General features: G+C 47.6%; 1 protein-coding gene and 1 long non-coding RNA gene across 2 annotated transcripts; both read left to right on the plus strand.

The window, feature by feature from the left end:
• The first annotated feature begins 16,013 nt into the window (after window positions 1-16,013).
• On the plus strand, window positions 16,014-22,256 carry LOC124021161. The gene is made up of 3 exons (XR_006836208.1): window positions 16,014-16,061; window positions 21,776-21,839; window positions 22,167-22,256. It is a non-coding gene; the product is annotated as an uncharacterized LOC124021161 (long non-coding RNA).
• A 6,982-nt stretch (window positions 22,257-29,238) lies between these two features.
• LOC124021159 (centrosomal protein of 89 kDa-like) lies at window positions 29,239-44,944 on the plus strand (the record flags this gene model as incomplete). The annotated part of the gene is made up of 4 exons (XM_046336511.1): window positions 29,239-29,430; window positions 30,514-30,656; window positions 33,779-33,829; window positions 44,855-44,944. Coding segments are annotated over exons 1-4 (453 nt in total), but the record flags the coding sequence as incomplete, so codon positions are not given.
• Between the last annotated feature and the right edge of the window lie 17,742 nt (window positions 44,945-62,686).

The raw sequence follows: 62,686 nt of genomic DNA on the forward strand, positions 1-62,686 counted from the left end.
CCAGTCTGACTCTCAGACAGCTCTGCTTCTGACTAGACTAGTTAACCAGTCTGACTCTCAGACAGCTCTGCTTCTGACTAGACTAGTTAACCAGTCTGACTCTCAGACAGCTCTGCTTCTGACTAGACTAGTTAACCAGTCTGACTCTCAGACAGCTCTGCTTCTGACTAGACTAGTTAACCAGTCTGACTCTCAGACAGCTCTGCTTCTGACTAGACTAGTTAACCAGTCAACTCTGTCTCTCTGCTTCTGACTAGACTAGTTAACCAGCCGACTCTGTCTCTCTGCTTCTGACTAGACTAGTTAACCAGTCTGACTCTCAGACAGCTCTGCTTCTGACGAGACTAGTTAACCAGTCAACTCTGTCTCTCTGCTTCTGACTAGACTAGTTAACCAGCCGACTCTGTCTCTCTGCTTCTGACTAGACTAGTTAACCAGCCAGCTTTGTCTCTCTGCTTCTTACTAGACTAGTTAGCCAGTCAACTCTGTCTCTCTGCTTCTGACTAGACTAGTTAACCAGTCAACTCTGTCTCTCTGCTTCTGACTAGACTAGTTAGCCAGTCAACTTTGTATCTCTGCTTCTTACTAGACTAGTTAACCAGTCAACTCTGTCTCTCTGCTTCTTACTAGACTAGTTAACCAGTCAACTCTCTCTCTGCTTCTGACGAGACTAGTTAACCAGTCAACTCTCTCTCTGCTTCTGACGAGACTAGTTAACCAGTCAACTCTCTCTCTGCTTCTTACTAGACTAGTTAACCAGCCAACTCTCTCTCTGCTTCTTACTAGACTAGTTAACCAGCCAACTCTCTCTCTGCTTCTGACTAGACTAGTTAACCAGTCAACTCTCTCTCTGCTTCTTACTAGACTAGTTAACCAGCCAGCTTTGTATCTCTGCTTCTTACTAGACTAGTTAACCAGTCAACTCTCTCTCTGTTTCTGACTAGACTAGTTAACCAGTCAACTCTCTCTCTGCTTCTTACTAGACTAGTTAACCAGCCAACTTAGTCTCTCTGCTTCTTACTAGACTAGTTAACCAGTCAACTCTCTCTCTGCTTCTGACTAGACTAGTTAACCAGCCGACTCTGTCTCTCTGCTTCTTACTAGACTAGTTAACCAGCCAGCTTTGTATCTCTGCTTCTTACTAGACTAGTTAACCAGCCAGCTTTGTCTCTCTGCTTCTGACTAGACTAGTTAGCCAGTCAACTCTCTCTGCTTCTTACTAGACTAGTTAACCAGTCAACTCTCTCTCTGCTTCTTACTAGACTAGTTAACCAGCCAACTTTGTCTCTCTGCTTCTTACTAGACTAGTTAGCCAGTCAACTTTGTATCTCTGCTTCTTACTAGACTAGTTAGCCAGCCAGCTTTGTCTCTCTGCTTCTTACTAGACTAGTTAGCCAGTCAACTGTGTCTCTTCTGACTAGACTAGTTAGCCTGCCAACTTTGTCTCTGCTTCTTACTAGACTAGTTAACCAGCCAGCTTTGTCTCTGCTTCTTACTAGACTAGTTAACCAGCCAACTCTGTCTCTCTGCTTCTTACTAGACTAGTTAGCCTGCCAACTTTGTCTCTGCTTCTTACTAGACTAGTTAGCCAGCCAACTCTGTCTCTCTGCTTCTTACTAGACTAGTTAGCCAGCCAGCTTGGTCTCTCTGCTTCTTACTAGACTAGTTAGCCAGTCAACTGTGTCTCTTCTTACTAGACTAGTTAGCCTGCCAACTTTGTCTCTGCTTCTTACTAGACTAGTTAGCCAGCCAACTCTGTCTCTCTGCTTCTTAGTAGACTAGTTAGCCAGCCAGCTTTGTCTCTCTGCTTCTTACTAGACTAGTTAGCCAGCCAACTTTGTCTCTCTGCTTCTTACTAGACTAGTTAGCCAGTCAACTCTCTCTCTGCTTCTTACTAGACTAGTTAGCCAGCCAGCTTTGTCTCTCTGCTTCTTACTAGACTAGTTAGCCAGCCAACTTTGTCTCTCTGCTTCTTACTAGACTAGTTAGCCAGCCAGCTTTGTCTCTCTGCTTCTTACTAGACTAGATAACCAGCCAGCTTTGTCCCTCTGCTTCTTACTGGACTAGTTAACCAGCCATCTTTGTCTCTCTGCTTCTTACTAGACTAGTTAGCCAGCCAACTTTGTCTCTCTGCTTCTTACTAGACTAGTTAGCCAGCCGACTTTGTCTCTCTGTTTCTTACTAGACTAGTTAGCCAGCCAGCTTTGCCTCTTCTTACTAGACTAGTTAGCCAGCCAACTTCGTCTCTCTGCTTCTTACTAGACTAGTTAGCCAGTCAACTCTCTCTCTGCTTCTTACTAGACTAGTTAGCCAGCCAGCGTTGTCTCTCTGCTTCTTACTAGACTAGTTAGCCAGCCAACTTTGTCTCTCTGTTTCTTACTAGACTAGTTAGCCAGCCAACTCTCTCTCTGCTTCTTACTAGACTAGTTAGCCAGCCAACTCTCTCTCTGCTTCTGACTAGACTAGTTAGCCAGCCAACTGTGTCTCTCTGCTTCTTACTAGACTAGTTAGCCTGCCAACTTTGTCTCTCTGCTTCTTACTGGACTAGTTAACCTGCCAACTTTGTCTCTCTGCTTCTTACTGGACTAGTTAGCCAGCCGACTTTGTCTCTCTGTTTCTTACTAGACTAGTTAGCCAGCCAGCTCTGCCTCTTCTTACTAGACTAGTTAGCCAGCCAGCTTTGTCTCTCTGCTTCTTACTAGACTAGTTAGCCAGCCAGCTTTGCCTCTCTGCTTCTTACTAGACTAGTTAGCCAGCCGACTTTGTCTCTCTGTTTCTTACTAGACTAGTTAGCCAGCCGACTTTGTCTCTCTGCTTCTTACTGGACTAGTTAGCCAGTCGACTTTGTCGCTCTGCTTCGAGAAGGGAAGAGGCTTACTCTAAAATTGATTAAAGTGTTTTTCCCCTCATCAATCTACACACAATACTCCATAAGGACATTGCAAAAACAGGTTTTTATTGATTTTTTGCTCATTTATTTTAAAATAAAAAGCTGAAGTATCACATTTCCTTAAGTGTCCTTAAGTATCCAGACCCTTTACTCAGTACTTTGTTGAAGCACCTTTGGCAGCGATTACAGCCTCCAGTCTTCTTGGGTATGACGCTACAAGCTTGTATTTGGGGAGTTTCTCCCATTCTCCTCTGCAGATCCTCTCAGGCTCTGTCTGGTTGGACGGGGAGTTTCTCCCATTCCTCTCTGCAGATCCTCTCTGTCAGGTTGGATGGAGAGTTTCTCCCATTCCTCTCTGCAGATCCTCTCTGTCAGGTTGGATGGAGAGTTTCTCCCATTCCTCTCTGCAGATCCTCTCTGTCAGGTTGGATGGAGAGTTTCTCCCATTCCTCTCTGCAGATCCTCTCTGTCAGGTTGGATGGAGAGTTTCTCCCATTCCTCTCAGCAGATCCTCTCAGGCTCTGTCAGGCTGGATGGGGAGTTTCTCCCATTCCTCTCTACAGATCCTCTCTGTCTGGTTGGATGGAGAGTTTCTCCCATTCCTCTCAGCAGATCCTCTTAGGCTCTGTCTGGTTGGATGGAGAGTTTCTCCAGAGCGATTCTGTAGGTAAAAGATGGCTCAACTTACCTCGCTCTCCCCTCTACATTGAACACTATATGACAAACAGAAAAGCAATGGTCAAGAATGAAGCGATTCAGAAGTGCCTTTGTTAGGTGTGTGTTAGTTTACTCAAGCTGTTTGTAGTCCCGGTGTTATACAGGAAGTGATGCTGTAGTCCGTGGGAGTGTGTGTGTTATACAGGAAGTGATGCTGTGGTCCGTGAGGAGTGTGTGTGTTATACAGGAAGTGATGCTGTGGTCCGTGGGAGTGTGTGTGTTATACAGGAAGTGATGCTGTGGTCCGTGGGAGTGTGTGTGTTATACAGGAAGTGATGCTGTGGTCCGTGGGAGTGTGTGTGTTATACAGGAAGTGATGCTGTGGTCCGTGGGAGTGTGTGTGTGTGTTATACAGGAAGTGATGCTGTGGTCCGTGGGAGTGTGTGTGTGTGTTATACAGGAAGTGATGCTGTGGTCCGTGGGAGTGTGTGTGTGTGTTATACAGGAAGTGATGCTGTGGTCCGTGGGAGTGTGTGTGTGTGTTATACAGGAAGTGATGCTGTGGTCCGTGGGAGTGTGTGTGTGTGTTATACAGGAAGTGATGCTGTGGTCCGTGGGAGTGTGTGTGTGTGTTATACAGGAAGTGATGCTGTGGTCCGTGGGAGTGTGTGTGTGTGTTATACAGGAAGTGATGCTGTGGTCCGTGGGAGTGTGTGTGTGTTATACAGGAAGTGATGCTGTGGTCCGTGGGAGTGTGTGTGTGTGTGTGTTATACAGGAAGTGATGCTGTGGTCCGTGGGAGTGTGTGTGTGTGTTATACAGGAAGTGATGCTGTGGTCCGTGGGAGTGTGTGTGTGTGTTATACAGGAAGTGATGCTGTGGTCCGTGGGAGTGTGTGTGTGTGTTATACAGGAAGTGATGCTGTGGTCCGTGGGAGTGTGTGTGTGTTATACAGGAAGTGATGCTGTGGTCCGTGGGAGTGTGTGTGTTATACAGGAAGTGATGCTGTGGTCCGTGGGAGTGTGTGTGTTATACAGGAAGTGATGCTGTGGTCCGTGGGAGTGTGTGTTATACAGGAAGTGATGCTGTGTTCACCATATTTGTAAACATTTGGTCAGTCTACTTGTCTCAAAGATCCTCCTCGTCAACTCCATAACCATCAACCTCCATGTTAACATCATCACCTCACACCTCATCTCCTCACACCTCATCACCTCACACCTCATCACCTCACACCTCATCTCCTCACACCTCATCTCAATATATATATATATATATATATATATGCCATTTAGCAGACGCTTTTATCCAAAGCGACTTACAGTCATGTGTGCATACATTCTACGTATGGGTGGTCCCGGGGATAGAACCCACTACCCTGGCGTTACAAGCGCCATGCTCTACCAACTGAGCTACACAGGACCCCATCTCCTCACACCTCATCTCCTCACACCTCATCACCTCACACCTCATCTCCTCACACCTCATCTCCTCACACCTCATCTCCTCACACCTCATCTCCTCACACCTCATCACCTCACACCTCATCAACTCACACCTCATCAACTCACACATCATCAACTTACACCTCATCTCCTCACACCTCATCTCCTCACACCTCATCTCCTCACACCTCATCACATCATCACCTCACACCTCATCACCTCACACCTCATCACCTCACACCTCATCACCTCACACCTCATCTCCTCACACCTCATCACCTCACACCTCATCTCCTCACACCTCATCTCCTCACACCTCATCTCCTCACACCTCATCTCCTCACACCTCATCACCTCACACCTCATCAACTCACACCTCATCAACTCACACATCATCAACTCACACCTCATCTCCTCACACCTCATCTCCTCACACCTCATCTCCTCACACCTCATCACATCATCACCTCACACCTCATCACCTCACACCTCATCACCTCACACCTCATCACCTCACACCTCATCACCTCACCTTCCCTGTGTTGTGGTGAACGCTTCCCCCTAATAAGGTTTGTTTTGATTTAGAGGCACATAGCTCACGGCTTGATCCCTGCAGCCACCATCGCCCCCCGGCCTGCTGTACCCCGTACCCCTCCCCCTCGCAGCCCGTACCCCTCTCCAGAAAGACCCAGGTACCTATATGGAACATACACCTCACAAACGGAGGTGCATCCCAAATGGCATCCTGTACCCTATATAGAATGCACACCTTTTCACCAGGGCCCGTAGGATAGTGCATTTATGTAGGGAATAGGGTGTCATTTGGGATGCACATTCAACTCTGTCTGACGTCTTTCTCTCCTCTTCCCTTCTCGTTCCTTGTCACCTCGTTCCTTGTCTCCTCGTTCCTTGTCTCCTCGTTCCTTGTCTCCACTTCCCTTCTGGTTCCTTGTCTCCTCGTTCCTTGTCTCCTCGTTCCTTGTCTCCACTTCCCTTCTGGATCCTTGTCTCCTCGTTCCTTGTCTCCTCGTTCCTTGTCTCCACTTCCCTTCTGGTTCCTTGTCTCCTCGTTCCTTGTCTCCTCGTTCCTTGTCTCCACTTCCCTTCTGGTTCCTTGTCTCCTCGTTCCTTGTCTCCTCGTTACTTGTCTCCTCGTTCCTTGTCTCCACTTCCCTTCTGGTTCCTTGTCTCCTTGTTCCTTGTCTCCTCGTTACTTGTCTCCACTTCCCTTCTGGTTCCTTGTCTCCTCGTTCCTTGTCTCCACTTCCCTTCTGGTTCCTTGTCTCCTCGTTCCTTGTCTCCACTTCCCTTCTGGTTCCTTGTCTCCTCGTTCCTTGTCTCCTCGTTCCTTGTCTCCACTTCCCTTCTGGTTCCTTGTCTCCTCGTTCCTTGTCTCCTCGTTCTTTGTCTCCTCGTTCCTTGTCTCCACTTCCCTTCTGGTTCCTTGTCTCCTCGTTCCTTGTCTCCTCGTTACTTGTCTCCACTTCCCTTCTGGTTCCTTGTCTCCTCGTTCCTTGTCTCCTCGTTCCTTGTCTCCTCGTTCCTTGTCTCCTCATTCCTTCTCTCCTCTACCCTTCTCGTTCCTTGTCTCCACTTCTCTTCTCTTTCCTTGTCTCCTCGTACCTTGTCGCCACTTCCCTTCTCGTTCCTTGTCTCCTCGTTCCTTGTCTCCACTTCCCTTCTCGTTCCTTGTCTGCTCGTTCCTTGTCTCCTCGTTCCTTGTTTCCTCTACCCTTCCACCCTCTTCTGTCATCCTTTTTCTTTCTAACCTTATTGCCATGACTCTCAGATTACTTATTGTACATGTAAGTATGAATGACTATGTGAATTCTGACTTATCTATCCTAAAACCTCTTATTACAGGTGACATCATCTCACCTGGGCTAAAACCTGTTATTTCAGGTGACCTCATCCCATCTGTCCTAAAACCTCTTATTACAGGTGACATCATCTCACCTGCGCTAAAACCTGTTATTACAGGTGACCTCATCCCATCTGGGCTAAAACCTGTTATTACAGGTGACCTCATCCCATCTGGGCTAAAACTTGTTATTACAGGTGACCTCATCCCATCTGGGCTAAAACCTGTTATTACAGGTGACCTCATCCCATCTGGGCTAAAACTTGTTATTACAGGAGACCTCATCCCATCTGGGCTGAAACCTGTTATTACAGGTGGCCTCATCTCATCTGTCCTAAAACCTCTTATTACAGGTGACCTCATCCCATCTATCCTAAAACCTGTTATTGCAGGTGATCTCCTCCCATCTGGGCTAAAACCTGTAATTACAGGTGACCTCATCCCATCTGGGTTAAAACCTGTAATTACAGGTAACCTCAACCCATCTGGGTTAAAACCTGTAATTACAGGTAACCTCATCCCATCTGGGTTAATACCTGTAATTACAGGTAAACTCATCCCATCTGGGTTAATACCTGTAATTACAGGAAACCTCATCCCATCTGGGTTAAAACCTGTAATTACAGGTAAACTCATCCCATCTGGGTTAAAACCTGTAATTACAGGTGACCTCATCCCATCTGGGTTAAAACCTGTAATTACAGGTGACCTCATCCCATCTGGGTTAAAACCTGTAATTACAGGTGACCTCATCCCATCTGGGTTCAAACCTGTAATTACAGGTGACCTCATCCCATCTGGGTTCAAACCTATAATTACAGGTGACCTCATCCCATCTGGGTTCAAACCTGTAATTACAGGTGACCTCATCCCATCTGGGTTCAAACCTGTAATTACAGGTGACCTCATCCCATCTGGGTTCAAACCTGTAATTACAGGTGACCTCATCCCATCTGGGTTAAAACCTGTAATTACAGGTAACCTCATCCCATCTGGGTTAAAATCTGTAATTACAGGTAACCTCATCCCATCTGTCACGGACTTATAAGTACCACTTGTTTTTGTTGTTGACTCCCATCTGTGCTTATTGAACCCTCATCCATCTGTGTTTAATGAACCCTCATCCATCTGTGTTTTAATGAACCCTCATTCATCTGTGTTTTAAATAACCCTCATCCATCTGTGTTTAATGAACCCTCATCCATCTGTGTGTTTATGAACCCTCATCCATCTGTGTTTTAATGAACCCTCATCCACCTGTGTTAATTGAACCCTCATCCATCTGTGTTTAATGAACCCTCATCCATCTGTGTTTAATGAACCCTCATCCATCTGTGCTTAATGAACCCTCATCCATCTGTTTTAATGAACCCTCATCCATCTGTGCTTAATGAACCCTCATCCATCTGTGCTTATTGAACCCTCATCCATCTGTGCTTAATGAACCCTCATCCATCTGTTTAATGAACCCTCATCTATCTGTGCTTAATGAACCCTCATCCATCTCTTTTAATGAACCCTCATCCATATGTGCTTAATGAACCCTCATCCATCTGTGCTTAATGAACCCTCATCCATTTGTGTGTTAATGAACCCTCATCCATTTGTGCTTAATGAACCCTCATCCATCTGTTTAATGAACCCTCATCTGTCAGTGTTTAATGAACCCTCATCCATCTGTTTAATGAACCCTCATCCATCTGTGTGTTAAGGAACCCTCATCCATCTGTGTTTAATGAACCCTCATCCATCTGTTTAATGAACCCTCATCCATCTGTTTAATGAACCCTCATCCATCTGTTTAATGAACCCTCATCCATCAGTGTTTAATGAACCCTCATCCATCAGTGTTTAATGAACCCTCATCCATCTGTGTTTTAATGAACCCTCATACATCTGTGTTTTAATGAACCCTCATCCATCTGTGTTTTAATGAACCCTCATCCATCTGTTTAATGAACCCTCATCCATCTGTTTAATGAACCCTCATCCATCTGTGTTTAATGAACCCTCATCCATATGTGTTTAATGAACCCTCATCCATCTGTGTTTAATGAACCCTCATCCATGTGTTTAATGAACCCTCATCCATCTGTTTAATGAACCCTCATCCATCTGTGTTTAATGAACCCTCATCCATCTGTGTTTAATGAACCCTCATCCATCTGTTTAATGAACCCTCATCCATCTGTGTTTAATGAACCCTCATCCATCTGTTTAATGAACCCTCATCCATCTGTGTTTAATGAACCCTCATTCATCTGTTTAATGAACCCTCATCCATCTGTTTAATGAATCCTCATCCATCTGTGCTTAATGAACCCTCATCCATCTGTTTAATGAACCCTCATCCATCTGTGTGTTTATGAACCCTCATTCATCTGTTTAATGAACCCTCATCCATCTGTTTAATGAACCCTCATCCATCTGTGTTTAATGAACCCTCATCCATAGTGACAGTGTGTTTTCTACTTTTGTCTGTATCCTCCACTTCCTCTTTAACTCGTCTTTCTGTCCGTACTACAGGTCTGCCTTGGCAGCCGCCATCTTGTCGTCGTCGTTGACCGGCCGGACCATCGCACTCCCTCCTGCACGCCCCAGATCCTTCTCCGAGAGTGACTGCTCACGCTCAGAGACACACACCACGTTCGAGCCTTACGCCAGCACGGCGCTCTACACTAGGTAGGCCGCCTTTGCTTGTTGGTGTCACTCAGAATCTGTCAACATCACCGAGTCTGACAATCAATTCTTCTGCGATTCCTTGCATCCTGTCTCCTAGCGTCTTGTTTGAAACGTATTGGAGGAGAAGGCTCAAGGTCCCGCCCCTCAGACCTTCTTCTCCAATACTTTTTGAGGAAGAGTCGAGCACAGATGAATTGAGAGAGAGCCTGCAGTGCCACCTACAGATGCCGTATCTTAATTTGACCCAGTTTTTCACAGCAGGAAAATAATCCTGCGGCAACAGGAAATGTGAATTATTATGTGGATTATAATTATATACATGTTTTGTGGTGGTTGATATATTTCTCATTAGGGCAAAATAACATCTGACATTTTTTTAAGTGGAAAATTTATAAACATTAGCAACCTTTTTTAAAACATTGAATACACTACAAAAAAATTCCTGCAACAACATGATGATCAAATGAAGATCCTATATCTGTAGTAGGTCACTTACAGTAGTCTGCCCTCAGTGACCAAAGCTGTGAATCAGTGATACCAGTCTAGAGGAGTAGATCTGTGATCTCTCTCTCTCATGTCTTTATTTAGAGACGGAGAGCCAGAATCTTTGGCCGGCCGGCCTCGCTTGCCCTCTCCTGGGCTCTCTGAAGACCATGATGATGATGATGAAGAGGAGGAGGAGGACTTAGAGAGATCGGGTCTGTCAGATGAAGATAGTCATGTCTACCAGTCTCTGGATCGCCGGGGGAGAAGTCCGACCAGAGACGGATATGACATCTACGCCCGGCCTGTAAAACAGGTAGGAAGAGTTTGGGTCATGACCTCTACACCCGGCCTGTAAAACAGGTAGGAAGAGTTTGGGTCATGACCTCTACACCCGGCCTGTAAAACAGGTAGGAAGAGTTTGGGTCATGACCTCTACACCCGGCCTGTAAAACAGGTAGGAAGAGTTTGGGTCATGACCTCTACACCCGGCCTGTAAAACAGGTAGGAAGAGTTTGGGTCATGACCTCTACGCCCGGCCTGTAAAACAGGTAGGAAGAGTTTGGGTCATGACCTCTACGCCCGGCCTGTAAAACAGGTAGTAAAACTGTATGTGGTATGTAGGTAATACAATGTTTGTCCTGAATACAGTGTTGTATGGGATTTGCCCCAAACACAACACATTACTGAGTATCACTCCTCATATGTTCAAGCATAGTGGTTGCTGCATCATGTTATGGGTATGCTTGTCATTGTTAAGGACTGGGGAGTTTTTCAGGATTAAAATAAAATGGAATGGAGCTAAGCACAGGCACAATCCTAGAGGAAAACCTGGTTCAGTTTGCTTTCCACCAGACACTGGGAGATGAATTCACCTTTCAGCAGGACAATAAACCTAAAACACAAGGCCACATCTACACTGGGAGATGAAGTCACCTTTCAGCAGGACAATAAACCTAAAACACAAGGCCACATCTACACTGGGAGATGAGTTCACCTTTCAGCAGGACAATAACCTAAAACACAAGGCCACATCTACACTGGGAGATGAATTCACCTTTCAGCAGGACAATAACCTAAAACACAAGGCCACATCCTAGAGGAAACCCTGGTTCAGTCTGCTTTCCACCAGACACTGGGAGATGAAATCACCTTTCAGCACGACAATAACCTACAACGCAAGGCCACATCTACACTGGGAGAGGAGTTCACCTTTCAGCAGGACATTAACCTAGAACACAAGGCCACATCTACACTGGGAGATGAATTCACCTTTCAGCAGGACAATGACCTAAAACTCAAGGCCACATCTACACTGGAGTTGCATACTTAGAAGATAGTTAATGTTCTTGAGTGGCCGAGTTATAGTTTTAACTGAAATCTACTTGGAAATCTATGTCAAGACCTGAAAAGGTTTGTCTAGCAATGATCAACACCCAATTTGACAGAGCTTGAAGCATTTATAAAATAATAATGGGCCAATGTTGGACAATCCAGGTGTGGAAAGCTCTTAGGCCCAGTTCTGGAGGACTCTGGGGTAGAAAAGGACTCTGGGGTAGAAAAGGACCCATCTCAGTCCTCTTTAAAGTGAACTCTGGGGTAGTAAAGGACTCTGGGGTAGAAAAGGACCCATCTCAGTCCTCTTTAAAGTGAACTCTGGGGTAGTAAAGGACCATGGGGTAGAAAAGGACCCATCTCAGTCCTCTTTAAAGTGAACTCTGGGGTAGAAAAGGACTCATCTCAGTCCTCTTTAAAGTGAACTCTGGGGTAGAAAAGGACCCATCTCAGTCCTCTTTAAAGTGAACTCTGGGACAGAAAAGGACCCATCTCAGTCCTCTTTAAAGTGAACTCTGGGGTAGAAAATGACCCATCTCAGTCCTTTTTAAAGTGAACTCTGGGGCAGAAAAGGACTCTGGGGTAGAAAAGGACCCTGGGGCAGAAAAGGACTCTGGGGCAGAAAAGGACTCTGGGGCAGAAAAGGACTCTGGGGTAGAAAAGGACTCTGGGGCAGAAAAGGACTCTGGGGTAGAAAAGGACTCTGGGGCAGAAAAGGACTCTGGGGCAGAAAAGGACTCTGGGGTAGAAAAGGACTCTGGGGTAGAAAAGGACTCTGGGGTAGAAAACTGATGTCTCTTGACTTTGAGGACTCAACTCTTCTGCCAGTTCACACCTATTTTGTGCGCTATGTACAGTGCCTTGCAAAAGTATTCACCCCCTCGGTGTTGTTCCTATTCTGTTGCATTACAACCTGTAATCTAAATGGATTTCATATAATGGACAAACACAAAATAGTCCAAATTGGTGAAATGAAAAAAAAAACTTGTTTCGAAAAAAAAAAACTGAAATGTGGTGTGTGGATGTTCACCCCCTTTGCTATGAAGCCCCTCCCCTTTGCTATGAAGCCCCTAACTAAGATCATATGTATTCACCCCCTTTGCTATGAAGCCCCTAAATAATATCTGCTGCAACCAATTACCTTCAGAAGTCACATAATTATTCAAATAAAGTCCACCTGTGTAACATGATCTGTCACATGATCTGTCACATGATCTGTCACATGATCTGTCACATAATCTCAGTATATAAACACCTGCTCTGAAAGGCCCCAGAGTCAGCAACACCACTAAGCAAGGGGCACCACCAAACACCTGCTCTGAAAGGCCCCAGAGTCAGCAACACCACTAAGCAAGGGGCACCATGAAGACCAAGGAGTTCTCCAAACAGGTCGGGGACAAAGTTGTGGAGAAGTACAGATCAGGGATGGGTTATAAAACAATATCAGAAACTTTGAACACCCCACGGAGCACCATTAAATCCATTATTATAAAAATGTAAAGAATATGGCACCACAACAAACCTGCCAAGAGAGGGCCGCCCACCAAAACCCAGGCAAGGAGGGCCGCCCACCAAAACCCAGGCAAGGAGGGCCGTCCACCAAAACCCAGGCAAGGAGGGCCGCCCACCAAAACCCAGGCAAGGAGGGCCGCCCACCAAAACCCAGGCAAGGAGGGCCGCCCACCAAAACCCAGGCAAGGAGGGCCGCCCACCAAAACCCAGGCAAGGAGGGCCGCCCCACCAAAACCCAGGCAAGGAGGGCCGCCCACCAAAACCCAGGCAAGGAGGGCCGCCCACCAAAACCCAGGCAAGGAGGGCCGCCCACCAAAACCCAGGCAAGGAGGGCCGCCCACCAAAACCCAGGCAAGGAGGGCCGCCCACCAAAACCCAGGCAAGGAGGGCATTAATCAGAGAGGCAACACAGAGACCAAAGACCCTGAAGTGGCTGTGGGGAAAAAAGAAGCCATTGCTTAAAGAAAGAAATACACTAAAGGTGTTCGCCAAAAGGCACTGTGGGAGACTCCCCAAACAGATGGAAGAAGGTACTGTGGGAGACTCCCCAAACATATGGAAGAAGGTACTCTGGGAGACTCCCCAAACATATGGAAGAAGGTACTGTGGGAGACTCCCCAAACAAATGGAAGAAGGTACTGTGGGAGACTCCCCAAACATATGGAAGAAGGTACTGTGGGAGACTCCCCAAACATATGGAAGAAGTACTGTGAGACCCAAACATATACTCTGGGAGACTCCCCAAACATATGGAAGAAGGTACTGTGGGAGACTCCCCAAACATATGGAAGAAGGTACTGTGGGAGACTCCCCAAACAAATGGAAGAAGGTACTGTGGGAGACTCTTCAAACATATGGAAGAAGGTACTGTGGGAGACTCCCCAAACATATGGAAGAAGGTACTGTGGGAGACTCCCCAAACAAATGGAAGAAGGTACTGTGGGAGACTCCCCAAACATATGGAAGAAGGTACTGTGGGAGACTCCCCAAACATATGGAAGAAGGTACTGTGGGAGACTCCCCAAACAAATGGAAGAAAGTACTGTGGGAGACTCCCCAAACATGTGGAAGAAGGTACTGTGGGAGACTCCCCAAACATATGGAAGAAGGTACTGTGGGAGACTCCCCAAACATATGGAAGAAGGTACTGTAGGAGACTCCCCAAACATATGGAAGAAGGTACTCTGGTCAGATGAGACTCAAATTCAGCTTTTTTGCCATCAAGGAAAACACTATGTCTGGCGCAAACCCCAAACCTCTCATCACAGTGAAGCATGGTGGTGGCAGCACCATGCTGTGGAGATGTTTTTAATCGGCAGGGACTGGGAAACTGGTCAGAATTGAAGGAATGATGGATGGTGCTAAATACAGGGAAATTCTTGAGGGAAACCTGTTTCAGTCTTCCAGAGATTTGAGACCGGGACGGAGGTTCACCTTCCAGCAGGACAATGACCCTAAGCATACTGCTGAAACAACACTCGACTGGTTTAAGGGGAAACATTTAAATATATTGGAATGGCCTAATCAAAGCACAAACCTCAATCCAATTGAGAATATGTGGTATGACTTAAAGATTGCTGCACACCAGCGTAACCCATCCAACTTGAAGGAGCTGGAACAGTTTTGTCTTGAAGAATCGGCAAAAATCCCAGTGGCTTGATGTGCCAAGCTTATAGAGACATCCCCCAGGAGACTTGCAGCTGTAATTGCTGTAAAAAGTGGCTCTACAAAGTATTGCCTTTGTGGGGGGGTTAATATTTATGCACGCTCAAGTTCAGTTTTTTTGGCTGTCTTGTTTGTTTCACAATAAACTATATTTTGCATCTTCAGGCATATTGTGTAAATCAAATGATACAAACCCCCGAAAAATCCATTTGAATTCCAGGTTGTAAAGGCAACAAAATAGTTAAAATGCCAAGGGCGGGTTGAGTACTCCGTAAGCCGCTGTAGGCGGTTGGGGCGTTGACAGTGCTGCTGCAACCTTTAAGGGCCAACCAACCCGTAACCCCATAACTGGCTCTGAATTAAAGATACTCTTTAAAAAGATATGACTCTGTCTGAGAGGAACGAGCCAAGGGGGGTTGAATACTCCGTAACAGCAGCTCTAAATGGCAATTCTACTGTCTTCTCTTTAAACTCTGAATGGCAATTCAACTGTCTTCTCTTTAAACTCTGAATGGCAATTCAACTGTCTTCTCTTTAAACTCTGAATGGCAATTCAACTGTCTTCTCTGTAAACCCTGAATGGCAATTCAACTGTCTTCTCTTTAAACCCTGAATGACAATTCAACTGTCTTCCCTGTAAACTCTGAATGGCAATTCAACTGTCTTCTCTTTAAACCCTGAATGACAATTCAACTGCCTTCTCTTTAAACCCTGAATGGCAATTCAACTGTCTTCTCTGTAAACCCTGAATGGCAATTCAACTGTCTTCTCTGTAAACCCTGAATGGCAATTCAACTGTCTTCTCTGTAAACCCTGAATGGCAATTCAACTGTCTTCTCTGTAAACCCTGAATGGCAATTCAACTGTCTTCTCTGTAAACCCTGAATGGCAATTCAACTGTCTTCTCTTTAAACTCTGAATGGCAATTCAACTGTCTTCTCTGTAAACCCTGAATGGCAATTCAACTGTCTTCTCTTTAAACCCTGAATGGCAATTCAACTGTCTTCTCTGTAAACCCTGAATAGCAATTCAACTGTCTTCTCTTTAAACCCTGAATGGCAATTCAACTGTCTTCTCTTTAAACACTCAAGCTGTGTTGTGTTGTGGTAAATCCTTGTCTCTGTTTTCCAGAGTGATGTTCTGTCAGAGGGCAGAGAGGAGACTGATGACTCTGCCTTTTAAACGACATAGTGTCCCCTCTAAACCCTGGTTGGTCCCCCCACACCAAACACACTGTCTGCACTCACTATTCAGATTATAAAATATAAAATAAAGCTCTGTATTTCAACAGATTTTTCCATAATTCATATAGCTCTGTTTTCCAGAGGAAGCTGAGGTTCTACAGATGTTTCCATAATTAATATAGCTCTGTTTTCCAGAGGAAGCTGAGGTTCTACAGATGTTTCCATAATTAATATAGCTCTGTTTTCCAGAGGAAGCTGAGGTTCTACAGATGTTTCCATAATTAATAAAGCTCTGTTTTCCAGAGGAAGCTGAGGTTCAACAGATGTTTCCAACACCAGTTCAGAAGGTAAAACAATTATTTTTTTAAATCTTTCTGCTGTCATTTTTTCCTTGAGATTGAATGCATCCCAAATTATTCCCTATATAGTGCACTACTTTAGACCAGAGCCCTATTCCCTATATAGTGGTACTACTATAGACCAGAGCCCTATTCCCTATATAGTGGTACTACTTTAGACCAGAGCCCTATTCCCTATATAGTGGTACTACTATTGACCAGAGCCCTATTCCCTATATATTGGTACTACTATAGACCAGAGCCCTATTCCCTATATAGTGGTACTACTATAGACCAGAGCACTATTCCCTATATAGTTCACTACTTTAGACCAGAGCCCTATCCCCTATATAGTGGTACTACTATAGACCAGAGCCCTATTCCCTATATAGTGGTACTACTATAGACCAGAGCCCTATTCCCTATATAGTGGTACTACTTTAGACCAGAGCCCTATTCCCTATATAGTGGTACTACTATTGACCAGAGCCCTATTCCCTATATATTGGTACTACTATAGACCAGAGCCCTATTCCCTATATAGTGGTACTACTATAGACCAGAGCACTATTCCCTATATAGTTCACTACTTTAGACCAGAGCCCTATCCCCTATATAGTGGTACTACTATAGACCAGAGCCCTATTCCCTATATGTGGTACTACTATAGACCAGAGCCCTATTCCCTATATAGTGGTACTACTATAGACCAGAGCCCTATTCCCTATATAGTGGTACTACTATAGACCAGAGCCCTATTCCCTATATAGTGGTACTACTATAGACCAGAGCACTATTCCCTATATAGTTCACTACTTTAGACCAGAGCCCTATCCCCTATATAGTGGTACTACTATAGACCAGAGCCCTATTCCCTATATGTGGTACTACTATAGACCAGAGCCCTATTCCCTATATAGTGGTACTACTATAGACCAGAGCCCTATTCCCTATATAGTGGTACTACTATAGACCAGAGCCCTATTCCCTATATAGTGGTACTACTTTAGACCAGAGCCATATTCCCTATGTAGTGGTACTACTATAGACCAGAGCCCTATTCCCTATATAGTGGTACTAATATAGACCAGGGCCCTATTCCCTATATAGTGGCACTACTATAGACCAGATCCCTATTCCCTATATAGTGGTACTACCATAGACCAGAGCCCTATTCCCTATATAGTGGTACTACTATAGACCAGAGCCCTATAGCACCCCCCCCCAAGCCGCACTGCTTCTCGACACACTGCTCGCTTAACCCGGGAAGCCAGCCGCACCAATGTGTCGTCGGAAACACAGTACATCTTTGACTGATTGATTGATGAGATACTCTACCTCAGGCGAACAAAACCTCGAGACTTCCTTGAATATTTGATTTTGCGCACCAGCTGTTATTTACAAATAGACACGGACCTCCACCCCCCTTGTCTTACCGGAGGCAGCTGTTCTGTCTTGCCGAAGCACAGAAACACAGCATACAGAGGCCTGTTAGGCCTGACCCTGACCCTGACCCTGGCCCTGACCCTGACCCTGAGGCAGCTGTTCTGTCCTGCCGAAGCACAGAAACACAGCATACAGAGGCCTGTTAGGCCTAACCCTGACCCTGACCCTAACCCTACCCTGACCCTGAGGCAGCTGTTCTGTCTTGCCGATGGAAACACAGCGTACATTATCAGGACAGAGACAGAGAAACCAGACACACGTTCCCTCAATATGATCAGGACAGAGAAACCAGACACACGCTCCCCCAACATCATCAGGACAGAGAAACCAGACACACGCTCCCCAACATCACCAGGACAGAGAAACCAGACACACGCTCCCCCAACATCACCAGGACAGAGAAACCAGACACACGCTCCCCCAACATCATCAGGATAGAGAAACCAGACACACGCTCCCCCAACATCATCAGGACAGAGAAACCAGACATACGTTCCCCCTACATCATCAGGACAGAGAAACCAGACATACGTTCCCCCAACATGATCAGGACAGAGAAACCAGACACACGCTCATTGCTCACACGGAGCACTCCAAACTCTAAATGAAACCAAAACTCACAAGATTAGCAGGTTGTGATCTCTGCAAACAACGTTTCCACAAAAAATATATATATCAAAGGAAGGCCGTAGTGGAGAGAGACGGGGCGGAGGCCATAGTGGAGAGAGACGGGGCGGAGGCCGTTGTGGAGAGACAGGATGGAGGCCGTTGTGGAGAGACGGGGCGGAGGCCGTTGTGGAGAGACGGGGCGGAGGCCGTTGTGGAGAGACGGGGCGGAGGCCGTAGTGGAGAGAGACGGGCGGAGGCCGTAGTGGAGAGAGACGGGCGGAGGCCGTAGTGGAGAGAGACGGGGCGGAGGCCGTAGTGGAGAGAGACGGGGCGGAGGCCGTAGTGGAGAGAGACGGGGCGGAGGCCGTAGTGGAGAGAGACGGGCGGAGGCCGTAGTGGAGAGAGACGGGGCGGAGGCCGTAGTGGAGAGACGGGGCGGAGGCCGTAGTGGAGAGAGAAGGGGCAGAGGCCGTTGTGGAGAGAGACGGGGCGGAGGCCGTTGTGGAGAGAGACGGGGCGGAGGCCGTTGTGGAGAGAGACTGGGCGGAGGCCGTTGTGGAGAGAGACGGGGCGGAGGCCGTAGTGGAGAGAGACGGGGCGGAGGTCGTTGTGGAGAGAGACGGGGCGGAGGTCGTTGTGGAGAGAGACGGGGCGGAGGTCGTTGTGGAGAGAGACGGGGCGGAGGCCGTTGTGGAGAGAGACGGGGCGGAGGCCGTTGTGGAGAGAGACGGGGCGGAGGCCGTTGTGGAGAGAGACGGGGCGGAGGCCGTTGTGGAGAGAGACGGGGCGGAGGCCGTTGTGGAGAGAGACGGGGTGGAGGCCGTAGTGGAGAGAGACGGGGCGGAGGCCGTTGTGGAGAGAGACGGGGCGGAGGTCGTTGTGGAGAGACTGGTTCGCCACACACCCCTCCCCTTTTCTCAAGATTATAAATTATACTCAAGACACATTATCTTCTCAATATCTGAGATGCTTTTCACTGACAGCCTCAACTCAGTAATCAGCTAGGTTTATTGCCAACTGCCCTGCACAAATTGCGAGCTTCCCAGTAGGCATATGCCTACGAGCTTGTGATCTGAAACAATCTACAGGTATTGTTTTTAAAGAAGCTTACTGATCCCTGATTCCACTGTGGCGAAGTCGAGCTTTCTAGGGAAGTATTTTTGAATGATTTTCTTTCTTTCTGTAGAGACCCACCCCAATGCCATTTCTCTCCTGTTCTATTGGTTTTCATATCAACTTTCTTTCGTTGTCCAGAAGACAAAGGCACAATCCTGGTTATATTATCAACCCATCCTGGTTATATTATCAACCCATCCTGGTAATATTGTCAACCCATCCTGGTCATATAATCAACCCATCCTGGTCATATTATCAACCCATCCTGGTCATATTATCAACCCATCCTGGTCATATTATCAACCCATCCTGGTTATATTATCAACCCATCCTGGTCATATTATCAACCCATCCTGGTCATATCATCAACCCACCCTGGTTATATTATCAACCCATCCTGGTCATGTTATTAACAACCCATCCTGGTCATATTACCAACCCATCCTGGTCATATTATCAACCCATCCTGGTCATATTATCAACCCATCCTGGTCATATTATCAACCCATCCTGGTCATATTATTATCAACCCATTCTGGTGATATTATCAACCCATCCTGGTTATATTATCAACCCATCCTGGTCATATCATCAACCCATCCTGGTCATATTATTATCAACCCATCCTGGTCATATTATCAACCCATCCTGGTCATATCATCAACCCATCCTGGTCATATTATCAACCCATCCTGGTTATATTATCAACCCATCCTGGTCATATTATCAACCCATCCTGGTCATATTATCAACCCATCCTGGTCATATCATCAACCCATCCTGGTCATATTATCAACCCATCCTGGTCATATTATTATCAACCCATCCTGGTCATATTATCAACCCATCCTGGTTATATTATCAACCCATCCTGGTCATATCATCAACCCATCCTGGTCATATTATTATCAACCCATCCTGGTCATATTATCAACCCATCCTGGTCATATCATCAACCCATCCTGGTTATATTATCAACCCATCCTGGTCATATTATTATCAACCCATCCTGGTCATATTATTATCAACCCATCCTGGTTATATTATCAACCCATCCTGGTCATATTATTATCAACCCATCCTGGTCATATTATTATCAACCCATCCTGGTCATATTATTATCAACCCATCCTGGTCATATCATCAACCCATCCTGGTCATATTATCAACCCATCCTGGTTATATTATCAACCCATCCTGGTCATATTATTATCAACCCATCCTGGTCATGTTATCAACCCATCCTGGTCATGTTATCAACCCATCCTGGTCATGTTATCAACCCATCCTGGTCATATTATCAACCCATCCTGGTCATGTTATCAACCCATCCTGGTCATGTTATCAACCCATCCTGGTCATATTATTATCAACCCATCCTGGTCATATCATCAACCCATCCTGGTCATATTATCAACCCATCCTGGTTATATTATCAACCCATCCTGGTCATATTATCAACCCATCCTGGTTATATTATCAACCCATCCTGGTCATATTATTATCAACCCATCCTGGTCATATTATCAACCCATCCTGGTCATATCATCAACCCATCCTGGTCATATTATCAACCCATCCTGGTCATATTATTATCAACCCATCCTGGTCATATCATCAACCCATCCTGGTCATATTATTATCAACCCATCCTGGTCATATTATTATCAACCCATCCTGGTCATATTATTATCAACCCATCCTGGTCATATTATCAACCCATCCTGGTTATATTATCAACCCATCCTGGTCATATTATTATCAACCCATCCTGGTTATATTATCAACCCATCCTGGTCATATTATTATCAACCCATCCTGGTCATATTATCAACCCATCCTGGTTATATTATCAACCCATCCTGGTCATATTATCAACCCATCCTGGTCATATTATTATCAACCCATCCTGGTCATATTATTATCAACCCATCCTGGTCATATTATTATCAACCCATCCTGGTCATATTATCAACCCATCCTGGTTATATTATCAACCCATCCTGGTCATATTATTATTAACCCATCCTGGTCATGTTATTAACAACCCATCCTGGTCATATTATCAACCCATCCTGGTCATGTTATTATCAACCCATCCTGGTCATATTATCAACCCATCCTGGTCATATTAATATCAACCCATCCTGGTTATATTATCAACCCATCCTGGTCATATTATCAACCCATCCTGGTCATATTATCAACCCATCCTGGTCATATTATCAACCCATCCTGGTTATATTATTATCAACCCATCCTGGTCATATTATCAACCCATCCTGGTCATATTATCAACCCATCCTGGTCATATTATCAACCCATCCTGGTCATATTATTATCAACCCATCCTGGTCATATTATTATCAACCCATCCTGGTTATATTATCAACCCATCCTGGTCATATTATTATCAACCCATCCTGGTCGTATTGGGAGTACTGGAGTTGGGCTTTTGGTGGTAATGGAGGACTGGAGTTGTACTGTGCATTCATATCTCTCTCTCTTTCTTTCTCTCATGATCCCTCTTACAATCCCTCTCTCTCCCCCAGGCCACACCGTCCAAACTGAAGCAGAGGCCTTCATCTTGGTCTCGTAGAAGCATGCCTTCCCCAGGTAAGGACTTGTCTTTGGTCCAGTGAAGACCGCCTATAAAAACACTCCCATTTCATTTACCAAATGGTAGGATTATAATTCCCATCCTTTCCATACCAGCTATCTATCACCTAGCCTAGATCAGCCTACTGTCTATCACCTAGCCTAGATCAGCCAACAGTCTAACACTGTAAGGGCAGCTATTATCTCTCTCCCCTCTCTCTATCCACTCTCTTTCTCTCCCCTCTCATTGTCTATCTAATTGCCAGTAGTTGTATATTTCAGAGGGAGGTGATGAGAGGAATTACACTGACTCTGTGTGTACACCTGAACTACTTCTTCTCTCAGATTTGACAGAAGACAGCTTCCGTGCATCTAAGAACAGGTCTTCAGCCCAGAAGAACAAGAGTTCAGGAAGCAGGAGAGATGGACCATCAGGTAGACAGTGGTACTTAGAGTCAGGACACAGGAGAGATGGACCATCAGGTAGACAGTGGTACTTAGAGTCAGGACACAGGAGAGATGGACCATCAGGTAGACAGTGGTACTTAGAGTCAGGACACAGGAGAGATGGACCATCAGGTAGACAGTGGTACTTAGAGTCAGGACACAGGAGAGATGGACCATCAGGTAGACAGTGGTACTTAGAGTCAGGACACAGGAGAGATGGACCATCAGGTAGACAGTGGTACTTAGAGTCAGGACACAGGAGAGATGGACCATCAGGTAGACAGTGGTACTTAGAGTCAGGACACAGTGGTCCTTAGAGTTCAGGGAAGCAGGAGAGATGGACCATCAGGTAGACAGTGGTACTTAGAGTCAGGAAGCAGGAGAGATGGACCATCAGGTAGACAGTGGTACTTAGAGTCAGGACACAGGAGAGATGGACCATCAGGTAGACAGTGGTACTTAGAGTCAGGACACAGGAGAGATGGACCATCAGGTAGACAGTGGTACTTAGAGTCAGGACACAGGAGAGATGGACCATCAGGTAGACAGTGGTACTTAGAGTTCAGGACACAGGAGAGATGGACCATCAGGTAGACAGTGGTACTTAGAGTCAGGACACAGGAGAGATGGACCATCAGGTAGACAGTGGCCCTTAGAGTCAGGACACAGGAGAGATGGACCATCAGGTAGACAGTGGTACTTAGAGTCAGGACACAGGAGAGATGGACCATCAGGTAGACAGTGGTACTTAGAGTCAGGACACAGGAGAGATGGACCATCAGGTAGACAGTGGCCCTTAGAGTCAGGACACAGGAGAGATGGACCATCAGGTAGACAGTGGTACTTAGAGTCAGGACACAGGAGAGATGGACCATCAGGTAGACAGTGGTACTTAGAGTCAGGACACAGGAGAGATGGACCATCAGGTAGACAGTGGTACTTAGAGTTCAGGAAGCAGGAGAGATGGACCATCAGGTAGACAGTGGTACTTAGAGTTCAGGAAGCAGGAGAGATGGACCATCAGGTAGACAGTGGTACTTAGAGTCAGGACACAGGAGAGATGGACCATCAGGTAGACAGTGGTACTTAGAGTCAGGACACAGGGTCCTTAGATGGACCATCAGGTAGACAGTGGTACTTAGAGTCAGGACACAGGAGAGATGGACCATCAGGTAGACAGTGGTACTTAGAGTGAGGACACAGGAGAGATGGACCATCAGGTAGACAGTGGCCCTTAGAGTCAGGACACAGGAGAGATGGACCATCAGGTAGACAGTGGTACTTAGAGTCAGGACACAGGAGAGATGGACCATCAGGTAGACAGTGGTACTTAGAGTCAGGACACAGGAGAGATGGACCATCAGGTAGACAGTGGTACTTAGAGTCAGGACACAGTGGTCCTTAGAGTTCAGGACACAGGAGAGATGGACCATCAGGTAGACAGTGGTACTTAGAGTCAGGACACAGGAGAGATGGACCATCAGGTAGACAGTGGTACTTAGAGTTCAGGAAGCAGGAGAGATGGACCATCAGGTAGACAGTGGTACTTAGAGTTCAGGACACAGGAGAGATGGACCATCAGGTAGACAGTGGTACTTAGAGTCAGGACACAGGAGAGATGGACCATCAGGTAGACAGTGGTACTTAGAGTGAGGACACAGGAGAGATGGACCATCAGGTAGACAGTGGCCCTTAGAGTCAGGACACAGGAGAGATGGACCATCAGGTAGACAGTGGTACTTAGAGTCAGGACACAGGAGAGATGGACCATCAGGTAGACAGTGGTACTTAGAGTCAGGACACAGTGGTCCTTAGAGTTCAGGAAGCAGGAGAGATGGACCATCAGGTAGACAGTGGTACTTAGAGTCAGGACACAGTGGTCCTTAGAGTTCAGGAAGCAGGAGAGATGGACCATCAGGTAGACAGTGGTACTTAGAGTCAGGACACAGTGGTCCTTAGAGTTCAGGAAGCAGGAGAGATGGACCATCAGGTAGACAGTGGTACTTAGAGTCAGGACACAGTGGTCCTTAGAGTTCAGGAAGCAGGAGAGATGGACCATCAGGTAGACAGTGGTACTTAGAGTCAGGACACAGGAGAGATGGACCATCAGGTAGACAGTGGTACTTAGAGTCAGGACACAGTGGTCCTTAGTCAGGACACAGTCGCCCTTAGAGTCAGGACACAGTGGTCCTTAGTCAGGACACAGTCATCCTTAGAGTCAGGACACAGTGGTACTTAGAGTCAGGACACAGTCACCCTTAGAGTCAGGACACAGTGGTCCTTAGAGTCAGGACACAGTGGTCCTTAGTCAGGACACAGTCACCCTTAGAGTCAGGACACAGTGGTCCTTAGTCAGGACACAGTCACCCTTAGAGTCAGGACACAGTCACCCTTAGAGTCAGGACACAGTCACCCTTAGAGTCAGGACACAGTGGTCCTTAGAGTCAGGACACAGTGGTCCTTAGAGTCAGGACACAGTGGTCCTTAGTCAGGACACAGTGGTCCTTAGTCAGGACACAGTGGTCCTTAGTCAGGACACAGTGGTCCTTAGTCAGGACACAGTCATCCTTAGAGTCGGGACACAGTGGTACTTAGAGTCAGGACACAGTGGTCCTTAGTCAGGACACAGTCACCCTTAGAGTCAGGACACAGTGGTACTTAGAGTCAGGACACAGTGGTCCTTAGTCAGGACACAGTCACCCTTAGAGTCAGGACACAGTCACCCTTAGAGTCAGGACACAGTCACCCTTAGAGTCAGGACACAGTGGTCCTTAGTCAGGACACAGTCATCCTTAGAGTCGGGACACAGTCACCCTTAGAGTCAGGACACAGTCATCCTTAGAGTCAGGACACAGTCATCCTTAGAGTCAGGACACAGTGATCCTTAGAGTCAGGACACAGTGGTCCTTAGTCAGGACACAGTCACCCTTAGAGTCAGGACACAGTCACCCTTAGAGTCAGGACACAGTCACCCTTAGAGTCAGGACACAGTCACCCTTAGAGTCAGGACACAGTCACCCTTAGAGTCAGGACACAGTGGTCCTTAGTCAGGACACAGTCATCCTTAGAGTCAGGACACAGTCATCCTTAGAGTCAGGACACAGTCATCCTTAGAGTCAGGACACAGTCACCCTTAGAGTCAGGACACAGTGGTCCTTAGAGTCAGGACACAGTGGTCCTTAGAGTCAGGACACAGTGGTCCTTAGAGTCAGGACACAGTCATCCTTAGAGTCAGGACACAGTCATCCTTAGAGTCAGGACACAGTCACCCTTAGAGTCAGGACACAGTCACCCTTAGAGTCAGGACACAGTCACCCTTAGAGTCAGGACACAGTCACCCTTAGAGTCAGGACACAGTGATCCTTAGAGTCAGGACACAGTGATCCTTAGAGTCAGGACACAGTGGTCCTTAGTCAGGACACAGTCACCCTTAGAGTCAGGACACAGTGGTCCTTAGAGTCAGGACACAGTGGTCCTTAGAGTCAGGACACAGTGGTCCTTAGAGTCAGGACACAGTGATCCTTAGAGTCAGGACACAGTCGCCCTTAGAGTCAGGACACAGTGGTCCTTAGAGTCAGGACACAGTCATCCTTAGAGTCAGGACACAGTCGCCCTTAGAGTCAGGACACAGTGGTCCTTAGAGTCAGGACACAGTCACCCTTAGAGTCAGGACACAGTCACCCTTAGAGTCAGGACACAGTCACCCTTAGAGTCAGGACACAGTCACCCTTAGAGTCAGGACACAGTCATCCTTAGAGTCAGGACACAGTGATCCTTAGAGTCAGGACACAGTCATCCTTAGAGTCAGGACACAGTCATCCTTAGAGTCAGGACACAGTCATCCTTAGAGTCAGGACACAGTCATCCTTAGAGTCAGGACACAGTCATCCTTAGAGTCAGGACACAGTCATCCTTAGAGTCAGGACACAGTCATCCTTAGAGTCAGGACACAGTCATCCTTAGAGTCAGGACACAGTCATCCTTAGAGTCAGGACACAGTCATCCTTAGAGTCAGGACACAGTCACCCTTAGAGTCAGGACACAGTGGTCCTTAGAGTCAGGACACAGTGGTCCTTAGAGTCAGGACACAGTGGTCCTTAGAGTCAGGACACAGTGGTCCTTAGAGTCAGGACACAGTGGTCCTTAGAGTCAGGACACAGTGGTCCTTAGAGTCAGGACACAGTGGTCCTTAGTCAGGACACAGTCATCCTTAGAGTCAGGACACAGTGGTCCTTAGAGTCAGGACACAGTCACCCTTAGAGTCAGGACACAGTCACCCTTAGAGTCAGGACACAGTCACCCTTAGAGTCAGGACACAGTCACAGGACACAGTCACCCTAGAGTCAGGACACAGTCACCCTTAGAGTCAGGACACAGTCACCCTTAGAGTCAGGACACAGTCACCCTTAGAGTCAGGACACAGTCACCCTTAGAGTCAGGACACAGTCACCCTTAGAGTCAGGACACAGTCACCCTTAGAGTCAGGACACAGTCACCCTTAGAGTCAGGACACAGTCATCCTTAGAGTCAGGACACAGTCATCCTTAGAGTCAGTCAGGACACAGTCGTCCTTAGAGTCAGTCAGGACACAGTCGTCCTTAGAGTCAGGACACAGTCATCCTTAGAGTCAGGACACAGTCACCCTTAGAGTCAGGACACAGTCGTCCTTAGAGTCAGTCAGGACACAGTCGCCCTTAGAGTCAGGACACAGTCGTCCTTAGAGTCAGTCAGGACACAGTCGTCCTTAGAGTCAGGACACAGTCGTCCTTAGAGTCAGGACACAGTCGTCCTTAGAGTCAGGTCACAGTCGTCCTTAGAGTCAGGACACAGTCGTCCTTAGAGTCAGGACACAGTCGTCCTTAGAGTCAGGACACAGTCGTCCTTAGAGCCAGGACACAGTCGTCCTTAGAGCCAGGACACAGTCACCCTAATAGTCAGGACACAGTCACCCTTAGAGTCAGTCAGGACACAGTCGTCCTTAGAGTCAGTCAGGACACAGTCGTCCTTAGAGTCAGTCAGGACACAGTCGTCCTTAGAGTCAGGACACAGTCATCCTTAGAGTCAGGACACAGTCATCCTTAGAGTCAGTCAGGACACAGTCGCCCTTAGAGTCAGGACACAGTCATCCTTAGTCAGTCAGGACACAGTCGTCCTTAGAGTCAGGACACAGTCGTCCTTAGAGTCAGTCAGGACACAGTCGTCCTTAGAGTCAGGACACAGTCGTCCTTAGAGTCAGTCAGGACACAGTCGTCCTTAGAGTCAGGACACAGTCATCCTTAGAGTCAGGACACAGTCATCCTTAGTGTTATATATCTGTGTTGTCTGGACCTCACAGTATTATATATCTGTGTTGTCTGGTCCTCACAGTATTATATATCTGTGTTGTCTGGACCTCACAGTATTATATATCTGTGTTGTCTGGACCTCACAGTATTATATATCTGTGTTGTCTGGTCCTCACAGTATTATATATCTGTGTTGTCTGGACCTCACAGTATTATATATCTGTGTTGTCTGGTCCTCACAGTATTATATATCTGTGTTGTCTGGACCTCACAGTATTATATATCTGTGTTGTCTGGACCTCACAGTGTTATATATCTGTGTTGTCTGGACCTCACAGTATTATATATCTGTGTTGTCTGGACCTCACAGTATTATATATCTGTGTTGTCTGGACCTCACAGTGTTATATATCTGTGTTGTCTGGACCTCACAGTATTATATATCTGTGTTGTCTGGACCTCACAGTGTTATATATCTGTGTTGTCTGGACCTCACAGTGTTATATATCTGTGTTGTCTGGACCTCACAGTGTTATATATCTGTGTTGTCTGGACCTCACAGTGTTATATATCTGTGTTGTCTGGACCTCACAGTATTATATATCTGTGTTGTCTGGACCTCACAGTGTTATATATCTGTGTTGTCTGGACCTCACAGTATTATATATCTGTGTTGTCTGGACCTCACAGTATTATATATCTGTGTTGTCTGGACCTCACAGTATTATATATCTGTGTTGTATGGACCTGGCCTCACAGTATTATATATCTGTATTTGTCTGGGCCTCACAGTATTATATATCTGTGTTGTCTGGACCTCACAGTATTATATATCTGTGTTGTCTGGTCCTCACAGTGTTATATATCTGTATTATCTCATCAACTCTATTTCTTTCCTTTTCCTCTTTGCTGTCTTTCTGTCTGTGTGTCTCTCTCTGTGTCTCTCTGTCTGTGTCTCTCTGTCTGTGTCTCTCTGTCATTGTGTGTCTCTGTCTGTGTCTCTCTGTCATTGTGTGTCTCTGTCTGTGTGTCTCTCTGTCTGTGTGTCTCTCTGTCTGTGTGTCTCTGTCTGTGTGTCTCTGTCTGTGTCTCTCTGTCTGTGTCTCTCTGTCATTGTGTGTCTCTGTCATTGTGTGTCTCTGTCTGTGTGTCTCTGTCTGTGTGTCTCTGTCTGTGTGTCTGTGTCTCTCTGTCTGTGTGTTTCTGTCTGTGTGTCTCTGTCTGTGTGTCTCTGTCTGTGTGTCTCTGTCATTGTGTGTCTCTGTGTGTCTGTGTCTCTGTCATTGTGTGTCTCTCTGTCTGTGTGTGTCTCTGTCTGTGTGTGTCTCTGTCTGTGTGTCATGTTGTGTCTCTGTCTGTGTGTCTCTGTCTGTGTGTCTCTGTCTGTGTGTCTCTGTCATTGTGTCTCTGTCTGTGTCTCTGTCATTGTGTGTCTCTCTGTCTGTGTGTCTCTCTGTCTGTGTGTGTCTCTGTCTGTGTGTGTCTCTGTCTGTGTGTGTCTCTGTCTGTGTGTGTCTCTGTCTGTGTGTGTCTCTGTCTGTGTGTCTCTGTCTGTGTTTCTCTGTCTGTGTCTCTGTCTGTGTCTGTGTCTCTGTCTGTGTGTCTCTGTCTGTGTGTCTCTGTCTGTGTGTGTGTTGTGTCTTGCTGTGCTGTGCCATACACCTTGCCACACTCAGACGCCAGCAGTGCCTACAGAGAGGTTCTGGACATGCAGAAGGAGATGGTTCGGTCTTTAACAGAGCAGAACCAGGCCCTGGGGGCAGACAGGAGGGTGCTGGAGCAGAGGTGTACAGAACAGAGCCTGCAGCTGCAGAGGAGCCACCAGAGGGTCCAGAGTCTGGAGCGGGAACTCAGCAAGGCCCCTGTCCCTACAGCAGGTGGGGTGGATACTGGGGGGTGAGGGGGCAAGAGGGGAGAGGACCTAAGGTGGGGTGGAAGGGGGGACAAGGAGAGAAAAACCCTGGGGCCGTGGGAGACTGGGGGCCGTGAGAGAGACTGGGGGCCGTGAGGGACAGGAGAGACTGGGGTCCGTGAGAGACTGGGGGCCGTGAGGGACGGGAGAGACTGGGGGCTGTGAGAGACTGGGGGACGGGAGAGACTGGAGAGACTGGGGGCTGTGAGAGACTGGAGAGACTGGGGGCTGTGAGAGACTGGAGAGACTGGGGCTGTGAGAGACTGGAGAGACTGGGGGCTGTGAGAGACTGAAGAGACTGGGGGCTGTGAGAGACTGGGGGCTGTGAGAGACTGGGGGCTGTGAGAGACTGGGGGCTGTGAGAGACTGGGGGCTGTGAGAGACTGGGGGCTGTGAGAGACTGGGGGCTGTGAGAGACAGGAGGGGAGGGACTGGGGCCGTGAGAGACTGGGGGCCGTGAGAGACTGGGGGCCGTGAGAGCGAGGAGGTGAGAGACTGGGGGCTGTGAGAGACTGGGGGCTGTGAGAGACAGGAGGGGAGGAGAGACAGGAGGGGAGGGACTGGGGGCCGTGAGAGACTGGGGGCCGTGAGAGCGAGGAGGTGAGAGACTGGGGGCTGTGAGAGACAGGAGGGGAGGATGGGAGAGACTGGGGTCCGTGAGAGACTGGGGTCCGTGAGAGACTGGGGTCCGTGAGAGACTGGGGTCCGTGAGAGACAGGGGTCCGTGAGAGACTGGGGGCCGTGAGAGACTGGGGGGAGGAGGGGAGAGACTGGGGGCTGTGAGAGACAGTGGTCCGTGAGAGACTGGGGGCCGTGAGAGACTGGGGGAGGAGGGAGAGACTGGGGGCCGTGAGAGACAGGAGGGGAGGAGGGGAGAGACTGGGGCCGTGAGAGACTGGGGCCATGAGAGACTGGGGGCCGTGAGAGCCTGGGGTGGAGGAGGGGAGAGCCTGGGGGCCGTGAGAGACTGGATAGGGGAGGGGAGAGACTTGTGTTCTGCATTGTACTTCCTGTGTGGACCAGACACTGACTGTAGCTCCCCCTGTAGGTGAACAGGCAGAGCTGCTGAGTCTGAGGCAGCAAGCCCAGGAGGTGGTCGACGAGAACGACAGCCTGAAGATGACCGTCCATCGCCTCAACGTGGAGCTCAGCCGCTACCAGACACGCTTCAGACCCCTGAGCAAAGAAGAGGTAACTATAACTACCCTAACTATAACTACCCTAACTATAACTACCCTAACTATAACTACCCTAACTATAACTACCCTAACTATAACTACCCTAACTATATAACTATACCTACCATAACTATAACTACCCTAACTATAACTACCATAACTATAACTATACCTACCCTAACTATAACTACCCTAACTATAACTACCCTAACTATACCTACCCTAACTATAACTATAACTACCCTAACTATAACTACCCTAACTATAACTACCCTAACTATAACTACCCTAACTATAACTATACCTACCCTAACTATAACTACCCTAACTAAAGCTTCCCTAACTATAACTACCCTAACTATAACTACCCTAACTATAACTACCAGACAGCCCTGGGCAAAGAAGAGGTATCTATAACTACCCTAACTATAACTACCCGAACTATACCTACCCTAACTATAACTACCAGACAGCCCTGGGCAAAGAAGAGGTATCTATAACTACCCTAACTATAACTATACCTACCCTAACTATAACTATACCTACCCTAACTATAACTATACATACCCTAACTATACCTACCCTAACTATAACTATAACTACCCTAACTATACCTACCCTAACTATACCTACCCTAACTATATATACCCGAATTATAACTACCCTAACTATACATACCCTAACTATAAATATAACTACCCTAACTATAACTATACCTACCCTTACTATACCTACCCTAACTATAACTACCTACCCAAACTATACCTACCCTAACTATACCTACCCTAACTATAACTACCCTAACTATACCTACCCTAACTATAACTACCAGACAGCCCTGGGCAAAGAAGAGGTAACTATAACTACCCTAACTATAATGTGGTTCTGGATGTATTGATGTACTGTAGTAATGTGGTTCTGGATGTATTGATGTACTGTAGTAATGTGGTTCTGGATGTATTGATGTAATGTGGTTCTGGATGTATAGATGTACTGTAGTAATGTGGTTCTGGATGTATTGATGTACTGTAGTAATGTGGTTCTGGATGTATTGATGTACTGTAGTAATGTGGTTCTGGATATATTGATGTATTGATGTAATGTGGTTCTGGATGTATAGATGTAATGTGGTTCTGGATGTATAGATGTACTGTAGTAATGTGGTTCTGGATGTATTGATGTAATGTGGTTCTGGATGTATAGATGTACTGTAGTAATGTGGTTCTGGATGTATTGATGTACTGTAGTAATGTGGTTCTGGATGTATTGATGTACTGTAGTAATGTGGTTCTGGATGTATTGATGTAATGTGGTTCTGGATGTACTGTAGTTACTGTAGTAATGTGGTTCTGGATGTATTGATGTACTGTAGTAATGTGGTTCTGGATGTATTGATGTACTGTAGTAATGTGGTTCTGGATGAATAGATGTACTGTAGTAATGTGGTTCTGGATGTATTGATGTAATGTGGTTCTGGATGTATTGATGTACTGTAGTAATATGGTTCTGGATGTATTGATGTACTGTAGTTACTGTAGTAATGTGGTTCTGGATGTACTGTAGTAATGTGGTTCTGGATGTATTGATGTACTGTAGTAATGTGGTTCTGGATGTACTGTAGTAATGTGGTTCTGGATGTATAGATGTACTGTAGTAATGTGGTTCTGGATGTATAGATTTACTGTAGTAATGTGGTTCTGGATGTACTGTAGTAATGTGGTTCTTGATGTATAGATGTACTGTAGTAATGTGGTTCTGGATGTATAGATGTAATGTGGTTCTGGATGTACTGTAGTAATGTGGTTCTTGATGTATAGATGTACTGTAGTAATGTGGTTCTGGATGTATAGATGTACTGTAGTAATGTGGTTCTTGATGTATAGATGTACTGTAGTAATGTGGTTCTTGATGTATAGATGTACTGTAGTAATGTGGTTCTGGATGTATAGATGTAATGTGGTTCTGGATGTATAGATGTACTGTAGTAATGTGGTTCTGGATGTATAGATGTACTGTAGTAATGTGGTTCTGGATGTATAGATGTAATGTGGTTCTGGATGTATAGATGTACTGTAGTAATGTGGTTCTGGATGTATAGATGTACTGTAGTAATGTGGTTCTGGATGTATAGATGTAATGTGGTTCTGGATGTATTGATGTACTGTAGTAATGTGGTTCTGGATGTATAGATGTACTGTAGTAATGTGGTTCTGGATGTATAGATGTACTGTAGTAATGTGGTTCTGGATGTATAGATGTACTGTAGTAATGTGGTTCTGGATGTATAGATGTACTGTAGTAATGTGGTTCTGGATGTATAGATGTACTGTAGTAATGTGGTTCTGGATGTATAGATGTACTGTAGTAATGTGGTTCTGGATGTATAGATGTAATGTGGTTCTGGATGTATAGATGTACTGTAGTAATGTGGTTCTGGATGTATAGATGTACTGTAGTAATGTGGTTCTGGATGTATAGATGTACTGTAGTAATGTGGTTCTGGATGTATAGATGTACTGTAGTAATGTGGTTCTGGATGTATAGATGTAATGTGGTTCTGGATGTATAGATGTACTGTAGTAATGTGGTTCTGGATGTATAGATGTACTGTAGTAATGTGGTTCTGGATGTACTGTAGTAATGTGGTTCTGGATGTATAGATGTACTGTAGTAATGTGGTTCTGGATGTATTGATGTACTGTAGTAATGTGGTTCTGGATGTATTGATGTACTGTAGTAATGTGGTTCTGGATGTATTGATGTACTGTAGTAATGTGGTTCTGGATGTATAGATGTACTGTAGTAATGTGGTTCTGGATGTATAGATGTACTGTAGTAATGTGGTTCTGGATGTATAGATGTACTGTAGTAATGTGGTTCTGGATGTACTGTAGTAATGTGGTTCTGGATGTATAGATGTAATGTGGTTCTGGATGTATAGATGTAATGTAGTAATGTGGTTCTGGATGTATAGATGTACTGTAGTAATGTGGTTCTGGATGTATAGATGTACTGTAGTAATGTGGTTCTGGATGTATAGATGTACTGTAGTAATGTGGTTCTGGATGTACTGTAGTAATGTGGTTCTGGATGTATAGATGTACTGTAGTAATGTTTTCTGTCCATGCCTTTCAGAGCTCCAGGACCCATGGCCTGCCACTTAAAGGATCTGCTCCTCCCTGGCTGGTCAGTCACTCAGACATTCTCATGGATTCCTCCTCTAGAAACAGTGGCATTTTCTTCTGCTATGTATACCAGTGAATTATGAGCCCTATCCTTAGCTACCCTCAGCGATCCTTAGCTATCCCTGGCGATCCTTAGCTATCCACGGTGATCATTAGCTATCCCTGGCGATCCTTAGCTATCCCTGGCGATCCTTAGCTATCCACGGTGATCATTAGCTATCCCTGGCGATCCTTAGCTATCCCTGGCGATCCTTAGCTATCCCTGGCGATCCTTAGCTATCCCTGGCGATCATTAGCTATCCCCGGCGATTATTAGCTATCCCCGGCGATCCTTAGCTATCCCTGGTGATCCTTAGCTATCCCTGGTGATCCTTAGCTATCCCTGAACGTAATTTGCGAACCGATTGCTATCCTTAGCAATCCTTAAAGCCCAGTTCAGAGACAACAGACGACATGAGACGAGATTAGATAAAACTAGCTATTCTTAGAATGTTGTGTTGTACGACAGCTGACGAAAGACGGGGCTTTCGGATCGAGGAGACGAGACGTGCAGTCGAGACCATTTCCGCGATAACGGTTCCTCGTTACGTCGACGTGATGAAACAAAGTTGCTACTTGTTATAGCAAGTTACTGTAACAAAACGAGTATCAGGAAATACGTGTAACAGTGTAGACTTTATGACTTGTCAGATGAATATCAGCAAGCTAGGCTAGCTATCTGCAGCAGAATAGGTAGGTAGATCTCTACTTGGTTAGCTAGCTAGCTGCTTGGCTGTGTGCAGAACATTAGTTCACTGGCTTCTGATTGTCCAAATGGATCCGTCTCGTCTCAAGACTTTAGCTAAAGGTATTTGACCTGTTGAATGTCGGAAACTCCAGCCGACGACATGAGACGTTTTAAAACCGGACCGTTCAGATGAAGCAAACTTTGTTCTAAAACTCCTTCAGACCGTCGTCTCGTCTTACGTATCTGAACTGGGCTTTAACGAAGTTTAGAGGTCAATTTTTGGATTCCTTTCTCTGCATGTTGAACGAGTGGATTACTCAAAATCGATGGCGCCAACTAAACAGACTTTTTGGGATATAAAAGAACGATTTTATCTAACAAAATAACACTACATGTTGTAGCTGGGACCCTTTGGATGACAAACCAGAGGAAGATTTCCAAAACTAAGTTAATATTTAAATCGCCTTTTGTGAATTTATGAAACCTGTGCCGGTGGAAAAATATTTTGATGTGGGGCGCCGTCCTCAACCAATCAGATGGCATGCTTTCTCTGTAATGGGCGCCGTCCTCAACCAATTAGATGGCATGTTTTCTCTGTAATGGGCGTCGTCCTCAAACAATCTCATGGCATGCTTTCTCTGTAAAGCCTATTGTAAATCGGAAAGTGCATTTAGATTAACAAGAATATAATCTTTTAAGTCTCGCTCTTTTCGCACTGAATGTGGATCTAGCGTTTGTCTGCCGATCATTTCAGAGCGCTGTGTTTTAGGACCGCTCACTGTAGACAACTGACTGCCAACATTTTTCACGCGACTCTACATGTATAATCGGTGCGCTCTTGGTTAGAAAATTACGTTCAAAGGTACTGAGTACTGTCGGCCAGAAAACACTATTGGTATGTCTGAGCCCTTAGCGATCCTTAGCGTTCCTTAGTGGTCCTTAGTAATCCTCAGCAATTCTAATATCCTAAACTTTTGTTTGTTCTTCACTGTTGTCAGAACTGTCACATTAGCAAAGCCAGGGACTCTCTTCTCCTCTCTCCTCTTCTCGCCTCTCTCTCTCTCTCCTTTTCTCCCTCTCCTCTCCTCTCCTCTTCTCCTCTCTCCTCTCCTCTTCTCCCTCTCCTCTCCTCCCCTTTATCCTCTCTCCTCTCCTCCCCTCTTCTCCTCTCTTCTCCCCTCTCCTCCCTTCCCCTCTTATCCTCCCCTCCCCTCTTCTCCTCTCTCCTCCCCTCTTATTCCTTCTCTCTCTCCTCCCCTGATATCTGATGTACTCACTACAGTGGGTGTTCTCTCTCTCTCTCTCCTCCCCTGATATCTGATGTACTCACTACAGTGGGTGTTCTCTCTCTCCTCCCCTGATATCTGATGTACTCACTACAGTGGGTGTCCTCTCTCTCTCTCTCCTCCCCTGATATCTGATGTACTCACTACAGTGGGTGTTCTCTCTCTCCTCTCTCCTCCCCTGATATCTGATGTACTCACTACAGTGGGTGTTCTCTCTCTCTCCTCCCCTGATATCTGATGTACTCACTACAGTGGGTGTCCTCTCTCTCTCTCTCCTCCCCTGATATCTGATGTACTCACTACAGTGGGTGTTCTCTCTCTCTCTCTCTCTCTCTGATCTCTCTCTCTCTCTCTCTCTCCTCTCTCCTCCTCCCTGATATCTGATGTACTCACTACAGTGGGTGTCCTCTCTCTCTCTCCCCCTGATATCTGATGTACTCACTACAGTGGGTGTTCTCTCTCTCTCTCTCTCTCTCTCTCTCTCTCTCTCTCTCTCTCTCTCTCTCTCCTCCCCTGATATCTGATGTACTCACTACAGTGGGTGTTCTCTCTCTCTCTCTCCTCCCCTGATATCTGATGTACTCACTACAGTGGGTGTTCTCTCTCTCTCTCCCCTGATATCTGATGTACTCACTACAGTGGGTGTTCTCTCTCTCCTCCCCTGATATCTGATGTACTCACTACAGTGGGTGTTCTCTCTCTCCTCCCCTGATATCTGATCTCACTACAGTGGGTGTCCTCTCTCTCTCCCCCTGATATCTGATGTACTCACTACAGTGGGTGTTCTCTCTCCTCCCCTGATATCTGATGTACTCACTACAGTGGGTGTCCTCTCTCTCTCTCCTCTCTCCCTGATATCTGATGTACTCACTACAGTGGGTGTTCTCTCTCTCCTCCCCTGATATCTGATGTACTCACTACAGTGGGTGTTCTCTCTCTCTCTCTCTCCTCCCCTGATATCTGATGTACTCACTACAGTGGGTGTTCTCTCTCTCTCCCCTGATATCTGATGTACTCACTACAGTGGGTGTTCTCTCTCTCTCTCCTCCCTGATATCTGATGTACTCACTACAGTGGGTGTTCTCTCTCTCTCCTCCCCTGATATCTGATGTACTCACTACAGTGGGTGTTCTCTCTCTCTCTCTCTCCTCCCCTGATATCTGATGTACTCACTACAGTGGGTGTTCTCTCTCTCTCCCCTGATATCTGATGTACTCCTCCCTGATATCTGATGTACTCACTACAGTGGGTGTTCTCTCTCTCCTCTCTCCTCCCCTGATATCTGATGTACTCACTACAGTGGGTGTTCTCTCTCTCCTCTCTCCTCCCCTGATATCTGATGTACTCACTACAGTGGGTGTTCTCTCTCTCTCTCCTCCCCTGATATCTGATGTACTCACTACAGTGGGTGTTCTCTCTCTCTCTCTCCTCCCCTGATATCTGATGTACTCACTACAGTGGGTGTTCTCTCTCTCTCTCTCCTCCCCTGATATCTGATGTACTCACTACAGTGGGTGTTCTCTCTCTCTCTCTCCTCCCTGATATCTGATGTACTCACTACAGTGGGTGTTCTCTCTCTCTCTCTCTCCCCCTGATATCTGATGTACTCACTACAGTGGGTGTTCTCTCTCTCTCTCTCCTCCCCTGATATCTGATGTACTCACTACAGTGGGTGTTCTCTCTCTCCTCCCCTGATATCTCTCACTCCCCTGATATCTGATGTACTCACTACAGTGGGTGTTCTCTCTCTCTCTCTCTCCCCTGATATCTGATGTACTCACTACAGTGGGTGTTCTCTCTCTCTCCTCCCCTGATATCTGATGTACTCACTACAGTGGGTGTTCTCTCTCTCTCTCTCTCCTCCCCTGATATCTGATGTACTCACTACAGTGGGTGTTCTCTCTCTCTCTCTCTCCTCCCCTGATATCTGATGTACTCACTACAGTGGGTGTTCTCTCTCTCTCTCCTCCCCTGATATCTGATGTACTCACTACAGTGGGTGTTCTCTCTCCTCTCTCCTCCCCTGATATCTGATGTACTCACTACAGTGGGTGTCCTCTCTCTCCTCCCCTGATATCTGATGTACTCACTACAGTGGGTGTTCTCTCTCTCCTCTCTCCTCCCCTGATATCTGATGTACTCACTACAGTGGGTGTTCTCTCTCTCTCTCCTCCCCTGATATCTGATGTACTCACTACAGTGGGTGTTCTCTCTCTGATATCTCTCTCCCTCCTGATATCTGATGTACTCACTACAGTGGGTGTTCTCTCTCTCTCTCCTCCCCTGATATCTGATGTACTCACTACAGTGGGTGTATCTGATGTACTCACTACAGTCTCTCTCTCCTCCCCTGATATCTGATGTACTCACTACAGTGGGTGTTCTCTCTCTCTCCTCTCTCTCCTGATATCTGATGTACTCACTACAGTGGGTGTTCTCTCTCTCTCTCCCCCTGATATCTGATGTACTCACTACAGTGGGTGTCTCTCTCTCTCTCCCCTGATATCTCCTCCCTGATATCTGATGTACTCACTACAGTGGGTGTTCTTCTCTCTCTCTCCTCCCCTGATATCTGATGTACTCACTACAGTGGGTGTTCTCTCTCCTCTCCTCCCCTGATATCTGATGTACTCACTACAGTGGGTGTTCTCTCTCTCTCCTCCTCCCTGATATCTGATGTACTCACTACAGTGGGTGTTCTCTCCTCTCTCCTCCCCTGATATCTGATGTACTCACTACAGTGGGTGTTCTCTCTCTCTCCCTGATATCTGATGTACCACTACCTGATATCTGATGTACTCACTACAGTGGGTGTCTCTCTCTCTCTCTCTCCCCTGATATCTGATGTACTCACTACAGTGGGTGTTCTCTCTCTCCTCCTGATATCTGATGTACTCACTACAGTGGGTGTTCTCTCTCTCTCTCTCCCCTGATATCTGATGTACTCACTACAGTGGGTGTTCTCTCTCTCCTCTCTCCTCCCTGATATCTGATGTACTCACTACAGTGGGTGTTCTCTCTCTCTCTCCCCTCCTCCCCCTGATATCTGATGTACTCACTACAGTGGGTGTTCTCTCTCTCTCTCTCCCCCCTGATATCTGATGTACTCACTACAGTGGGTGTCTCTCTCTCTCTCTCCTCCCCTGATATCTGATGTACTCACTCAGTCTCTCTCTCTCTCCCCTGATATCTGATGTACTCACTACAGTGGGTGTTCTCTCTCTCTCTCTCCCTCCCCTGATATCTGATGTACTCACTACAGTGGGTGTTCTCTCTCTCTCTCTCCTCCCCTGATATCTGATGTACTCACTACAGTGGGTGTTCTCTCTCTCTCTCTCCTCCCCTGATATCTGATGTACTCACTACAGTGGGTGTTCTCTCTCTCTCTCCTCCCCTGATATCTGATGTACTCACTACAGTGGGTGTTCTCTCTCTCTCTCCTCTCTCCTCCCCTGATATCTGATGTACTCACTACAGTGGGTGTTCTCTCTCTCTCTCCCCTGATATCTGATGTACTCACTACAGTGGGTCCTCCCTGATATCTGATGTACTCTCTCTCTCTCTCCTCCCCCTGATATCTGATGTACTCACTACAGTGGGTGTTCTCTCTCTCTCTCTCTCTCCCCTGATATCTGATGTACTCACTACAGTGGGTGTTCTCTCTCTCTCTCCTCCCCTGATATCTGATGTACTCACTACAGTGGGTGTCCTCTCTCTCCTCTCTCCTCCCTGATGTCTGATGTACTCACTACAGTGGGTGTCCTCTCTCTCTCCTCCCCTGATATCTGATGTACTCACTACAGTGGGTGTTCTCTCTCTCTCTCTCCCTCCCTGATATCTGATGTACTCACTACAGTGGGTGTTCTCTCTCTCTCCCCCCTGATATCTGATGTACTCACTACAGTGGGTGTTCTCTCTCTCTCTCTCTGATGTACTCACTCCAGTGGGTGTTCTCTCCTGATATCTGATGTACTCACTACAGTGGGTGTTCTCTCTCTCCTCCCTGATATCTGATGTACTCACTACAGTGGGTGTTCTCTCCCTCTCCTCCCTGATATCTGATGTACTCACTACAGTGGGTGTTCTCTCTCTCTCTCTCCCCTGATATCTGATGTACTCACTACAGTGGGTGTTCTCTCTCTCTCTCCTCCCCTGATATCTGATGTACTCACTACAGTGGGTGTTCTCTCTCTCCTCCCCTGATATCTCTCACTCCCTCTGATATCTGATGTACTCACTACAGTGGGTGTTCTCTCTCTCTCCCCTGATATCTGATGTACTCACTACAGTGGGTGTTCTCTCTCTCTCCTCCCTCCCCTGATATCTGATGTACTCACTACAGTGGGTGTTCTCTCTCTCTCCTCCCCTGATATCTGATGTACTCACTACAGTGGGTGTTCTCTCTCTCCTCTCTCCCCCCTGATATCTGATGTACTCACTACAGTGGGTGTTCTCTCTCTCTCCTCTCCCCCCTGATATCTGATGTACTCACTACAGTGGGTGTTCTCTCTCTCCTCTCTCCTCCCTGATATCTGATGTACTCACTACAGTGGGTGTTCTCTCTCTCTCTCTCTCCCCTGATATCTGATGTACTCACTACAGTGGGTGTTCTCTCTCTCTCTCTCCTCTCTCCTCCCCTGATATCTGATGTACTCACTACAGTGGGTGTTCTCTCTCTCTCTCTCCTCCCCTGATATCTGATGTACTCACTACAGTGGGTGTTCTCTCTCTCTCTCTCCCCTCCCCTGATATCTGATGTACTCACTACAGTGGGTGTTCTCTCTCTCCCCCTGATATCTGATGTACTCACTACAGTGGGTGTTCTCTCTCTCTCCTCTCTCCTCCCTGATATCTGATGTACTCACTACAGTGGGTGTTCTCTCTCTCTCTCCTCCTCCCCCCTGATATCTGATGTACTCACTACAGTGGGTGTTCTCTCTCTCTCTCTCCCCCCTGATATCTGATGTACTCACTACAGTGGGTGTTCTCTCTCTCTCTGATGTACTCACTCAGTGGGTGTCCTCTCTCTCTCTCCCCCCTGATATCTGATGTACTCACTACAGTGGGTGTTCTCTCTCTCCTCCCCTGATATCTGATGTACTCACTACAGTGGGTGTTCTCTCTCTCCTCTCTCTTCTCCCCTGATATCTGATGTACTCACTACAGTGGGTGTTCTGATGTACTCTCTCTCTCTCCTCTGATATCTGATGTACTCACTACAGTGGGTGTTCTCTCTCTCTCCTCCCCTGATATCTGATGTACTCACTACAGTGGGTGTTCTCTCTCTCTCTCTCCTCCCCTGATATCTGATGTACTCACTACAGTGGGTGTCCTCTCTCTCCTCCCCCTGATATCTGATGTACTCACTACAGTGGGTGTTCTCTCTCTCTCTCTCCTCCCCTGATATCTGATGTACTCACTACAGTGGGTGTGTCTCTCTCTCCCTGATATCTCTCACTACAGTGGGTGTTCTCTCTCTCTCCCCCCTGATATCTGATGTACTCACTACAGTGGGTGTTCTCTCTCTCTCTCTCCTCCCTGATATCTGATGTACTCACTACAGTGGGTGTTCTCTCTCTCTCTCTGATGTACTCACTCCCTGATATCTGATGTACTCACTACAGTGGGTGTTCTCTCTCTCTCCTCCCTCCCCTGATATCTGATGTACTCACTACAGTGGGTGTTCTCTCTCTCTCTCTCCTCCCCTGATATCTGATGTACTCACTACAGTGGGTGTTCTCTCTCTCTCTCCTCCCCTGATATCTGATGTACTCACTACAGTGGGTGTTCTCTCTCTCTCTCCTCCCCTGATATCTGATGTACTCACTACAGTGGGTGTTCTCTCTCTCTCTCTCCCCTGATATCTGATGTACTCACTACAGTGGGTGTTCTCTCTCTCTCCCCCCTGATATCTGATGTACTCACTACAGTGGGTGTTCTCTCTCTCCTCTCCCCTGATATCTGATGTACTCACTACAGTGGGTGTTCTCTCTCTCTCTCTCCCCTGATATCTGATGTACTCACTACAGTGGGTGTCCTCTCTCTCTCCTCCCTGATATCTGATGTACTCACTACAGTGGGTGTCTCTCTCTCTCTCCTCCCTGATATCTGATGTACTCACTACAGTGGGTGTTCTCTCTCTCTCTCTCCTCCCCTGATATCTGATGTACTCACTACAGTGGGTGTTCTCTCTCTCTCTCCCTCCCCTACAGTGATATCTGATGTACTCACTACAGTGGGTGTTCTCTCTCTCTCCTCTCTCCTCCCCTGATATCTGATGTACTCACTACAGTGGGTGTTCTCTCTCCTCCTCCTGATATCTGATGTACTCACTACAGTGGGTGCTCTCTCCTCTCTCCTCCCCTGATATCTGATGTACTCACTACAGTGGGTGTCTCTCTCTCTCTCCTCCCCTGATATCTGATGTACTCACTACAGTGGGTGTTCTCTCTCTCTCCCCTGATATCTGATGTACTCACTACAGTGGGTGTTCTCTCTCTCTCTCTCCCCCTGATATCTGATGTACTCACTACAGTGGGTGTTCTCTCTCTCTCCTCCCCTGATATCTGATGTACTCACTACAGTGGGTGTTCCTCTCTCTCCTCCCCCTCCCCTGATATCTGATGTACTCACTACAGTGGGTGTTCTCTCTCTCTCTCTCTCCCCTGATATCTGATGTACTCACTACAGTGGGTGTTCTCTCTCTCTCTCTCTCCCCTGATATCTGATGTACTCACTACAGTGGGTGTTCTCTCTCTCTCTCTCCTCCCTGATATCTGATGTACTCACTACAGTGGGTGTTCTCTCTCTCTCTCCTCCCCTGATATCTGATGTACTCACTACAGTGGGTGTTCTCTCTCTCTCTCTCTCCTCCCCTGATATCTGATGTACTCACTACAGTGGGTGTTCTCTCTCTCTCTCCTCCCTGATATCTGATGTACTCACTACAGTGGGTGTTCTCTCTCTCTCTCTCCTCCCCTGATATCTGATGTACTCACTACAGTGGGTGTTCTCTCTCTCTCCCCTGATATCTGATGTACTCACTACAGTGGGTGTTCTCTCTCTCTCTCTCCTCCCTGATATCTGATGTACTCACTACAGTGGGTGTTCTCTCTCTCTCTCTCCTCTGATATCTGATGTACTCACTACAGTGGGTGTTCTCTCTCTCTCTCTCCCCTGATATCTGATGTACTCACTACAGTGGGTGTTCTCTCTCTCCCCCTCTCTCCTCCCTCTGATATCTGATGTACTCACTACAGTGGGTGTGATATCTGATGTACTCACTACAGTGGGTGTTCTCTCTCTCTCTCCTCCCCTGATATCTGATGTACTCACTACAGTGGGTGTTCTCTCTCTCTCTCTCCCCTGATATCTGATGTACTCACTACAGTGGGTGTTCTCTCTCTCTCTCCCTCCTCACTACAGTGGGTGTTCTCTGATATCTGATGTACTCACTACAGTGGGTGTTCTCTCTCTCTCTCTCTCCTCCCCTGATATCTGATGTACTCACTACAGTGGGTGTTCTCTCTCTCTCTCTCTCCTCCTGATATCTGATGTACTCACTACAGTGGGTGTTCTCTCTCTCTCTCTCCTCCCCTGATATCTGATGTACTCACTACAGTGGGTGTTCTCTCTCTCTCTCTCCTCCCCTGATATCTGATGTACTCACTACAGTGGGTGTTCTCTCTCTCTCTCTCTCCTCCCCTGATATCTGATGTACTCACTACAGTGGGTGTTCTCTCTCTCTCTCCTCCCTGATATCTGATGTACTCACTACAGTGGGTGTCCTCTCTCTCCTCCCCTGATATCTGATGTACTCACTACAGTGGGTGTCCTCTCTCTCTCTCCTCCCCCTGATATCTGATGTACTCACTACAGTGGGTGTTCCTCTCTCTCTCCTCCCTGATATCTGATGTACTCACTACAGTGGGTGTTCTCTCTCTCTGATGTACTCACTACAGTGGGTGTTCTCTCTCTCCCTCCCTGATATCTGATGTACTCACTACAGTGGGTGTTCTCTCTCTCTCTCTCCTCCCCCCTGATATCTGATGTACTCACTACAGTGGGTGTTCTCTCTCTCCTCTCTCTCCCTGATATCTGATGTACTCACTACAGTGGGTGTTCTCTCTCTCTCTCTCTCCTCCCCTGATATCTGATGTACTCACTACAGTGGGTGTTCTCTCTCTCTCTCTCTCCTCCCCTGATATCTGATGTACTCACTACAGTGGGTGTTCTCTCTCTCTCCCCCTGATATCTGATGTACTCACTACAGTGGGTGTTCTCTCTCTCTCCTCCCCTCCCCTGATATCTGATGTACTCACTACAGTGGGTGTTCTCTCTCTCTCTCTCTCTCCCCCTGATATCTGATGTACTCACTACAGTGGGTGTTCTCTCTCTCTCTCTCCTCCTGATATCTGATGTACTCACTACAGTGGGTGTTCTCTCTCTCCTCCCCTGATATCTGATGTACTCACTACAGTGGGTGTCCTCTCTCTCCTCTCTCCTCCCCTGATATCTGATGTACTCACTACAGTGGGTGTTCTCTCTCTCCTCCCCTGATATCTGATGTACTCACTACAGTGGGTGTCCTCTCTCTCCTCTCTCCTCCCCTGATATCTGATGTACTCACTACAGTGGGTGTTCTCTCTCTCCTCCCCTGATATCTGATATACTCACTACAGTGGGTGTACTCTCTCTCCTCCCCTGATATCTGATGTACTCACTACAGTGGGTGTTCTCTCTCTCTCTCTCCTCCCCTGACATCTGATGTACTCACTACAGTGGGTGTTCTCTCTCTCTCTCTCTGTTTCTCATCTCTATATATCTATTTCATGTTCCCTGTGAGATCCTCTGACAGTCTTTAGTAATTAGCTTTGCGTTGTTACGATTTCTGAAAATGTTTAGGGTAAAGTTTTATGGACGGCGAGTTTCCAGTCCAGGATGAGGCTGAATCTGTGTCCTGGAAACCAGCGCTGGGTGTCTAACGTCTGTTTTCATCCTTTCTGTCTTCCAGCTGGACATGAAATATTTATCTCCATTGTTGTTGTCTTATGAAGACCGGCTCACTGAGAAAGATGCTCTCCTGCAGACCTCGGAGGTAAGAGTGTGTGTGTGTGTGTGTGTGTGTGTGTGTGTGTGTGTGTGTGTGTGTGTGTGTGTGTGTGTGTGTGTGTGTGTGTGTGTGTGTGTGTGTGTGTGTGTGTGTGTGTGTGTGTGTGTGTGTGTGTGTGTGTGTGTGTGTTTTATTTCTTTGCGTGTTTTGTATTAGTGTCACCCTGTTATTCTCTTGTTAATATCTTTATGCTTTTTAAATGTGTTATGGTCTATTTAAAAGAGAAACACAAGAGAGTGATTCAGAGCCATTGAACATGCATCATGCTCAGCCAGTATATTAAAGTGATTAAGAGCCATTGACCATGCATCATGCTCAGCCAGTATATTAAAGTGATTAAGAGCCATTGACCATGCATCATGCTCAGCCAGTATATTAGTGATTAAGAGCCATTGACCATGCATCATGCTCAGCCAGTATATTAGTGATTAAGAGCCATTGACCATGCATCATGCTCAGCCAGTATATTAGTGATTAAGAGCCATTGACCATGCATCATGCTCAGCCAGTATATTAGTGATTAAGAGCCATTGACCATGCATCATGCTCAGCCAGAATATTAGTGATTAAGAGCCATTGACCATGCATCATGCTCAGCCAGAATATTAGTGATTCAGAGCCATTGACCATGCATCATGCTCAGCCAGTATATTAGTGATTAAGAGCCATTGACCATGCATCATGCTCAGCCAGTATATTAGTGATTAGGAGCCATTGACCATGCATCATGCTCAGCCAGTATATTAGTGATTAAGAGCCATTGACCATGCACCATGCTCAGCCAGTATATTAGTGATTAAGAGCCATTGACCATGCATCATGCTCAGCCAGTATATTAGTGATTAGGAGCCATTGACCATGCATCATGCTCAGCCAGTATATTAGTGATTAAGAGCCATTGACCATGCATCATGCTCAGCCAGTATATTAGTGATTAAGAGCCATTGACCATGCATCATGCTCAGCCAGTATATTAGTGATTAGAGCCATTGACCATGCATCATGCTCAGCCAGTATATTAGTGATTAGGAGCCATTGACCATGCATCATGCTCAGCCAGTATATTAGTGATTAGGAGCCATTGACCATGCATCATGCTCAGCCAGTATATTAGTGATTAAGAGCCATTGACCATGCATCATGCTCAGCCAGTATATTAGTGATTAGGAGCCATTGACCATGCATCATGCTCAGCCAGTATATTAGTGATTAAGAGCCATTGACCATGCATCATGCTCAGCCAGTATATTAGTGATTAAGAGCCATTGACCATGCATCATGCTCAGCCAGTATATTAGTGATTAAGAGCCATTGACCATGCATCATGCTCAGCCAGTATATTAGTGATTAAGAGCCATTGACCATGCATCATGCTCAGCCAGTATATTAGTGATTCAGAGCCATTGACCATGCATCATGCTCAGCCAGTATATTAGTGATTAGGAGCCATTGACCATGCATCATGCTCAGCCAGTATATTAGTGATTAAGAGCCATTGACCATGCATCATGCTCAGCCAGTATATTAAAGTGAATAAGAGCCATTGACCATGCATCATGCTCAGCCAGTATATTAGTGATTAAGAGCCATTGACCATGCATCATGCTCAGCCAGTATATTAAAGTGATTAAGAGCCATTGACCATGCATCATGCTCAGCCAGTATATTAGTGATTCTGAGCCATTGACCATGCATCATGCTCAGCCAGTATATTAGTGAATAAGAGCCATTGACCATGCATCATGCTCAGCCAGTATATTAGTGATTAAGAGCCATTGACCATGCATCATGCTCAGCCAGTATATTAGTGATTAGAGCCATTGACCATGCATCATGCTCAGCCAGTATATTAGTGATTAAGAGCCATGACCATGCATCATGCTCAGCCAGTATATTAGTGATTAAGAGCCATTGACCATGCATCATGCTCAGCCAGTATATTAGTGATTCAGAGCCATTGACCATGCATCATGCTCAGCCAGTATATTAGTGATTAGGAGCCATTGACCATGCATCATGCTCAGCCAGTATATTAGTGATTAAGAGCCATTGACCATGCATCATGCTCAGCCAGTATATTAAAGTGAATAAGAGCCATTGACCATGCATCATGCTCAGCCAGTATATTAGTGATTAAGAGCCATTGACCATGCATCATGCTCAGCCAGTATATTAAAGTGATTAAGAGCCATTGACCATGCATCATGCTCAGCCAGTATATTAGTGATTCTGAGCCATTGACCATGCATCATGCTCAGCCAGTATATTAGTGAATAAGAGCCATTGACCATGCATCATGCTCAGCCAGTATATTAGTGATTAAGAGCCATTGACCATGCATCATGCTCAGCCAGTATATTAGTGATTAAGAGCCATTGACCATGCATCATGCTCAGCCAGTATATTAGTGATTAAGAGCCATTGACCATGCATCATGCTCAGCCAGTATAGTAAAGTGTGGGGTGAAGACATCCAATGAAAGTGAGTTAAGGGCATAGAGAGATGCCTGGTCTACCCAGGCTCTGGTTGAAATCGGCTCAGCTATGTCAAACTAAACTGTTCGAGTCCTAGTCTACCCAGGCTCTGGTTGAAATAGGCTCAGCTTTGTCCCACTATACTTTTCGAGGCCTGGTCTACCCAGGCTCTGGTTGAAATCGGCTCAGGTTTGTCCCACTAAACTCTTCAAGGCCTGGTCTACCCAGGCTCTGGTTGAAATAGGCTCAGCTATGTCACACTAAACTGTTCAAGGCCTGGTCTACCCAGGCTCTGGTTGAAATCGGCTCAGCTATGTCAAACTAAACTGTTCGAGTCCTAGTCTACCCAGGCTCTGGTTGAAATCGGCTCAGGTTTGTCCCACTAAACTCTTCAAGGCCTGGTCTACCCAGGCTCTGGTTGAAATAGGCTCAGCTATGTCACACTAAACTGTTCAAGGCCTGGTCTACCCAGGCTCTGCTTGAAATCGGCTCAGCTATGTCCCACTAACATGTTCGAGGCCTGGTCTACCCAGGCTCTGGTTGAAATAGGCTCAGCCATGTCGCACTAAACTGTTCGAGGCCTGGTCTACCCAGGCTCTGGTTGAAATAGTCTCAGGTTGTTCCCACTAAACCCTTTGAGGTCTGGTCTACCCAGGCTCTGGTTGAAATAGGCTCAGCTTTGTCCCACTAAACTGTTCGAGGCCTGGTCTACCCAGGCTCTGGTTGAAATAGGCTCAGCCATGTCGCACTAAACTGTTTGAGGCCTGGTCTACACAGGCTCTCTTTGAAATAGGCTCAGGTTTGTCCCACTAAACTGTTCGAGGCCTGGTCTAACCAGGCTCTGGTTGAAATAGTCTCAGGTTGTTCCCACTAAACCCTTTGAGGTCTGGTCTATCCAGGCTCTGGTTGAAATAGGCTCAGCTTTGTCCCACTAAACTGTTCGAGGCCTGGTCTATCCAGGCTCTGGTTGAAATATGATCAGCTATGTCAAGAGGGCCACCATTGTTCCTGTTCCCAAGAAAGCTAAGGTAACTGAGCTAAACGACTACCGCCCCGTAGCACTCACTTCCGTCATCATGAAGTGCTTTGAGAGACTAGTCAAGGACCATATCACCTCCACCCTACCTGACACCCTAGACCCACTCCAATTTGCTTACCGCCCAAATAGGTCCACAGACGATGCAATCTCAACCACACTGCACACTGCCCTAACCCACCTGGACAAGAGGAATACCTATGTGAGAATGCTGTTCATCGACTACAGCTCGTCATTCAACACCATAGTACCTCCAAGCTCGTCATCAAGCTCGAGACCCTGGGTCTCGACCCCGCCCTGTGCAACTGGGTACTGGACTTCCTGACGGGCCGCCCCCAGGTGGTGAGGGTAGGCAACAACATCTCCTCCCCGCTGATCCTCAACACGGGGGCCCCACAAGGGTGCGTTCTGAGCCCACTCCTGTACTCCCTGTTCACCCACGGCTGCGTGGCCATGCACGCCTCCAACTCAATCATCAAGTTTGCGGACGACAGAACAGTGGTAGGCTTGATTACCAACAACGACGAGACGGCCTACAGGGAGGAGGTGAGGGCCCTCGGAGTGTGGTGTCAGGAAAATAACCTCACACTCAACGTCAACAAAACTAAGGAGATGATTGTGGACTTCAGGAAACAGCAGAGGGAACAACCCCTATCCACATCGATGGAACAGTAGTGGAGAGGGTAGCAAGTTTTAAGTTCCTCGGCATACACATCACAGACAAACTGAATTGGTCCACTCACACTGACAGCTGTCGTGAAGAAGGCGCAGCAGCGCCTCTTCAACCTCAGGAGGCTGAAGAAATTCGGCTTGTCACCAAAAGCACTCAAAACTTCTACAGATGCACAATCGAGAGCATCCTGGCGGGCTGTATCACCGCCTGGTACGGCAACTGCTCCACCCTCAACCGTAATGCTCTCCAGAGGGTAATGAGGTCTGCACAACGCATCACCGGGGGCAAACTACCTGCCCTTCAGGACACCTACACCACCCGTTGTTACAGGAAGGCCATAAAGATCATCAAGGACATCAACCACCCGGACCACTGCCTGTTCACCCCGCTATCATCCAGAAGGCGAGGTCAGTACAGGTGCATCAAAGCTGGGACCGAGAGACTGAAAAACAGCTTCTATCTCAAGGCCATCAGACTGTTAAACAGCCACCACTAACATTGAGTGGCTGCTGCCAACACACTGTCACTGACACTGACCCAACTCCAGCCACTTTAATAATGGGAATTGATGGGAAATGATGTAAATATATCACTAGCCACTTTAAACAATGCTACCTTATATAATGTTACTTACCCTACATTATTCATCTCATATGCATACGTATATACTGTACTCTACATCATCGACTGCATCCTTATGTAATACATGTATCACTAGCCACTTTAACTATGCCACTTTGTTTACTTTGTCTACATACTCATCTCATATGTATATACTGTACTCGATACCATCTACTCTATGCTGCTCTGTACCATCACTCATTCATATATCCTTATGTACATGTTCCTTATCCCCTTACACTGTGTATAAGACAGTAGTTTTGGAATTGTTAGTCAGATTACTTGTTGGTTATCACTGCATTGTCGGAACTAGAAGCACAAGCATTTCGCTACACTCGCATTAACATCTGCTAACCATGTGTATGTGACAAATAAAATTTGATTTGATTTGAAACTGATAGAGAGAGGCCTGGTCTAACCAGGCTCTGGCTTGAAATTGTCTCAGCTTTGCTCACACTAAACTGTTCGAGGCCTGCTCTGGTTGAAATAGGCTCAGCTTTGTCCCATTAAACTGTTCGAGGCCTGGTCTACCCAGGCTCTGGTGAAATAGGCTCAGCTTTGTCCCACTAAACTGTTCGAGGCCTGGTCTACCCAGGCTCTGGTTGAAATAGGCTCAGCTTTGTCCCACTAAACTGTCTGAGGCCTGGTCTACCCAGGCTCTGGTTGAAATAGGCTCAGGTTTGTCCCACTAAACTGTTCGAGGCCTGGTCTACCCAGGCTCTGGTTGAAATAGGCTCAGGTTTGTCCCACTAAACTGTTCGAGGCCTGGTCTACCCAGGCTCTGGTTGAAATAGGCTCTGCTATTTCACACTTTGTCAAACTGTTCGAGGCCTGGTCTACCCAGGCTCTGGTTGAAATAGGCTCAGCTATGTCCCACAAAACTGTTCGAGGCCTGGTCTACCCAGACTCTGGTTGAAATAGGCTCAGGTTTGTCCCACTAAACCCTTCGAAGTCTGGTCTACCCAGGCTCTGGTTGAAATCGGCTCAGGTTTGTCCCACTAAACTGTCCGAGGCCTGGTCTACCCAGGCTCTGGTTGAAATCGGCTCAGCTATGTCCCACTAAAATGTTCGAGGCCTGGTCTACCCAGGCTCTGGTTGAAATAGGCTCAGCCATGTCCCAGTAAACTGTTCGAGGCTGGTCTACACAGGCTCTGGTTGAAATAGGCTCAGCTTTGTCCCACTAAACTGTTCGAGGCCTGGTCTACCCAGGCTCTGGTTGAAATTGTCTCAGCTTTGTCACACTAAACTGTTTGAGGCCTGGTCTACCCAGGCTCTGGTTGAAATAGGCTCAGCTTTGTCACACTAAAATGTTCGAGGCCTGGTCTACCCAGGCTCTGGTTGAAATAGGCTCAGCTATGTCGCACTAAACTGTTCGAGGCCTGGTCTACCCAGGCTCTGGTTGAAATAGGCTCAGGTTGTTCCCACTAAACCCTTTGAGGTCTGGTCTACCCAGGCTCTGGTTGAAATAGGCTCAGGTTGTTCCCACTAAACCCTTTGAGGCCTGGTCTACCCAGGCTCTGGTTGAAATCGGCTCAGGTTTGTCCCACTAAACTGTCCAAGGCCTGGTCTACCCAGGCTCTGGTTGAAATAGGCTCAGGTTTGTCCCACTAAACTGTTCTAGGCCTGGTCTACCCAGGCTCTGGTTGAAATAGGCTCAGGTTTGTCCCACTAAACTGTCCGAGGCCTGGTCTACCCAGGCTCTGGTTGAAATAGGCTCAGGTTTGTCCCACTAAAAACTGTTCTAGGCCTGGTCTACCCAGGCTCTGGTTGAAATAGGCTCAGGTTTGTCCCACTAAACTGTCCGAGGCCTGGTCTACCCAGGCTCTGGTTGAAATAGGCTCAGGTTTGTCCCACTAAACTGTTCTAGGCCTGGTCTACGCAGGCTCTGGTTGAAATAGGCTCAGGTTTGTCCCACTAAACTGTCCGAGGCCTGGTCTACCCAGGCTCTGGTTGAAATAGGCTCAGGTTTGTCCCACTAAACTGTTCCGAGGCCTGGTCTACCCAGGCTCTGGTTGAAATAGGCTTTGCTATTTCACACTAAACTGTTCGAGGCCTGGTTTACCCAGGCTCTGGTTGAAATAGGCTCAGCTATGTCGCACAAAACTGTTCCGAGGCCTGGTCTACCCAGGCTCTGGTTGAAATAGGCTCAGCTTTGTCCCACTAAACTGTTCGAGGCCTGCTCTAGTTGAAATAGGCTCAACTTTGTCACACTATTCTGTTCGAGGCCTGGTCTACCCAGGCTCTGGTTGAAATAGGCTCAGGTTTGTCCCACTAAACTGTTCGAGGCCTGGTCTACCCAGGCTCTGGTGAAATAGCCTCAGGTTTGTCCCACTAAACTGCTCGAGGCCTGGTTTACCCAGGTTCTGGTTGAAATCGAGGCCTGGTCTGCCCAGACTCTGGTTGAAATAGTCTCAGCTATGTCACACTAAACTGTTCGAGGCCTGGTCTACCCAGGCTCTGGTTGAAATCCGCTCAGCTATGTCACACTACACTGTTCGAGGCCTGGTCTACACAGGCTCTGGTTGAAATAGGCTCAGGTTTGTCCCACTATACTCTTCAAAGCCTGGTCTACCCAGGCTCTGGTTGAAATCGGCTCAGCTATGTCCCACTAATCTGTTCGAGGCCTGGTCTACCCAGGTTCTGTTTGAAATCGCTTTTCAGGCCTGGTCTACCCAGGCTCTGGTTGAAATAGGCTTAGCTATGTCACACTAAACTGTTCGAGGCCTGGTCTACCCAGGCTCTGGTTGAAATAGGCTTAGCTATGTCACACTAAACTGTTCGAGGCCTGGTCTACCCAGGCTCTGGTTGAAATAGGCTCAGCTATGTCACACTAAACTGTTCGAGGCCTGGTCTACCCAGGCTCTGGTTGAAATCGGCTCAGCTATGTTGCACTAAACTGTTCGAGGCCTGGTCTACCCAGGCTCTGGTTGAAATCGGCTCAGCTATGTCCCACTAAACTGTTCGAGGGCTGGTCTACCCAGGTTCTGGTTGAAATAGGCTCAGCTATGTCGCACTAAACTGATCGAGGCCTGGTCTAACCAGGCTCTGGTTGAAATAGGCTCAGCTATGTCACACTAAACTGTTCGAGGCCTGGTCTAGGCCTGGTTGAAATCTAGCTATGTCACCAGGAGGCCTGGTCTACCCAGGCTCTGGTTGAAATCGGCTCAGCTTGTCCCACTAAACTGTTCGAGGCCTGGTCTACTCCAGGTTCTGGTTGAAATAGGCTGCTATGTCGCACTAAACTGATCGAGGCCTGGTCTACCCAGGCTCTGGTTGAAATAGGCTCAGCTTTGTCCCACTAAACTGTTCGAGGCCTGGTCTATCCAAGCTCTTGTTGAAATCGGGCTCAGCTATGTCCCACTAAACTGTTCAAGGCCTGGTCTCTACCCAGGCTCTGGTTGAAATCGGCTCAGCTATGTCCCACTAAAATGTTCCAGGCCTGGTCTACACAGGCTCTGGTTGAAATAGGCTCAGGTTTGTCCCACTAAACTGTTCGAGGCCTGGTTTACCCAGGTTCTGGTTGAAATCGAGGCCTGGTCTGCCCAGACTCTGGTTGAAATAGTCTCAGCTATGTCACACTAAACTGTTCGAGGCCTGGTCTACCCAGGCTCTGGTTGAAATGTTCCCTGCTCAGCTATGTCACACAACACTGTTCGAGGCCTGGTCTACAGGCTCTGGCTTGAAATAGGCTCAGGTTTGTCCCAGCTATGTCCCACTTGTTAAAGCCTGGTCTACCCAGGCTCTGGTTGAAATCGGCTCAGCTATGTCCCACTAAAACTGTTCCAGGCCTGGTCTACACAGGCTCTGGTTGAAATAGGCTCAGGTTTGTCCCACTAAACTTTTCCAGGCCTGGTCTGCCCAGGCTCTGGTTGAAATAGGCTCAGCTTTGTCACACTAAACTGTTCGAGGCCTGGTCTACCCAGGTTCTGTTTGAATTCACGGCCTGGTCTACCCAGGCTCTGGTTGAAATAGGCTCAGCTATGTCCCACTAAACTGTTCGCTATGTCACTAAACTGAGGCCTGGTCTACCCAGGCTCTGGTTGAAATCGGCTCAGCTATGTCCCACTAAACTGTTCGAGGGCTGGGTTACCCAGGTTCTGGTCTACCCAGGCTCTGGTTGAAATAGGCTCAGCTATGTCACACTAAACTGATCGAGGCCTGGTCTACCCAGGCTCTGGTTGAAATCGGTTTGTCTCAGCTATGTCCCACTAATCTGTTCGAGGGCTGGTCTACCCAGGCTCTGGTTGAAATCGGCTCAGCTATGTCCCACTAAAATGTTCCAGGCCTGGTCTACCCAGGCTCTGGTTGAAATAGGCTCAGCTTGTCACACTAAACTGTTCGAGGCCTGGTCTACCCAGGCTCTGGTTGAAATAGGCTCAGCTTTGTCACACTAAACTGTTCGAGGCCTGGTCTACCCAGGCTCTGGTTGAAATAGGCTCAGGTTTGTCCCACTAAACTCCTTCAAGGCCTGGTCTACCCAGGCTCTGGTTGAAATAGGCTCAGGTTTGTCCCACTAAACTGTTCTAGGCTTCCCAGGCTCTGTTTGAAATCGGCTCAGCTATGTCCCACTAAAATGTTCCAGGTCTACCCAGGCTCTGGTTGAATAGGCTCAGGTTTGTCCCACTAACCCGAGGGCCTTCGAGGCCTGGTCTACCCAGGCTGCTGGTTGAAATAGGCTCTTTGTCACACTAAACTGTTCAAGGCCTGGCCTTTGACCCAGGCTCTGGTTGAAATAGGCTCAGGTTTGTCCCACTAAACTGTTCGAGGCCTGGTTTACCCAGGTTCTGGCTGAAATCGTTTGAGGCCTGGTCTGCCCAGGCTCTGGTTGAAATAGGCTCCTTTTGTCACGCTAAACTGTTCGAGGCCTGGTTGAAATGAGCTTTGTCACCCAGGCTCTGGTTGAAATAGGCTCAGGTTTGTCTCAGCTTTGTCCCACTAAACTGTTCCAGGCCTGGTCTGCCCAGGCTCTGGTTGAAATAGGCTCAGCTTTGTCACACTAAACTGTTCGAGGCCTGGTCTCCCTAAACTGCAGGCTCTGGTTGAAATAGGCTCAGCTTTGTCACACTAAACTGTTCGAGGCCTGGTCTACCCAGGCTCTGGTTGAAATAGGCTCAGGTTTGTCCCACTAAACTGTTCAAGGCCTGGTCTACCCAGGCTCTGGTTGAAATCGGCTCAGCAGCTATGTCCCACTAAACTGTTTTGTCACTAAGCCTGGTCTACCCAGGCTCTGGTTGAAATAGGCTCAGCTATGTCCCACTAAAATGTTCCAGGCCTGTTCTACACAGGCTCTGGTTGAAATAGGCTCAGGTTTGTCCCACTTTACCCTTCGAGGCCTGGTCTACCCAGGCTCTGGTTGAAATAGGCTTAGCTATGTCACACTAAACTGTTCAAGGCCTGGTCTACCCAGGCTCTGGTTGAAATAGGCTCAGGTTTGTCCCCTAAACTGTTCGAGGCCTGGTTTACCAGCTTTGTCCAGATTCTGGTTGAAATCGAGGCCTGGTCTGCCCAGACTCTGGTTGAAATAGGCTCAGCTTTGTCACGCTAAACTGTTCGAGGCCTGGTCTACCCAGGCTCTGGTTGAAATAGGCTCAGCTTTGTCACACTAAACTGTTCGAGGCCTGGTCTGCCCAGGCTCTGGTTGAAATAGGCTCAGCTTTGTCACACTAAACTGTTCGAGGCCTGGTCTACCCAGGCTCTGGTTGAAATAGGCCAGCTTTGTCACACTAAACTGTTCGAGGCCTGCTCTGGTTGAAATAGGCTCACCCAGGCTCTGGTTGAAATAGGCTCAGGTTTGTCCCACTAAACTCTTCAAGGCCTGGTCTACCCAGGCTCTGGTTGAAATCGGGTCAGCTATGTCCCACTAAACTGTTCGAGGCCTGGTCTACCCAGGCTCTGGTTGAAATCGGCTCAGCTATGTCCCACTAAAATGTTCCAGGCCTGTTCTACACAGGCTCTGGTTGAAATAGGCTCAGGTTTGTCCCACTAACCCTTCGAGGCCTGGTCTGCCCAGGCTCTGGTTGAAATAGGCTTAGCTATGTCACACTAAACTGTTCAAGGCCTGGTCTACCCAGGCTCTGGTTGAAAATAGGCTCAGGTTTGTCCCACTAAACTGTTCGAGGCCTGGTTTACCCAGATTCTGGTTGAAATCGAGGCCTGGTCTGCCCAGACTCTGGTTGAAATAGGCTCAGCTTTGTCACGCTAAACTGTTCGAGGCCTGGTCTACCCAGGCTCTGGTTGAAATAGGCTCAGCTTTGTTGCACTAAACTGTTCGAGGCCTGGTCTACCCAGGCTCTGGTTGAAATAGGCTCAGCTTTGTCACACTAAACTGTTTGAAGCCTGGTCTACCCAGGCTCTGGTTGAAATAGGCTCAGGTTTGTCCCACTAAACTCTTCAAGGCCTGGTCTACCCAGGCTCTTGTTGAAATCGGGTCAGCTATGTCCCACTAAACTGTTCGAGGCCTGGTCTACCCAGGCTCTGGTTGAAATCGGCTCAGCTATGTCCCACTAAAATGTTCCAGGCCTGTTCTACACAGGCTCTGGTTGAAATAGGCTCAGGTTTGTCCCGCTAAACCCTTCGAGGCCTGGTCTACCCAGGCTCTGGTTGAAATAGGCTTAGCTATGTCACACTAAACTGTTCAAGGCCTGGTCTACCCAGGCTCTGGTTGAAATAGGCTCAGGTTTGTCCCACTAAACTGTTCGAGGCCTGGTCTACACAGGATCTGGTTGAAATAGGCTCAGGTTTGTCCCACTAAACTGTTCGAGGCCTGGTTTACCCAGGTTCTGGTTGAAATCGAGGCCTGGTCTGCCCAGACTCTGGTTGAAATAGGCTCAGTTATGTCACACTAAACTGTTCGAGGCCTGGTCTAACCAGGCTCTGGTTGAAATAAGCTCAGCTATGTCACACTAAACTGATAGAGGCCTGGTCTACCCAGGCTCTGGTTGAAATCGGCTCAGCTATGTCCCACTAAAATGTTCCAGGCCTGTTCTACACAGGCTCTGGTTGAAATAGGCTCAGGTTTGTCCCACTAAACCCTTCGAGGCCTGGTCTACCCAGGCTCTGGTTGAAATAGGCTTAGCTATGTCACACTAAACTGTTCGAGGCCTGGTCTAACCAGGCTCTGGTTGAAATAAGCTCAGCTATGTCACACTAAACTGATAGAGGCCTGGTCTACACAGGATCTGGTTGAAATAGGCTCAGGTTTGTCCCACTAAACTGTTCGAGGCCTGGTCTACCCAGGCTCTGGTTGAAATGGGCTCAGCCATGTCGCAGTAAACTGTTCGAGGGCTGGTCTACACAGGCTCTGGTTGAAATAGGCTCAGGTTTGTCCCACTAAACTCTTCTCAGGCCTGGTCTACCCAGGCTCTGGTTGAAATAGGCTCAGCTTTGTCCCACTAAACTGTTCGAGGCCTAGTCTGCCCAGGCTCTGGTTGAAATTGTCTCAGCTTTGTCACACTAAACTGTTTGAGGCCTGGTCTGCTCTGGTTGAAATAGGCTCAGCTTTGTCACACTAAACTGTTCGAGGCCTGCTCTAGTTGAAATAGGCTCAGCTTTGTCACACTATTCTGTTCGAGGCCTGGTCTACCCAGGCTCTGTTGAAATAGGCTCAGCTTGTTCCCACTAAACCCTTTGAGGCCTGGTCTACCCAGGCTCTGGTTGAAATCGGCTCAGGTTTGTCCCACTAAACTGTCCGAGGCCTGGTCTACCCTGGCTCTGGTTGAAATAGGCTCAGGTTTGTCCCACTAAACTGTTCTAGGCCTGGTCTACCCAGGCTCTGGTTGAAATAGGCTCAGGTTTGTCTCTGTCCGGTTTGTCCCCAGGCTCTGGTGAAATAGTCTAAACAGGTTTGTCCGTTCTAGGCCTGGTCTACCCAGGCTCTGGTTGAAATAGGCTCAGGTTTGTCCCACTAAACTGTCCGAGGCCTGGTCTACCCAGGCTCTGGTTGAAATAGGCTCAGGTTTGTCCCACTAAACTGTTCGAGGCCTGCTCTAGTTGAAATAGGCTCAGCTTTGTCACACTATTCTGTTCGAGGCCTGGTCTACCCAGGCTCTGGTTGAAATAGGCTCAGGTTTGTCCCACTAAACTGTTCGAGGCCTGCTCTGGTTGAAATAGGCTCAGCTTTGTCCCACTAAACTGTTCGAGGCCTAGTCTACAAAGGCTCAGGTTGTTCCCACTAAACCCTTTGAGGTCTGGTCTATCCAGGCTCTGGTTGAAATATGATCAGCTATGTCACACTAAACTGATAGAGAGAGGCCTGGTCTACCCAGGCTCTGGTTGAAATAGGCTCAGGTTTGTCCCACTAAACTGTCCGAGGCCTGGTCTACCCAGGCTCTGGTTGAAATAGGCTCAGCTTTGTCCCACTAAACTGTTCGAGGCCTGGTCTACCCAGACTCTGGTTGAAATAGGCTCAGCTTTGTCCCACTAAACTGTTCGAGGCCTGGTCTACCCAGGCTCTGGTTGAAATAGGCTCAGCTATATCCCCCACTAAACTGTTCGCGGCCTGGTCTGGTTGAAATAGGCTCAGCTTTGTCCCACTAAACTGTTCGAGGCCTGGTCTGCAGGCTCTGGTTGAAATAGGCTCAGCTATGTCCCACTAAAATGTTCCAGGCCTGGTCTACACAGGCTCTGGTTGAAATAGCCTCAGGTTTGTCCCACTAAACTGTTCGAGGCCTGGATTACCCAGGTTCTGGTTGAAATCGAGGCCTGGTCTGCCCAGACTCTGGTTGAAATAGTCTCAGCTATGTCACACTAAACTGTTCGAGGCCTGGTCTACCCAGGCTCTGGTTGAAATCCGCTCAGCTATGTCACACTAAACTGTTCGAGGCCTGGTCTACACAGGCTCTGGTTGAAATAGGCTCAGGTTTGTCCCACTAAACTTTTCGAGGCCTGGTCGACCCAGGCTCTGGTTGAAATAGGCTCAGCTTTGTCACACTAAACTGTTCGAGGCCTGGTCTACCCAGGTTCTGTTTGAAATCGCGGCCTGGTCTACCCAGGCTCTGGTTGAAATAGGCTCAGGTTTGTCCCACTAAACTTTTCGAGGCCTGGTCGACCCAGGCTCTGGTTGAAATAGGCTCAGGTTTGTCCCACTAAACTGTCCGAGGCCTGGTCTACCCAGGCTCTGGTTGAAATAGTCTCAGGTTTGTCCCACTAAACTGTTCTAGGCCTGGTCTACCCAGGCTCTGGTTGAAATAGGCTCAGGTTTGTCCCACTAAACTGTCCGAGGCCTGGTCTACCCAGGCTCTGGTTGAAATAGGCTCAGGTTTGTCCCACTAAACTGTTCGAGGCCTGCTCTGGTTGAAATAGGCTCAGCTTTGTCCCACTAAACTGTTCGAGGCCTAGTCTACAAAGGCTCAGGTTGTTCCCACTAAACCCTTTGAGGTCTGGTCTATCCAGGCTCTGGTTGAAATATGATCAGCTATGTCACACTAAACTGATAGAGAGAGGCCTGGTCTACAGGCTCTGGTTGAAATAGGCTCAGCTATATCCCACTAAACTGTTCTAGGCCTGGTTTACCCAGGCTCTGGATTGAAATAGGCTCAGCTATGTCGCACAAAACTGTTCGAGGCCTGGTCTACCCAGGCTCTGGTTGAAATAGGCTCAGGTTTGTCCCACTAAACCCTTCGAGTCTGGTCTACCCAGGCTCTGGTTGAAATCGGCTCAGCTATGTCCCACTAAAATGTTCGAGGCCTGGTCTACCCAGGCTCTGGTTGAAATAGGCTCAGCCATGTCGCAGTAAACTGTTCGAGGGCCTGGTCTACACAGGCTCTGGTTGAAATAGGCTCAGGTTTGTCCCACTAAACTCTTCAAGGCCTGGTCTACCCAGGCTCTGGTTGAAATAGGCTCAGCTTTGTCCCACTAAACTGTTCGAGGCCTGGTTTACCCAGGCTCTGGTTGAAATAGGCTCAGCTATGTCGCACTAAACTGTTCGAGGCCTGGTCTACCCAGGCTCTGGTTGAAATAGGCTCAGCTTTGTCGCACTAAACTGTTCGAGGCCTGGTCTACCCAGGCTCTGGTTGAAATCGGCTCAGCTATGTCCCACTAAACTGTTCGAGGGCTGGTCTACCCTGGCTCTGGTTGAAATAGGCTCAGCTTTGTCACACTAAACTGTTCGAGGCCTGGTCTACCCAGGCTCTGGTTGAAATAGGCTCAGCTATGTCGCACAAAACTGTTCAAGACCTGGTCTGCAGGCTCTGGTTGAAATAGGCTCAGCTATGTCGCACTAAACTCTTTGAGGCCTGGTCTACACAGGCTCTGGTTGAAATAGGCTTAGCTTGTCACACTAAACTGTTCGAGGCCTGGTCTGCCCAGGCTCTGGTTGAAATAGGCTCAGCTTTGTCACACTAAACTGTTCGAGGCCTGGTCTACCCAGGCTCTGGTTGAAATAGGCTCAGCTTTGTCCCACTAAACTGTTCAAGGCCTGGTCTACCCAGGCTCTGGTTGAAATAGGCTCAGGTTTGTCCCACTTTAACTGTTCAAGGCCTGGTCTACCCAGGCTCTGGTTGAAATCGGGCTCAGCTTGTCCACTAAACTGTTCGAGGCCTGGTCTGCCCAGGCTCTGGTTGAAATCGGCTCAGCTATGTCGCACTAAACTGTTCGAGGCCTGGTCTACCCAGGCTCTGGTTGAAATAAGCTCAGCTATGTCCCACTAAACTGTTCCAGGCCTGGTCTACCCTGGCTCTGGTTGAGGCTCAGCTTTGTCACACTAAACTGTTCGAGGCCTGTTCTACACGAGGCTCTGGTCAGCTATGTCACACTAAACTGTTCGAGGCCTGGTCTACCCAGGCTCTGGTTGAAATCGGCTCAGCTATGTCCCACTAAAATGTTCCAGGCCTGTTCTACACAGGCTCTGGTTGAAATAGGCTCAGGTTTGTCCCACTAAACCCTTCGAGGCCTGGTCTACCCAGGCTCTGGTTGAAATAGGCTTAGCTATGTCACACTAAACTGTTCGAGGCCTGCTCAAAATAGGCTCTTTGTCACACTATTCTGTTCGAGGCCTGGTCTGGATCTGGTTGAAATAGCCTCAGGTTTGTCCCACTAAACTGTTCGAGGCCTGGTCTGGTTGAAATAGGCAGGCTCTGTTTGAAATAGGCTCAGGTTGTGTCCCACTAAACCCTTTTCTGGTCTATCAGGCCTGGTTGAAATATGCCCAGCTATGTCACACTAAACTGATAGAAGGCCTGGTCTGGCTCTGAAATAGGCTCCAGGTTTGTCCTACTAAACTGTTCGAGGCCTGTCTACCAGGCTCTGGTTGAAATAGTCTCAGCTTTGTCCCACTAAACTGTTCGAGGCCTGGTCTGCCCAGGCTCTGGTTGAAATAGGCTCAGCTATATCCACTAAACTGTTCGAGGCCTGGTCTGGTTGAAATAGGCTCAGCTTTGTCCACTAAACTGTTCGAGGCTGCTGGTCTACCCAGGCTCTGGTTGAAATAGGCTCAGCTTGTCCACTAAAATGTTCAGGCCTGGTCTACCCAGGCTCTGGTTGAAATAGGCTCAGGTTTGTCCCACTAAACTGTTCGAGGCCTGGTCTACCCAGGTTCTGTTTGAAATCGCGGCCTGGTCTAGGCTCTGGTTGAAATAGGCTCAGCTTTGTCCCACTAAACTTTTGAGGAGGCCTGGGCTCTGGTTGAAATAGGCCCAGGCTCTGGTTGAAATAGTCTCAGGTTTGTCCCACTAAACTGTTCTAGGCCTGGTCTACCCAGGCTCTGGTTGAAATCGGGCTCAGGTTTGTCCCACTAAACCCTTCGTCTGGTCGGAGGCTCTGGTTGAAATCGGCTCAGCTCCAGGCTCTGGCTCTGGTTGAAATAGGCTCAGGTTTGTCCTGGTCTACACAGGCTCTGGAAAATAGGCTCAGTTTGTCACGAAACTCTTCAAGGCCTGGTCTACCCAGGCTCTGGGCTCAGCTTTGTCCCAGCCAGGCCTGGTTACCCAGGCTCTGGTTGTCTCAGCTATGTCGCACTAAACTGTTCGAGGCCTGGTTGAAAATAGGCTCAGCTTTGTCGCACTAAACTGTTCGAGGGCCTGGTCTACCCAGGCTCTGGTTGAGGCTCAGCTATGTCCTACTAAACTGTTCGAGGCTGGTCTGCCTGGCTCTGGTTGGAGGCTCAGCTTTGTCACACTAAACTGTTGAGGCTGGTCTACCAGGCTCTGGTTCTCAGCTACTGTTCAAGACCCTTCTGGTTAGGCTCAGCTATGTCGCACTAAACTCTTTGAGGCCTGGTCCACAGGCTCTGGTTGAAATATGATCAGCTATGTCACACTAAACTGTTCGATAGGCTCTGGTTGAAATAGGCTCAGCTTTGTCACACTAAACTGTTCGAGGCCTGGTCTGCCCAGGCTCTGGTTGAAATAGGCTCAGCTATGTCCCACTAAACTGTTCAAGGCCTGGTCTACCCAGGCTCTGGTTTGAAATAGGCTCAGGTTGTCCCACTTAACTCTTCAAGGCCTGGTCTACCCAGGCTCTGGTTGAATCCCAGGGTCAGCTATATCCCACTAAACTGTTCGAGGCCTGGTCTACCCAGGCTCTGGTTAAATCGGCTCAGCTATGTCGCACTAAACTGTTCGAGGCCTGGTCTGCAGGCTCTGGTTAATCGGCTCAATATGTCCCACTAAACTGATGAGGGGCTGGTCTACCCTGGCTCTGGTTGAAATAGGCTCCAGCTTTGTCACTAAACTGTTCGAGGCCTGGTCTACCGAGGCTCTGGTTGAAATAGGCTCAGCTATGTCACACTAAACTGTTCGGGCCTGGTCTACCCAGGCTCTGGTTGAAATCGGCTCAGCTATGTCCCACTAAAATGTTCCAGGCCTGTTCTACACAGGCTCTGGTTGAAATAGGCTCAGGTTTTGTCCTAAACCCTTCGAGGCCTGGTCTACCCAGGCTCTGGTTGAAATAGGCTTAGCTATGTCACACTAAACTGTTCAAGGCCTGGTCTACCC

This window comes from Oncorhynchus gorbuscha, unplaced genomic scaffold (genome assembly GCF_021184085.1).
Source record: "Oncorhynchus gorbuscha isolate QuinsamMale2020 ecotype Even-year unplaced genomic scaffold, OgorEven_v1.0 Un_scaffold_1066, whole genome shotgun sequence".
In the NCBI taxonomy this organism is placed as follows: Eukaryota; Metazoa; Chordata; class Actinopteri; order Salmoniformes; family Salmonidae; genus Oncorhynchus; species Oncorhynchus gorbuscha.